At 43.5% G+C, this 71,381-nt stretch overlaps 5 protein-coding genes across 5 annotated transcripts in view; 2 read left to right on the forward strand and 3 right to left on the reverse strand.

Annotated features, from left to right (window-relative positions):
- mfsd2al2 (major facilitator superfamily domain containing 2a-like 2) overlaps window positions 1-6,017 on the forward strand; it is an 11,895-nt gene extending 5,878 nt beyond the window's left edge. Inside the window, 9 exon segments of the mRNA XM_039007393.1 lie at window positions 247-325; window positions 480-613; window positions 1,017-1,107; window positions 1,327-1,448; window positions 1,529-1,612; window positions 1,897-1,980; window positions 2,071-2,183; window positions 2,519-2,662; window positions 5,840-6,017. Of these exon segments, the coding sequence (XP_038863321.1) occupies window positions 247-325; window positions 480-613; window positions 1,017-1,107; window positions 1,327-1,448; window positions 1,529-1,612; window positions 1,897-1,980; window positions 2,071-2,183; window positions 2,519-2,662; window positions 5,840-6,017 (1,029 nt within the window).
- Window positions 6,018-23,777: 17,760 nt separating this feature from the next.
- LOC120059230 (peptidyl-prolyl cis-trans isomerase FKBP1A-like) lies at window positions 23,778-25,654 on the forward strand. The gene is made up of 5 exons (XM_039008118.1): window positions 23,778-23,871; window positions 23,987-24,034; window positions 24,549-24,661; window positions 24,863-25,035; window positions 25,223-25,654. Exons 1-4 carry the CDS (start codon window positions 23,784-23,786, stop codon window positions 24,989-24,991), a joined length of 378 nt encoding a protein of 125 aa, XP_038864046.1. The 5' UTR covers window positions 23,778-23,783; the 3' UTR covers window positions 24,992-25,035; window positions 25,223-25,654.
- Window positions 25,655-26,679: 1,025 nt separating this feature from the next.
- On the reverse strand, window positions 26,680-30,188 carry LOC120058638 (syntaphilin). Its single transcript, XM_039007394.1, has 4 exons — window positions 30,178-30,188; window positions 29,936-30,070; window positions 29,428-29,577; window positions 26,680-29,143 (listed from the first exon to the last, which is right to left on the reverse strand). The coding sequence occupies exons 1-4, from the start codon at window positions 30,186-30,188 to the stop codon at window positions 27,874-27,876; spliced, it is 1,566 nt and encodes a 521-aa protein (XP_038863322.1). The 3' UTR covers window positions 26,680-27,873.
- Window positions 30,189-33,460: 3,272 nt separating this feature from the next.
- Window positions 33,461-54,117, reverse strand: rad21l1 (RAD21 cohesin complex component like 1). The gene is made up of 12 exons (XM_039007395.1): window positions 53,974-54,117; window positions 51,630-51,759; window positions 51,197-51,296; window positions 43,143-43,246; window positions 42,960-42,997; window positions 38,230-38,302; window positions 37,789-37,926; window positions 37,333-37,562; window positions 35,185-35,272; window positions 34,882-35,024; window positions 33,958-34,035; window positions 33,461-33,640 (listed from the first exon to the last, which is right to left on the reverse strand). Exons 1-12 carry the CDS (start codon window positions 54,115-54,117, stop codon window positions 33,461-33,463), a joined length of 1,446 nt encoding a protein of 481 aa, XP_038863323.1.
- Window positions 54,118-57,760: 3,643 nt separating this feature from the next.
- Window positions 57,761-59,830, reverse strand: opn7d (opsin 7, group member d). The gene is made up of 5 exons (XM_039007622.1): window positions 59,743-59,830; window positions 59,288-59,450; window positions 59,009-59,136; window positions 58,476-58,810; window positions 57,761-58,246 (listed from the first exon to the last, which is right to left on the reverse strand). Exons 1-5 carry the CDS (start codon window positions 59,828-59,830, stop codon window positions 57,761-57,763), a joined length of 1,200 nt encoding a protein of 399 aa, XP_038863550.1.
- Between the last annotated feature and the right edge of the window lie 11,551 nt (window positions 59,831-71,381).

Here is a 71,381-nt window from a genome sequence, read left to right on the forward strand (position 1 = left end):
TATCCTATCATTACTACTGTATGTATCCCAAACAAATCACTTAGCTGCTTTCTGTAGCCTGATCTCTGCAGGGTTATCATCGCTGCCTCTTGATAATGACCACTTTCCTTTAGGGTTACTGTGTGCCATACTCTTCCTGTGTCAGCGTGTCCATGGTTACAAGGTGCAATTATTGACTCACAGTACAGTATCACATATCCCTTTTTTTGCACCATCACCATGGTTTCCGTGTCTATCTCCTGACAGTGTTTTAATGTGCCTTATCTTTCGCTGACCATGTTTTTGGGTGGAGACCAGAGAGACAGAGACTCTACCACAGCCTACAGTAAGAGCTTGACATCCACTCTCTCTTGTTTTCCATCTTGTAATGATGAATGGCATACAGTAAAAATGGATGAAATCATACATTTCTTAGTTGTTGTTTTTTCAGCTTCACCAGTCCCTTGGTCTGTCTATTTCTCTCCCTCTCTATGTGATAGGGATGAGTGTGGAAATGCTGGCGATGCTGGTGGCCTCAGCAATTCAGGGTCAGGTTGTGGCTGTATACAACACAGAGATGGCTGCAGCCTGTCAACAGACAGTTACACTACAGGCCACGGTACTACCACTATGAGTCACACCACAGGCCACGGTACTACCATTATGAGTTACACAGCAGGGCATGGTACGAGTAACTACTCTCCAGTTACAAACACTAACCTAACCCAGCACTGACACACACACACTGAAGGACATAACACTCCTCTACTATGTTGGTTTAGCAGAATTTCTTTGTCAGTGGAAGTGAACTTACCTAGTCCCAGGGATATCACATTACACAGTAATTAACTGTTCTTAGCGTGTGTGTGTGTGTGTGTGTGTGTATGTGTGTGTGCATGTGTGTGTGTGCATTTCAAGTATGTGCGTTTGTCTTGTTTGTTTACCCATAGGCCTAGGTGTTTTTTTGTGCATAATGCATACATGTGAATAATTTGTGCTTGTGTAGCTTTGCTTACCCGTGAGGTTTCTTTCCCTAGCGTAAGGCTTTCCTGACCTCAGCGCTGGTCATAGGCGGGCTGTTCTTCCTCTGCTGCCTGGTCCTCTTCCTGGGGGTGAAGGAGCAGCAGGGTGAGTCAAGGGTCAGAACACTAGAATTAGGGTTAGAGAGGGGTCAGTTTCGAACTGCCAGAGTAAAGCACAGGGGAAGTCAAGGTTCAGTGGAATGTGTTCAAGAGTCTAGTTCTGGAAGTGGGCTAAATGATGGGCTTGGAACGAAAGTTTTGGTAAGTCTTTTGAATTTATTTTTTCTACAACAAAGCAAATACCTCTCTCTGATTTTGTCTCCAGCTCCCCTCTATAGTCAGGACAGACGCACTCTAGCCAATCTCACCACTCTAAAGATGCTAGTGTGCCACATTCCTTACCAACGACTGGTCCTTGGCCTCCTCTTTGCTGCACTTGCCTTTCAGGTAAATGCTAGTCTGGACTGCATCTAAATAAATCAACTAATACATCTTGAATCAGCTAATGCACATTTGTCCCTTTTTAGATGTCTTTGGGGAATTTTGCACTGTTCTGTACCCATGTAGCTGGGCTTGGGGCCCAGTTCCAACACCTTCTCCTGGCTCTGCTGGTAAGACAGTTCTGTTCAGTTCCGTCGACCTCACACATAGTCATATCACACACCCCACACCCTCTTGACTGCAAAAAGGACGGTCTGATTGGCCCAATACACAGGTGACAGAACACAATTGTTATCTAATCCGGCATATCATACTCTTTATGGTGTGATACATATATGTGTAGCTGGTATTCGTCTCTGGAAGCTAACCGCTGTCATTTCCTTATTAAAGGGAAAACTACAGCCACAATACATCCTCTTGTTGTTTGATATTGTTTGTTTCTTCGTCCTAACAGATAACAGCCACTATAGCTGTTCCACTGTGGCAGGCAATCCTGGTACGAGTTGGGAAAAAGACCACACTCTTCATCGGCCTATCTGTGAGCATAACATTGTTTCTCCCTTTATGACAATGTTTATGCTGAAATACTTACTATGTGAGACTTACAATGTTTTTGTATTTTTTATAGCTCTTCATCCCAGCTGTAACAATCATAGCTTGTGTACCCAGTAACCTGCCTGTCTTTGTGACCATGTGTGTGATGTTAGGATTCAGCTTGGCAACCATGTTCCTGCTGCCTTGGTGAGTCAGCACACTGCAGTTAGAAGGCCAAGACTCTGGCTCAGGGCCATGTCTCTACTCTGTACTGCACTCTGCTCCAGTTCTGTCTCTGCCTCTGTCACTTTGAATGACTCTAAACACACACACAATGCTGACTTGTGTGATGAGGGGCATACTTCATTCATAACTCCCCATGACAGCCTGTCAAGAGTTGAATATTCTGATATGCTGATTTGACACTTGGCCAGTTGACTAATATAAACTGTTTTACACTTCAATCGATTCACCCAGACAGTGTTTGGTGCATAATCTGCGTGTGGTCTGATTTGCGAGCCAGTCTCTTATTATTCATGTAGGTCCATGCTCCCGGACGTGGTAGATGACTTTGCCTTGAGAAACCCCTGCTGCAAGGACCTGGAGCCCCTGTTTTTCTCCTGCTATGCCTTCTGCAGTAAGCTGGGGGGAGGTCTGTCTGTTGGAATCTCAACCATGACATTACAGTGAGTCATTCATCCACCTACTCCTGCTCTCCCTCTCCCTTTTTCTCCTACTCATTATGTAAAACATAATTTCATTATTACAGTGCATTCGGAAAGTATTCAGACTCCTTCCCTTTTTCCACATTTTGTTACGTTACAGCCTAATTCTAAAATTGATTTGTTATATTTAATCCATCTACACACAATACCACATAATGACAAAGCGAAAACAGGTTTTTAGAAATTGTAGCACATTTATAAAAAATAAAAAACAGAAATACCTTATTTACATAAGTATTCCAACCCTTCGCTATAAGACTCGAAATTGAGCTCAGGTGCATCCTGTTTCCACGGATCATCTTTGAGATGTTTCTACAACTAGATTTGGAGTCCAAATTTGGTCAATTCAATTGATTGGACATGATTTGGAAAGGCAGACACCTGTCTGTATAAGGTCCCACAGTTGACAGTGCATGTCAAAGCAAAAACCACGCCATGAGGTCGAAGGAATTGTCTGTAGAGCTCCGAAACAGGATTGTGTCGAGGCACAGATCTGAGGAAGGGTACCAACACATTTCTGCAGCATTGAAGGTCGCCAAGATCACAGTGGCCTCCATGGAAGAAGTTTGTAACCACCAAGCCTCTTCCTAGATCTGGCCGCCCGGCCAAACTGAGCAATCAGGGAAGAAGGGCCTTGGTCGGGGAGGTGACCAAGAACCCGATGGTCACTCTGACAGAGCTCCAGAGTTCCTCTGTGGAGATGGGAGAATCTTCCAGAAGGACAACCCTCTCTGCAGCACACCACCAATCAGACCTTTATGGTAGAGTGGCCAGACGGAAGCCACTCCTCAATAAAAGGCACACGACAACCCGTTTGGAGTTTGCCAAAAGGCACCTAAAGGACTCTCAGACCATGAGAAACAAGATTATCTGGACTGATGAAACCAAGATTGAACACTTTGGCCTGAATGCCAAGTGTCACGTCTGGAGGAAACCTGGCACCATCCCTACGGTGAAACATGGTGGTGGCAGCATCATGCTGTGGGGATGTTTTTCAGTGACTGGGAGACTAGTCAAGATCGAGAGAAAGATGAACGGAGCAAAGTGCAGAGAGATTCTTGACGAAAACCTGCTCCAGAGCGCTCAGGACATCAGACTGGGGCGAAGGTTCAGCTTCCGATAGGACAACGACCCTAAGCACACAGCCAAGACAACGGAGGAGTGGCTTCTGGACAAGTTGCTGAATGTCCTTGAATGGCCCAGCCAGGGCCCGGACTTGAACCCAATCTAACATCTGAAAATAGCTGTGCAGTGACACTCTCCATCCAACCTGACAGAGCTTGAGAGGATCTGCAGAGAATGGGAGAAACTCCCCAAATACAGGTGTGCCAATCTTGTAGCGTCATACCCAAGAAGACTCAAGGCTGGAATCGCTCCCAAAGGTGCTTCAACAAAGTACTGAGTAAAGAGTCTGTATACTTACGTAAATGTGATTTCATTTTTTGTGATATTCCGTTGTTTTTTTTAAACAGTTTTTGCTTTGTCATTATGGGGGGGAAACTATTTCATCCATTTTAGAATAAGGCTGTAACGTAGCAAAATGTGGAAAAAGTCAAGGGGTCTGAATACTTTCCGAATACACTGTATTTCAATATATGTATTTATGTTATGCGTGTGTATAATGTGTGTTTGTATGTACAGTGGGGCAAAAAAGTATTTAGTCAGCCACCAATTGTGCAAGTTCTCCCACTTAAAAAGATGAGAGAGGCCTGTAATTTTCATCATAGGTACACTTCAACTATGACAGACAAAATGAGGAAAAGAAATCCAGAAAATCACATTGTAGGATTTTTAATGAATTTATTTGCAAATTATGGTGGAAAATAAGTATTTGGTCACCTACAAACAAGCAAGATTTCTGGCTCTCACAGACCTGTAACTTCTTCTTTAAGAGGCTCCTCTGTCCTCCACTCGTTACCTGTATTAATGGCACCTGTTTGAACTTGTTATCAGTATAAAAGACACCTGTCCACAACCTCAAACAGTCACACTCCAAACTCCACTATAGCCAAGACCAAAGAGCTGTCAAAGGACACCAGAAACAAAATTGTAGACCTGCACCAGGCTGGGAAGACTGAATCTGCAATAGGTAAGCAGCTTGGTTTGAAGAAATCAACTGTGGGAGCAATTATTAGGAAATGGAAGACATACAAGACCACTGATAATCTCCCTCGGTCTGGGGCTCCACGCAAGATCTCACCCCGTGGGGTCAAAATGATCACAAGAACGGTGAGCAAAAATCCCAGAACCACACGGGGGGACCTAGTGAATGACCTGCAGAGAGCTGGGACCAAAGTAACAAAGCCTACCATCAGTAACACACTACGCCGCCAGGGACTCAAATCCTGCAGTGCCAGACGTGTCCCCCTGCTTAAGCCAGTACATGTCCAGGCCCGTCTGAAGTTTGCTAGAGAGCATTTGGATGATCCAGAAGAAGATTGGGAGAATGTCATATGGTCAGATGAAACCAAAATATAACTTTTTGGTAAAAACTCAACTCGTCGTGTTTGGAGGACAAAGAATGCTGAGTTGCATCCAAAGAACACCATACCTACTGTGAAGCATGGGGGTGGAACCATCATGCTTTGGGGCTGTTTTTCTGCAAAGGGACCAGGACGACTGATCCGTGTAAAGGAAAGAATGAATGGGGCCATGTATCGTGAGATTTTGAGTGAACCTCCTTCCATCAGTAAGGGCATTGAAGATGAAATGTGGCTGGGTCTTTCAGCATGACAATGATCCCAAACACACCGCCCGGGCAACGAAGGAGAGGCTTCGTAAGAAGCATTTCAAGGTCCTGGAGTGGCCTAGCCAGTCTCCAGATCTCAACCCCATAGAAAATCTTTGGAGGGAGTTGAAAGTCCGTGTTGCCCAGCAACAGCCCCAAAACATCACTGCTCTAGAGGAGATCTGCATGGAGGAATGGGCCAAAATACCAGCAACAGTGTGTGAAAACCTTGTGAAGACTTACAGAAAACGTTTGACCTCTGTCATTGCCTGTCATTTTGTCTGTCATAGTTGAAGTGTACCTATGATGAAAATTACAGGCCTCTCTCATCTTTTTAAGTGGGAGAACTTGCACAATTGGTGGCTGACTAAATACTTTTTTCCCCCACTGTATGCTTGTTTGTACTGCAGTTTTGTGGGGTATCGTGCAGGTGCTTGTAGCCATAGTGAGGAAGTGGTGACTGCTCTTATTGTGCTGTTTGCCCCTGTGCCCATCACCCTACTGCTGGTAGGGCTGGTCTTCTTCCACCTGTACCCCATCAACGAGGATCGACGCCTCCAGCTCCAAAGAGAGCTAGGAAGAGAGTGAGTCATTCACACTCCTTCTAATAGGCTGCCTTAGTGCTCCTACTATGACTATAGCTTCCTCTCTAAATCCAACATAGTGCATTACAACTTCCCTTACACATTCCTGAGTTTATGATTCTCAAACATCCTGTGCCACACTTCCTCTTTTATTGATGTTTGTATGTGCATGATGATGAATATGAATATGTGTAGCCCTACGCCACTAACTGTTTTCTTGTTTTCCCTCTATTCAGTGTTGAAGCCATACATTCAACTGATATAGAAGAGAAGATAGGATCACACATTCATCAGTCAAGACACCAAACACATGAGTCCAGTCTGAAGTCATGTGGCGAGTCACAGCCAACTAAGTCCTGTTGTATTTTAAACAAGCCTACCTTGAAAAGTCACAACATCAGAGGCTCCAAAAAGTTAAATAACCAATCACAAAATCCACTGGAGTTCAGGCCTGATTTTAGTTCCCATTCACAAGTATCTAAGACCAACTCGGATAACCTTCTATGGAATTCTTGGCCAAATTCTAATCACTGCTCACATAAATCGGATCATAGGATGTCTAACAAGTCTGAAGGAAAATGTAAAATTACATTTGTCTAAAAAATCATATATAAACAATTGTGCCAATGTCACGGGCGGGATCTTCTACACCAGCAGTCCCCAATTACATTCAGCCATGAGACGATTTTTACTTGAGCGGATGGTCGGGGGGTCGGAACATAGTTATAAATCATTTGTACACTGCAAATTGACCATAAGAATCCTAAACAGATATAGTATTAGACAAAAACTAAATCATTTCAAACCTTGATTACATTGGGATATAATCACATATGCCTATATTTGTGTGGGAATACTTGGGAACAGATTTCCTAATGATTGTCAGTCTTTTATGTCTAACGATTATTAATGCAACCAAAACCAAAGACCTGGTCATTGACTTCAGAAGAGACCAACCTAGCATCCAAGCACTGGACATTAACGGACAGATCATTGAGCGAGTGGAGTACTAAAAATACCTAGGAACCAGCATTGACAACAAGCTCTCCTTCAAAAGAAACATTGAACACATTCATTCAATATGTCAACAACGCTTGTTCTTTCTACAGAAATTGAGGAAGTTTGAATGTACACCAATCAATCCTACAAGCATTTTATATATGCTTTATAGAATCCATCTTAGGCTTTAATATTGTGAGGTGGTTTGGTGCTTTAGGGAACACAAGTCAGAACCCATTGAACAGGGTAATAAGAATCAGTAGGAAGGTAATTGGAACAAGTCAGAAAACCCTCTGTAACGGCTTTCTTCCTGGGATGAAGGAGAGGACCAAAATGCAGCGCAGTTAGTGTTCAACATGTTTAATTAAACAATAAACAATGAACATTAACAAATAACAAAATAACAAACGTGAAAGCCGAGACAGTCCTATCTGGTGCAGAACACAAACACAGAGACAGGAAACAACCACCCACAATCCCCAACACAAAACAAGCCACCTTTATATGATTCTCAATCAGGGACAACGATTGACAGCTGTCTCTGATTGAGAACCATATTAGGCTGAACACAGAAACAGACGAACTAGACACACAACATAGAATACCCACCCCAACTCACGCCCTGACCAACTAAACACATACAAAACAACAGAAAACAGGTCAGGAACGTGACAGAACCCCCCCCTCAAGGTGCGAACTCCGGGCGCACCCCTAAAACTCAAGGGGAGGGTCTGGGTGAGCATCTGTCCGCGGTGGCGGCTCCGGCGGTGGACGAGGACACCACTCCACCACTGTCTTTGTCCCCCTCCTTAGCGTCCTTTGAGTGGCGACCCTCGCCCCCGACCATGGTCCAGGAACCTTCACCAAGGCCCCTCCTAAATAGAGGAGACAACTCAGGACCGAGAGGTAGCTCAGGACCGAGAGGTAGCTCAGGACCGAGAGGTAGCTCAGGACAGAGAGGTAGCTCAGGACAGAGAGGTAGCTCAGGACAGAGAGGTAGCTCAGGACAGAGAAATCGCTCCGGACAGAGAGGTAGCTTAGGACAGAGGGACAACTCTGGACTAATGGCAGCTCCGGACTGAGTGGCAGCTCCGGACTGAGTGGCAGCTCCGGACTGAGTGGCAGCTCCGGACTGAGTGGCAGCTCATGACTGGAGGGCAGCTCATGACTGGAGGGCAGCTCATGACTGGAGGGCAGCTCATGACTGGAGGGCAGCTCATGACTGGAGGGCAGCTCATGACTGGAAGGCAGCTCCTGACTGGCTGGCAGCTCCTGACTGGCTGGCGGCTCTGGCGGCTCCTGACTGGCTGGCGGCTCTGGCGGCTCCTGACTGGCTGGCGGCTCTGGCGGCTCCTGACTGGCTGGCGGCTCTGGCGGCTCCTGAGTGGCTGGCGGCTCTGGCGGCTCCTGACTGGCTGGCGGCTCTGGCGGCTCCTGACTGGCTGGCGGCTCTGGCGGCTCCTGACTGGCTGGCGGCTCTGGCGGCTCCTGACTGGCTGGCGGCTCTGGCGGCTCCTGACTCTCTGGCGGCTCCTGACTCTCTGGCGGCTCCTGACTCTCTGGCGGCTCCTGACTGGCTGGCGGCTCTGGCGGCTCCTGACTGGCTGGCGGCTCTGGCGGCTCCTGACTGGCTGGCGGCTCTGGCGGCTCCTGACTGGCTGGCGGCTCTGGCGGCTCCTGACTGGCTGGCGGCTCTAATGGCGCTGGGCAGACGGGCGGCTCTGAAGGCGCTGGGCAGACGGGCGGCTCAGACGGCGCTGGGCAGACGGGCGGCTCAGACGGCGCTGGGCAGACGGGCGGCTCAGACGGCGCTGGGCAGACGGGCGGCTCTGAAGGCTCGTGGCAGACGGGCGGCTCTGAAGGCTCGTGGCAGACGGATGGCTCAGACGGCGCTGGGCAGACGGATGGCTCAGACGGCGCTGGGCAGGCAGGCAGTTCAGACGGCACTGGGCAGACGAGCAGTGCAGGCGGCGTTGAGCAGACGAGCAGTGCAGGCAGTTCAGACGGCGCTGGGCAGGCAGGCAGCTCAGACGGCGCTGGACAGACGAGCAGTGCAGGCGGCGTTGAGCAGACGAGCAGTGCAGGCAGTTCAGACGGCGCTGGGCAGGCAGGCAGCTCAGACGGCGCTGGACAGACGAGCAGTGCAGGCGGCGTTGAGCAGACGAGCAGTGCAGGCGGCGTTGAGCAGACGAGCAGTGCAGGCAGTTCAGACGGCGCTGGGCAGGCAGGCAGCTCAGACGGCGCTGGACAGACGAGCAGTGCAGGCGGCGTGGAGCTGACGGCCGACTCTGACCTGCTGAGGCGCACAGTAGTGCCTGGTGCGTGGTGCCGGAACTGGAGGTACCGGGCTGAGGGCACGCACCTCAGGGCGAGTGCGGGGAGCAGGAACAGGGCACACTGGACTCTCGATGCGCACTAAAGGCCTGGTGCGTGGTACCGGCACTGGTGGTACCGGGCTGAGGGCACGCACCTCAGGGCGAGTGCGGGGAGAAGTAACAGTGCGTACAGGGCTCTGGAGACGCACAGGAGGCTTGGTGCGTGGTGCCCGGAACTGGAGGTACTGGGCTGGAGACACGCACCACAGGGAGAGTGCGTGGAGGAGGAACAGGGCTCTGGAGACGCACTGGAAGCCTGGTGCGTGGTGTAGGCACTGGTGGTACTGGGCTGGGGCGGGAAGGTAGCGCCGGATATACCGGACCGTGCAGGCGTACTGGCTCCCTTGAGCACTGAGCCTGCCCAACCTTACCTGGTTGCATGCTCCCCGTAGCCCGTCCAGTGCGGGGAGGTGGAATAACCCGCACTGGGCTGTGTTGGCGAACCGGGGACACCATGTGTAAGGCTGGTGCCATGTACACCGGCCCGAGGAGACGTACTGGAGGCCAGATATGTAGAGCCGGCTTCATGGCACTTGGCTCAATGCTCACTCTAGCCCGCCCAGTGCGGGGAGGTGGAATAACCCGCACCGGGCTATGCACCCGTACAGGAGACACCGTGCGCTCTTCCGCATAACACGGTGTCTGCCCGTACTCCTGCTCTCCACGGTAAGCATGGGAAGTGAGCGCAGGTTTCCTACCTGCCCTCGCCACACTACCCTTTAGCCCCCCCCCCCAAGAAATTTTTGGGGTTTCTTCACGGGCTTCCAGCCCCGCTTCCGTGCTGCCTCCTCAGACCACCGCTCCTGGGCTTTAGCTGCCTCCATCTCTTCCCGAGAGCGGCGATCTTCTCCAACCTTAGCCCAGGGTCCTTCTCCGTTAAATATTTGCTCCCATGACCATTCCTCCTGGTACCGCTGCTGCTGTCGCTGCTGCCCGTTGCCACGCTGCTTGATCCTTGTTTGGTGGGTGGTTCTGTAACGGCTTTCTTCCTGGGATGAAGGAGAGGACCAAAATGCAGCGCAGTTAGTGTTCAACATGTTTAATTAAACAATAAACAATGAACATTAACAAATAACAAAATAACAAACGTGAAAGCCGAGACAGTCCTATCTGGTGCAGAACACAAACACAGAGACAGGAAACAACCACCCACAATCCCCAACACAAAACAAGCCACCTTTATATGATTCTCAATCAGGGACAACGATTGACAGCTGTCTCTGATTGAGAAACATATTAGGCTGAACACAGAAACAGACGAACTAGACACACAACATAGAATACCCACCCCAACTCACGCCCTGACCAACTAAACACATACAAAACAACAGAAAACAGGTCAGGAACGTGACACCCTCAGTGACATTTACAAAAAATGAGTGAGGAAGAAGGGGGAACAAATAACATTTGACATAACACACACACTGAATGACCAGTATAGCCCCTTAGCTCCTTAGCCTCCGGGTGCAGGTTTAGAGCTCTCCCATTCAAATCTAAGAATTTGTGCAAACATCCATCAAACTCCTTAGCTCTAAGTTTTTGTTTGCATATACCCTGGGATTTTATAGAATGCTTCTAATCCTTTATACTGTACCCAACAGTACATGTGTTCTATGTTGATACAGTATGTGTCTTGTATGTACCATTTGTCACCACACATGAAGTTGCCTCCCACTAAATAAAAGTTACATGAATTTTATTTAAATTGCCTTTTTTGCGGATAAAAATCAGTGCGTGATGACGCAATACACAAAAAATGTTTTCATGTACCGAATAAAAATCTAAAGTTTAGTATGTTTCCATCTCATTTAACTCTACTGATAGTTTTGTCACAAAAACTGTAGGGTTAAATAGAAAATGTGCTTACTCTGGACTTTGCACTTGCACTCTAGCCAAAAGATTACAGATACAGTGGGGGTAGGCTCTGCATGTAGGCTGGTCTATAGGATGAGATTATTATGGATAAGAGAATATTTGTATTTGTCTAACGGAAGTCCAGAATCAATCATGTCACCAGTATGAGACCCTCAATATTTATTGGAAAGGCATATCAAGATCACAGTGCACTTTCCCCACTCTGTGAAGTTCATCATAATTTATTTAAACTGTAGCCTAATAAGCTGCATGGTTGGTCTCTGTTGGCAATTTTTTTTGTTGTTGCTTAAATCTAAACAGGGTAATAAAAAGGGACAATTAATGGAAAATTGTGAAATCAAGGAATGGAACGAAACAAGCAAAAGTAGTAGAAGAGAAGGATCGGTCCAATAATGCATTTCTTGTTAGACTGCGTTTCTAGGACAAGGAGCTTCATTTTGGAGATTTTGGTAATATTGAGGACTGTGAAGAGAGCAGTGGGAAAGGTGGATTTAATCAAGGTGACTAGAAGCGGCCTTGTTTTGGTTAATTGTGTTGATGAAGAACAAAGGTTACTCATGTAACCACAGTGCTATGAGCTAGGGACTATGCTAGTTATCCTTGCGGCTGGATGAGTCAAGATATTAATATCAGAGTAATTCCATGCCACGGGTGTGATGCGCATGCCCCCACCCCCTATAAATACCTGGGCGCGTAGCTTCACTTCCTCAAGACTCTTACCGAGCCTACAACGGATCAAACAGCTAGACTAGCATTGTCCATAGCTCATAGAACTGTGGTTACGTGAGTGAGTAACCTTCATTCTATTTTGCTTGAGGGACTATGCTAGTCACTCAATGGGATGACAATAACAGAGTAAGTCGGTTCCCATAGGGCACAGCCTAGAGCAACACATCACCATAGGTGCTTGAGGCAGTACCCGGACCAACCACAGGTTACTGTTGGGAGGTAAGGGTAGCACCAAGCACAGCTGAGCTCACACTGTAAGGGTTAGCAACATTCACCCAGTAAAATCTTGCAAAGGACTGAGGGATGCCCAGCTGGCAACCGTAGATCTGTCAGAGAGGGGGACTCCCTTAAGCAGTGCCCAGGAGGTGGCAATTCCCCCGGTGGAGTGCGCTACCGCAAAGGATGGGGCTGGATGGGCAGCTAGGCTATATGCTTGCAGACTGGTGTCTACAATCCAACGTGACAACCGTTGTTTTCTCCAAAGAGCCTGCCTGCCATCCTGTACCTTTGTTCCACCTCTGGATTACCGACCTCTGTCTGACCTGACCCTGAACCTGCCTGCCTGCCGTCCTGTACCTTGGCCTCTGCTCTGGACTATCTACCCCTGCCTGCCTGCCTTGACCTGTCGTTTGCCCCTGTGGTTACAGGGCCCCTGTGGTTACAATAAACATTGTTACTTCACACGGTCTGCACTTGGGTCTTACCTTGATTCCTGATAGTCATAGGTTGACGTTGTGGAGGGGGCCCTGGCACTTTGTAAGATGTTAACAACCAGACCAACAACCAGACTGAACAGCTTTTCGCTGTTCAGCGACCAGGCCCACAGCTGCCCTCCGCCTGTGACAATAGGTCCAGCCTCTGAGGTAGTTCCCATGCTGTACCCACTAGGAGTGACAGTATTGTGCTGAACCAGTGGCATCTCGGAACAATCAGAAGGACCTGGTGACCTGCTTCCCTGGATCTGTCCAGAGTCGCTGAAATCAGCGGGATCGGGGGGGGAAGGCGTACAGCCTCTTCCTCGGCCAGAGCATCTAGGCCTAGTGAACTGGGGTGGGGGGGGGGGGGGGGGGGGGGGGGTGTAGTCGCCGCTCCCTTTCCGGAGGCCCTTCCCTGGACAGCATTGCCGCTGCAGTGTTCAGAATCCTTGGGAGGTGTACAGCTCTTAGTTAGGCCACATTCTTCTGTGACCACAGCAGAAGGCTATGTACCATCTGGTGGAGGCGGATGGAACCCAGACCCCCTTGGTGGTTTATGTACCCTACCACTGTGGCGCTGTCTGTACCAGCACATGTTTGTCTGTCGTGGAAATTCAGTACTGAGAGAGATTTGGTCATTTCTTCAAACAATCATCTTTATTTAATATCGATTTATTATTTCTCTAATGAGGCTGGTTGATCCCCCCCTTGAGTTTTGGACCGAGTAACCTAACCTTTACACAAATGCAGAGTCCTATATATAGCTGACACTAGCAATGCTCAGTCATTGTTGGTTCAACCCCCCTCATTCAAACCAAGGAGCATAATAAGCCACTCTGGGCTCATCCTGTCGTTATCTGCACGTGGGTTGTTGTCTTAACCCCACCCTGGCTTAGTTTCCCAGATGCAAGGATGATTTTGAGACAATGAGGAATTGTTCTAAACTCCTCCTGGCTATCTCTATCTCGGTTACACCCACCACATCTTGTCTATGTAATGCAGTCTTTAACTAATTTGTCAGCTCAAACCATCTCCAGTGACCATACGCCCAGATTAGTTGCAGGGAAGTAGAGTGGAGACCATAAAAACACAGACACTAACAGGACAGAAATATCCTATTTGTTAAGTATTAATATCAAACAAATAAGGTAAATATGTAATTTTTCTATCACGTCTCGCAGTTGTGAGAAAAAGTTGAGCAGAGCTCATTGGACTGCTCTCAACTCCAGCATGTTGTTTGGACCAGCTGGAGCTCCATGTCCCGCTGGCCGCCCTCCCCTTCAATCAACTTTCAGGGATCGCCATCTTGCCAGGGCTCGCGTGCATTCCTTAGACACAGTCATACCTGTTTTCCTTGGGATTTAAACATTGAGCATTGAACCACCTCTGCATGGGTCTCAAGTGTAGAAGGCCAAATGGGGTCAAAAGGGAGGCTGCGAAGAGGAGACCCATCAGTCTCTGACAATGAAGAACAGTCACCTTCTGGACAAAAGGATTGAGGTGAGCTACAATTTTCTGAACTCGCTTTTTGGTGAGCCCTCATACATTTACATTTACATTTAAGTCATTTAGCAGACGCTCTTATCCAGAGCGACTTACAAATTGGTGCATTCACCTTATGATATCCAGTGGAACAACCACTTTACAATAGTGCATCTAACTCTTTTAAGGGGGGGGGGGGGGGGGGGGTTAGAAGGATTACTTTATCCTATCCTAGGTATTCCTTAAAGAGGTGGGGTTTCAGGTGTCTCCGGAAGGTGGTGATTGACTCCGCTGACCTGGCGTCGTGAGGGAGTTTGTTCCACCATTGGGGTGCCAGAGCAGCGAACAGTTTTGACTGGGCTGAGCGGGAACTGTACTTCCTCAGAGGTAGGGAGGCGAGCAGGCCAGAGGTGGATGAACGCAGTGCCCTTGTTTGGGTGTAGGGCCTGATCAGAGCCTGAAGGTACGGAGGTGCCGTTCCCCTCACAGCTCCGTAGGCAAGCACCATGGTCTTGTAGCGGATGCGAGCTTCAACTGGAAGCCAGTGGAGAGAGCGGAGGAGCGGGGTGACGTGAGAGAACTTGGGAAGGTTGAACACCAGACGGGCTGCGGCGTTCTGGATGAGTTGTAGGGGTTTAATGGCACAGGCAGGGAGCCCAGCCAACAGCGAGTTGCAGTAATCCAGACGGGAGATGACAAGTGCCTGGATAAGGACCTGCGCCGCTTCCTGTGTGAGGCAGGGTCGTACTCTGCGAATGTTGTAGAGCATGAACCTACAGGAACGGGTCACCGCCTTGATGTTAGTTGAGAACGACAGGGTGTTGTCCAGGATCACGCCAAGGTTCTTAGCACTCTGGGAGGAGGACACAATGGAGTTGTCAACCGTGATGGCGAGATCATGGAACGGGCAGTCCTTCCCCGGGAGGAAGAGCAGCTCCGTCTTGCCGAGGTTCAGCTTGAGGTGGTGATCCGTCATCCACACTGATATGTCATAAGAGACAAGTCGATCCATATGCCCACGAACATCACAGTTTGTGTGGGGACCAGGTGTATTTTTTGCATGTTCAACCTGAGGCTTAGCGCTGAGATATGCTTCAGGAGATATGTCATGTCTGCTGCTGCCTGTTCTCGTGACTGAGAACAGATAAGCCAAACGTTCAGGTCAGGTATTCCCAACAGACAGGGACGTTGAACCATCGAAGAGATGCAAATATGATGAGAACTACATTGATTTGGGGTTCACTTATATTGGGAGTAGTGCCTTTCCTTTGCCACAGTGTGTTATATGTACAAAAGTACTATCTCACAACTCAACGAAACCTTCACAGTTGCGCAGACATTTAGAAACAAAACATGCCAATTTGAAAAATAAGCCACAGGAGTTTTTTGAGCGAGAATTAAGACGACTTTCGAGTAGTAAGGCATGTATAAAAGCAACAGATACCATTAATAAGAAGGGGATAGAAGCGTCTTATATGGTGAGCTACCGAGTGGCTAGGACAGGCAAGCCCCAAACTATTGTGGAGGACTTAAGACCAAAAAAACTATACAGACAATGCCTTCGTCAATCAACACTGTTTCACAACGCATCAGTGACATGGCAGGAGATGTTTTGAAACAATTACTGCTTCACATACAAGCCATTGAATTCTATGTGCTACAGCTGGATGAGTCAACAGACGTGGCGGGCCTGGCACAGATCCTGGTATACAGTTGAAGTCGGAAGTTTACATACACCTTAGCCAAATACATTTAAACTCAGTTTTTCACAATTCCTGACATTTAATCATAGTAAAAATAACCCTGTCTTAGGTCAGTTAGGATCACCACTTTATTTTAAGAATGTGAAATGTCAGAATAATAGTAGAGAGAATGATTTATTTCAGGTTTTATTTCTTTCATCACATTCCCAGTGAGTCAGAAGTTTACATACACTCAATTAGTATTTGGTAGCATTGCCTTTAAATTGTTTCACTTGGTTCAAACGGTTCGGGTAGCCTTCCACAAGCTTCCCACAATAAGGTGGGTGAATTTTGGCCCATTCGTCCTGACAGAGCTGGTGTAACTGAGTCAGGTTTGCAGGCCTCCTTGCTCGCACACGCTTTTTCAATTCTGCCCACAGATTTTCTATAGGTTTGATGTCAGGGCTTTGTGATGGCCACTCCAATACCATGACTTTGTTGTTCTTAAGCCATTTTGCCACCTCTTTGGAAGTATGCTTGGGGTCATTGTTCATTTGGAAGACTCTTCACAAGGTCCTTTGCTGTTGTTCTGGGATTGATTTGCACTTTTCGCACCAAAGTACATTAATCTCGAGGAGACAGAACGCGTCTCCTTCCTGAGCGGTATGACAGCTGCGTGGTCCCATGGTGTTTATACTTGCGTACTATTGTTTGTACAGATGAACGTGGTACCTTCAGGCATTCGGAAATTGCTCCCAAGGATGAACCAGACTTGTGGAGGTCTACAATTTTTTTTCTGAGATCTTGGCTGATTTCTTTTGATTTTTCCCATGATGTCAAGCAAAGAGGCACTGAGTTTGAAGGTAGGCCTTGAAATACATCCACAGGTACACCTCCAATTGACTCAAATGATGTCAATTAGCCAAACAGAAGCTTCTAAAGCCATGACATCATTTTCTGGAATTTTCCAAGCAGTTTAAAGTCACAGTCAACTTAGTGTATGTAAACGTCTGACCCACTGGAATTGTAATACAGTGAAATAATCTGTCTGTAAGCAATTTTTGGAAAAATGACTTGTGTCATGCACAAAGTAGATGTCCTAAGCGACTTGCCAAAACTATAGTTTGTTAACTTCATTGGGATAGGGGGTGCTGTTGTCACTTTTTCTGGAAATCGTGTAATTTTTAAACGGCTTCCTACTCAATTCTTGCTCGTACAATATGCATATTATTATTATTATTGGATAGAAAACACTCTCTAGTTTCTATAGCCGTTGAAATTTTGTCTCTGAGTGGAACAGAACTCATTCTACAGCACTTTCCCTGACATGGAGTCAGATTTCACACATCTTGGCCCCTGATCTGGAGTCAGTTTAAAGGTCCCTGTGAATGCTATGAGGATACAAACACTGCTTACGTCTTCCCCTGGATGTCTTTACGTGATGACGCTTTGAATGGAGTCGATTGCGCAATCACAGCCTCTATAAAACAGAACAACGTGTAGGTAGTTTCCCTTTTCCAGCTGCGCCGGACGCACGGTGGACACCGACCTGCTCTTTTTCCAAGCTTTAGTGTAGCCAGTAATATTTCTCCGGTCATGTTTTTACTTGTAATAGGTGTTAAAGACATCATAAGGTAGTTAATTTAAACCGTTTTATAGCAATTTATATCCGTTTAGTGCGATTTTGGGACATTTATTTCTGAGACACTTTGAACTTCTGGGCACGTTTCCAGTTCATGCCGAACGCAGTGGGCATTTCCACATAGCAAGAGGACAGCTTTCGACCAAAAGACGATTAGACCCAAGAAAGGATTCTTTGCCCAAGATTCTGATGGAAGAACAGCTCAAAGTAAGAACAATTTATTATGATAAATCGTGTTTCTGTCGAAAAATGTTAATCGCTTATGCCGCCATTTTGTTAGATGTAGCTTCGCTTGGCGCAAACTGTATTGAAAAGTAAGGATAATTTAAAAAATGTAAATCAGCGATTGTATTAAGAATTAAATTGTCTATCAATCGCTGTCCACCCTATATTTTTTAGTCACGTTTATGAGTATTTATGTATACGACTAGATCACTGTCTAATATGTCGCACGACATTTTCTGACCAGCTGGGCAACTTTTGTCATTGTCTAACCATGATTTTGGTGGCTAAATATGCACATTTTCGAACAAACTCTATATGTATGTTGTAATATGATGTTACAGGAGTGTCATCTGAAGAATTCTGAGAAGGTTAGTGAAAAAATTAATATATTTTGGCGATGTTGACGTTATCGCTCTCTTTGGCTAGAATCAATGCTCTGGTAATGTTTGCACATGTGCTATGCTAATATAACGATTTATTGTGTTTTCGCTGTAAGACACTTAGAAAATCTGAAATATTGTCTGTATTCACAGGATCTGTCTCTTTCGATTAGTGTATGCTGTGTATTTCTACGAAATGTTTTATGATTAGTAATTAGGTAATACACGTTGCTCTATGTATTTATTCTAGTCGAGTTGTGACGGTGGGTGCAATTGTAAACTATGATTTATACCTGAAATATGCACATTTTTCTAACAAAACCTATCCTATACCATAAATATGTTATCAGACTGTCATCTGATGAGGTTTTTTCTTGGTTAGTGGCTATCAATATCTTTATTTGGCCGAATTGGTGATAGCTAGTGGTGTTGGTGGACAAAGAAAAAATGGTGTCTTTTGCTAAGGTGTTTAGCTAATAGATTTACATATTGTGTCTTCCCTGTAAAACATTTTAAAAAATCGGACATGTTGGCTGGATTCACACGATCTGTATCTTTCATTAGCTGTATTGGACTTGTTAATGTGTGAAAGTTAAATATTTCAAATAATTTTTTTTTTGAATTTGCCGCTCTGCCTTTTCAATGGAATGTGGGAGGAGTGCCGCTAGCGGCACCCCTGGCCTAAACAGGTTTTAACAAGGAATTTGTGGAGTGGTTGAAAAACGAGTTTTAATGACTCCAACCTTGTAATGTAATCTTCCGACTTTAACTTTATGTCCGTTACGTTTATAGGGGGTCAATTAAGGAAGACATCCTCTTCTGCAAACCACTGGAAACCAGGACAACAGGAGAGGATATTTTTAAAGGACAGGACCACTTTGTGACATGAAATGGACTTTGGTGGTCAAGATGTGTTGGTATCTGCACTGATGGCACAAAAGCCATGACAGGGAGACATAGTGGAGTGGTAACGAGCGTCCAAGCAGTTGCTCCCAACGCCACTTGAGTACACTGCAACATCCACCGAGAGCCTCTTGTTGCCAAAGGAATGCCTGACAGCTTGAAAGACGTTTTGGACACTACAGTGAAAATGGTTAACTTTGTTAAAGCAAGGCCCCTGAACTCTCGTGTATTTTCTGCACTATGCAATGATATGGGCAGCGACCATGTAATGATTTTACAACATACAGAAGTGCGCTGGTTATCAAGGGGCAAAGTATTGACAAGTTTTGTTTTTTAAATTGAGAGACAAGCTTAAAGTTTTCTTTACCTACCATAATTTTCACTTGTCTGGCCGCTTGCATGATGACGAGTTTCTAACACGACTGGCCTATCTGGGTGATGTTTTTTCTCGCCTGAATGATCTGAATCTAGGATTACAAGGACTCTTCACAAATATATTGAATGAGCGGGACAAAATTGAGGGTATGATTAAGAAGTTGGAGCTCTTCTCTGTCTGCATTAACAAGGGAAACACTCTTTCCATCATTGTATTGTTTATGTCTGCAAATTAACTCAAGCTTACGGACAATGTCAAATGTGATATCGTGAAGCACCTGAGTGAGTTGGGTGCACAACTACGCAGGTACTTTCCCGAAATGGATGACACAAACAACTGGATTCGTTATCCCTTTCATGCCCTGCCTCCAGTCCACTTACCGATATCTGAACAAGAGAGCCTCATCGAAATTGCAACAAGCGGTTCTGTGAAAATGTTATTTAATCAGAAGCCACTGACCGATTTCTGGATTGGGCTGCACTCAAAGTATCCTGCCTTGGCAATTCATGCTGTTAAGACACTGATGCCCTTTGCAACCATGTACCTATGTGAGAGTGGATTCTCGGCCCTCACTAGCATGAAAACTAAATACAGGCACAGACTGTGTGTGGAAAACTATTTAAGACTGAGACTTTCTCCAATACAACCCAACATTGCAGAGTTATGTGCATCCTTTCAAGCACACCCTTCTCATTAACCTGTGGTGAGTTATTCACAATTTTCGATGAACAAATAAAGTTTTATATGTAAGATGGCTAAATAAAGAGCAAAATTATTGATTATTATTATTATTATTTGTGCCCTGGTCCTCTACTTCCCACAAGCCCGGGTTATGACAAAAACTCACACTCATTCTTATGTTTAATAAATGTGTCATATAGTGTTTGTGGCAGGCTTACAATGATGGCAAAAAACAACATTTGAGAGTGTGCTGACCCTGGTACGCAGCTGGAGGTTGAATGTTTGCAGGAGTACGGGACTATAAACAGTTTGGGAACCACTGGTCTAGGTAATTTAGTACCATCATCCCCTTTGATGTTAGGGGTGCTATAGCGACATCCATGCATTTTGTGAATGCTCTTGGTACCAGGGAAAGGCCGAAAGGTAACACTTGGTGCCCTTCTTCACGGAGGTTGACATCTGTCTGTGAGAGCCAAAGCGGTCTGCATGACGAGATGACTGTATACAGGGCTTTGCCATTAGCACGTGACATCTCACCATTTAAGAGGGAGAGGGGTGTGGATACCAGAGTCATTTCAGCTGTCAGCTCAGGGTCACCGTCGGTGGACAGGCGAGCTATCAGACCATGCAGGTATGCCTGCAGCAGAGTGGTTGTATCCATGAGGCGAGCCACCATGGCCAGAAGTTGTCCTTTAAGTTGTCATCAGCAGCCCGATGAGAACAGCGGGGAGACTTACCAATGATCTCCTTGTCTGGGAGAACATGATCGCAACAATGGGGTCCATGACTGGGTACTGGTCCAGTACCAATTCCTCGGGCGAAGCCATGAATGTCCAAGGCTTGCACTGGCTTGAGTTAGCCTGAGCCCAAGTTTGATGCAGATCATTGGAGTACTTGGGGCACTGAGGAATGTACACTCTGCCTGGGCTGCTGTTAGGGTCTGGATTAATATCCAGAGCTTTCAGAATCCTAGAGATGAGCTCCTGCAGATCAGCTGATGAAGAGGGCGCTTCACTCTCAGCCCTCTCTCAGCCATGGTTCGCTGACCCAGAACCGGCCTCAGAGGTCTCTCTTTCCTAGGCCATTACCAGCAAAGATGGAGATAGCATCAGGATCCTGTCTTAAGTCTTCAACGGAGCCTGTCAGGCTGAGAGAGTGGAGCTGCGAAGGTGGGCGGGCCCGCTGCCGAGGAGGGTTGTTTACGCTTGAGTCCGCTCCAGGAACCTCTAGCATTTGTCTCCTTCATCGTAGCTAATCGTGCTTCACATAGAAATACAGATATATCTTATAGAACAGATAATCTGCATTACACTCCTTTAATACTATACCAGGTGTAAGTATAAAGTTGTTCTCTTCTCAGGGCAATATGTGAATTAAGTAATAATATATTCTATGGATATCAGAATATTTTTGGGAAATTCCACTCACAATCGCCAAAAGGTATGGATGTGAGGAGCCAATTACACTGAGACAGTAACTGTCACGCCCTGACCTTAGTTCCTTTGTTATGTCTCTATTTTTGGTTTGGTTTAGGGCGTGAGTTGGGGTGGGCATTCTATGTTTTTGTTCTATGTTTTATATTTCTATGTGTTTGGCCGAGTGTGGTTCTCAATCAGAGGCAGCTGTCTATCGTTGTCTCTGATTGAGAACCATACTTAGGTAGCCTCATCCCACCTGTGTTTTGTGGGTTGTTGTTTCCTGTTGTGTGTCTGCACCAGCCAGAACTGTTTCGGTCTTTGTTATTTCAGTATTCATTTAATAAATATGGACACGTACCACGCTGCACCTTGGTCCTCTCCTTCCAACAGCCGTTACAGTAACAGACTATGTGTGAGAATAGGTCCTATGAACAGATGCTCTGAATCTCACTCCGGCAACAGCTGTAGCTCGAGCCAGTAAGAGAGTATGCTAGCTAGGATGCAAAGCCTGGACATTAAGGTGTGACCCGGAGATCTAGCTAGAGCTAGATAACACACAGGCTTCCCTAGCCTGGGTAGGTGCAGTACCCAGACTCAGTCTCCTGAGAGAAGAGGCTAGCATCCAGCTGAAGCTAATAAGCAACAGGTAACGCAATTAGCCGGGAGGCAAACCGGCGGACAGACACAGACACAGACAAGATTTGCGCCGTGAACAGGTTGGACCAACCAGTTCACCCTAATTCGTAGCATGGTGTCGACCTGTAAGAAAAAGCTTAGACGACAAAACACTGCAGAGAACTGCTGGGAGGAGCAAGCTTCACCCAAAATATAGTATACTCTACACATTCAACGGAAAACTCGCCTTCTATATCCAATTCTCGCTCACCTGCGTAGCCAAGGGAAGAAAATAGGAAGTGATGCTATCCGCCCAGGTATTTATAGGGGATGGGGCGCATCACACCCATGGCACGGAATTACTCTGATATTAATACCTTGACTCATCCTGCCACCAGGCGGAAGGATATTTAATTGAGTGACTAGCATTGTCTCTCAAGTGAAATAGAACAGAAGACGTGGATCTACCCAAGTCAGAAGTAACCTGTATTGATCTTCGGAGCACACGTCTTCTGTTCTATTTCACTTGATAGACTATGCTAGTCACTCAATGACATGTCCTTCCGCCTGGTGGCAGGATGAGTCAAGATATTAATACCCCACATAAAAAAAATACCCCACATTATTTCCTTTTTGGAATCCTTATTCTCCACCCGCACAGTAAGTGGCGGAATGCACATCCAATTGTTGCAAACGCCATTATACCAGAGAAGAAGAAGAATAAACTGCACTGTTTTCCAAGTTGTAGTGGGAGGACCACTCACCATATCATAAAATATTTGTAATAACTTACCCAAGATAGACCACAGCCTGTCGTTTCTAATGGGAACAAATTAGTAATAGTGGGCAGGACAAGCAAGGAGGGGGGCAGAGCCAAGCACTAGCTAGCAAGTTATTTGCATATTTGCGTTGTGTAACGCCTACTCCGTGAAGTGCACATGTGCAATAACTACATTCGCCTTTGCACCCCTAAACAACGTTGTTGTTTTTTTACTTTGGCAAAGTGTAAAATCTACAAAACTTAGTCCACTCTGTTCGTAACAGATTCTAGTTTTGGGATCAGAAAACGGTATTGATATCAAATGTTTAATGGTTGAGAAAATGTCGGCAGAAATCTATATTGCTCCATCTTCTCCCACTGCCGGCCACAGAGCTTCCTCCATCACCATATTTGGTAGTGAGTAGAAACGCCAACCGGATGCTTCACACTTATACATCCGGTGGGATATCTGATCTATCTATGATATCATCGCGTGACTCAAAGTTTACTTCAATAGGATGGTTATTATATCAATATTTGCGCATAAAGGCGTTTCCACCGCCTTTTCTTTCATAATACATTTTACCGACACAAAAAGATGTCGAACGAACAAGTTATCTGTAGGCACTTATAACATTGTATCGAAACGTCATGTTGCCATCACGGTTGTCTTATTTTTTTAAAAATATGGTATGACTACTCGCATAACTAGATTGCAAACGTGTTAATGACATCAACTTGAATTATTGTATCTTTCTAGAAATGTTTGATTGTCAACCAGTTGTTATTTTTTACGTTATCATCATCTCCCTTGAAAAATGACACTACATCAATGTAGATGCGACTAAAATATGACCAAGTAGGCATACACTAATTCTCATCATATAACTGGTATTGGCCATTTTATAATGCCCTCCCCCTTTCTTGAATTCAATGAGCTTGACTTCCAGTTTCCGTTTGCATTGTAGTGCGTCGGAGAGTAAAATGGGAGTAGAAATCGAGACCATAACCCCGGGTGATGGTAAGGAAAAAACAGTAAATATGATTAAATTAGTCAAGAGGATGTTGCTAAATTCAAAATATTAAGTCGTTAACACAATACATAGCTAATTCTTTCAATTTCTTCCATCTTTTAGGACAGACATTTCCCAAAAAAGGACAGACATGCGTTGTGCATTATGTCGGTGAGTCAGCAAGCTAGGCACTTGCTTGATAGCTTAGCTAGCTATTGTCAGTTATCCACTTGCGTCGGCAACAAAGTAAATGTTATATTTATATAATGTGTGTAATCTGCCAAACGGACATTGTCTCATAACTAACAATTAGTTAGACGATTTGCTTAGTTAATTTAAATAAAGTTATTTTTCTACGGTTAAAGTAGTTGTAACGTTACACCCCAGCTAAGCTAACGTTTGTAGCTAGTTGCCATACTACTACTTGCAAGCTAGCTAATTGACAGTTTTCTCAAATCAGTGAGAATGGATTTAATTAAGATGAATGTATCTTTAGCAAATAAGTTGGCTAGTTAGCCAGTAGCCGATAATGTTTGTCCAGTGGACTGTAATTAAATATTTTAATCCATGGATACTAGCTAACAATTTGGGAGGGGACATAATGTAATTTAGGTACACGGCTGTATTTATTTAATTTAACTCGGCAAGTATAACTAACGTTTATCTTCTCTCAATCCTATCGCAGGCTCACTGACTGATGGAACCAAGTTTGACTCTTCCCGGGACAGAGGCAAGCCTTTCAAGTTCAAGATTGGCAAGCAGGAGGTGATCCGTGGCTGGGAGGAGGGGGTTGGCCAGGTAAGAAGGGTCTCCTGGGTGTGTTTGCATTAGATATCCCCATTATTCTCTTGTACGATTGCACCACTTGTTTCAATCATTTTGAAAATCTAAAAATTGGCTTGTGGGTGATTTGCAAGGACACAAGCCATTATAGGGTTATATTAGAGGTGTCTCAACAATAATACTATGACCTCTCTTTTTGGGTCACCTTCCCCACAGATGAGTGTGGGCCAGAGGGCAACTCTGACCTGCACGCCGGACTTTGCCTATGGCAGCAAAGGGCACCCTGGTATCATCCCACCCAACTCTACCCTCATCTTTGACGTGGAGCTGATGGGCCTGGAGTGATGTTTGTGTGCACTTACATGTTTAATTCCACTCAGATTTTCAGGGTGAGACAATTCTGCAGACAAATATCCTGTTCAAATTGCACTACTACATTGTTGGAGTAAATTATAGTTGTATGAGCTTAAGTGCTCATTGGTGTGTTTTAACAAGCTTTGGTGCTCATCTCTCATAATCCCCTATGTCGTGTCTGTTCTGTTAACCACAGAATTGCATCCCTGTCCCCTTCTGCAGGTTGACTCCTATCTCGGGAACATGGACGAAAAGGCAAAAGGAAGATAAATGCACTTGACTCCTGTAAAAGACTCACATCTACAGCTTCCCCACTTCACTCTCCTTTCCATTCAAATGTGTCACTTGCTTAAAATACCTTATTCTTGATATATCTTGTAGTAGAACACCCTAACAAGTCATAGGCCATACCTTTCAGATGTCATGTCATTTTATTATGTATGTTTTTATGGTCTTTTTTGTTGTGAAATTTGTAAGTCATACCTGCCATCAGGGGTAGGTACTGACACAATTTTGGATAAAGTATCATTATACAAATATTCAATTTGATCTCATTCTTGTGGCTCTGAGTGGCCTTGCTTTTCAGAAAATGTGTTATTGTGGACATGATAATTGAGAGAAAAAAAAATGAATAAATGACTTTCCCCAAATGGATTGGAGTAATGTAATTGGATTGCAGAAGTTTACTGAAATGAAAACCACCCAAAATGTTTTCCAAGTCAGCAATCAAGTTTTCAAGATATAACTTTCAAAATACAGAAATACTGCTGGTATGATTGCTGACATTCAAAATATTTTGGGACTACCAACAATGGACTAATGAAACAAATAGCTAAATAGTTTTTTGGGTGGCATTTTCATTTTTTAAAGATTTGGTTAATATATTTTTTCCCCAGTAGCGTTACCTTTCTGTATTAAACACTGAATAGATAAACAAGCGTGGCACACACTTGGTAAGGCCAAATATTACATGTGTAATTAAAGATGGTCATTATTATAGTGCAGAACTCACATGCTGGCAGGTGTAGTTATCCTCTCAAGCAACAAAATGGGTGAATTTTTATATGGTATGTTTCAATAAAATTATCACCCTTTATTCCCCAGTAGGCTTGACCTTGTTCTCTAAACTAGGATAGTTTGGTCTGATTTCTCCAATTTTCCTTGTATCATTGATTTAATGCTGCACAGTATCTGACAACTGTATACCAATTATTTCTAGTGTTGCTCTGAGAAGTGCTGAGGGCATGTTTGAACACCATTAGTAATCACAAGGGAATGCAAAATAGAGACCCTTTGTTTTGGGCCAAATATCATTCACAGTACTATTCCATAATTGTACCATAAGATTTGTGAAGTTGCATGATTTTGTTTTCAGAGGAGGATTAGTAAAGTGCTAAAACCAGATTTGAAGGAACTTGTTCAGCAAGCTATGCATCTGTAAAATTAAATTTCCCCAAACACAGTGAGTCAACTCTCACCCCATTGGTTGAAAACAATTGTTCCTCATCCCTTAGAGCTTTTGACAGGATGTTCTATCAACTTCAAAAAGAGACTTTGAATTTATTTTTATTTCATATTGATTCCCAGGCGTCTCTAATGCGTCCTTAATTCTCTCAGACAACACTTCAATAGATGACACACAAAGGCAACTTTCAGTTTATTTTCAAACGGAAGAGGAAATACATCCAGACCTATTTACACTTTGCATTCTACAGCTTTTTGTGCAATTTATCAACCCAAGTAAAGACATTTCATCATTGCTTTTTCCTCATTGATTTTGACCACTGAATTTGAATAATTGTCGTCAATGTAGCATTAGCGGCACGATGTGGCTCTAAAGAAGACTGGCATGGTTAATGTTTGATGACATGCAAAGCCACTACAAACTTCAAGTAGTACAGTATAGTCCCAAAGGTGGAAAAAAAAGTGCAATGTTTGAAACAAATATCTAGGCTAACTATTGATCATATTCTTAATTGTAAATTGCAAAATTTAGTAAATGGTATATGTGCCTTAACAATAAATACCTAGTTGGCATTTTTTATGACTTGCACTGGCATTCAGCATTTGCATGGATAATGACAGTGCTAGTCTTATTCAGAATGTTTATCTTATCCTTGGACTATAAATAAAATGAATGAAACCAGAAGATAAACTTTGGATCCCTGAAATGTAATAGATTCTCTATCTCTTGGTCGTTGTGCAAACACGTGTATTTTTCTATCTATTTTCTTGAGCAAATAAAGAATTCAAAGACATTCAACTAGAACTCCTACTCAGATCCCTCATTCACTTAGCTCTAGAAACTAAAATAAAATGTTGCTGATGTTTCTAACAAGATGAACCATATTCACCCCAATTTCAAAGACAACACTAGAAGATTCATGAAGCATACATCAAAGTCTTCAAGGTTCAAATGTAGCAAGTCTGTTTAAAGTGAGGTAATGGCAAAAGGCTGAACATTTCTCAGGGTTACATGCAATGTACAGTTACGGGAGACACTGTAGACCAGTGTCAAAAAGTCAATTTAAGCAGGCTCATGCATTCCCCATCAAATCACTATTGCATTAGATTTTCTTTGATAGCAAGGCATGATTACAAATCTAACAGAAACAGGCTTGAACTATACAATTAGCCTAATTCCTGTCTGCTGTAACCAATAAACAAAATTCACAAAGGTCAACTGCAATACAATCGGATCATGTAAATCTCAAGTTCATCCTCAAATCAGACGTGGTGGGTGGAGAATAAAAAGCAATAGGAGTTTAAGTCCAAATCAAAGTCTGTATAATTGCCTTTGTGGCTGTGGCTCGTAAGAGGTTGGGGTTGCATGGTTGCTGTGAGGGGAGTCAGGGGACTAAAGAGTAAAGTTGTCAGATATTGTTCGCCCCATTCATGCTTGTGGGGTCATGGCCCCGGCCACATCCCCTGCGTCGCAGAGAGTGAAGGGCCACAGCGCAGCAACCCCGGAGCAGAGAGCCAATGTGGTAGACAGGCATGACCTCCCGCGGGGCCCCATGGCACAGCCAGGCCACTGTTGGCACTACCGGCATGGCCACCGCCAACAGGTCCACCAGGAAGTATCGGCTCCAGAAGTTCCGCTGGGGAGCCCCCTCCTCCCCCTCTTCCCCTTCCACAACGATTTCAACTTCAACAGCCTCCTCCTTCTCCACCACTGTCACGCTCCCTTGCCTCTCTGGTGAATACAATGACACAGGCTTGGGCTGGCAGGTTTGGGCCACTGTTGGCATTATTGTCATCTCCACTGGGCCATCTGGAGGCAGTGGTTCTAGGTTGTAGGAGAGCTGGGGAGGAGGGGAGGAAGACAAGAAGGTAGGGAACGGTTGTTGTTCAGAGTAGGCTGGGGTGTTGTCGGTTGTTGCCAGGGAGATGATGCTTAGCTCTTCTCCCTCTCCTTCCTCTGAGACCCAGGTCATGGTGGGGCTGCAGGCCTGGGATCGGACCTCCGGTTTCACATCTGTCACGGGGGCAGCAGCAGCAGCCGCTGCCATTGCAGCCGGGGGCTCCTCCTGAGGGAGGTGCAGGAAGAGGTGGTGATGCGGGATGTAGGTGTGTCCGCTGCACCTGCAGCTGTTACCTAGGGAATGGCAAGAGTGGGAGACAGGCAGGACAGCCCCCCCGCTGTACAGTCTCTCGTAGGCGGAGGAGTGTGGCATGGTGGAGGAGAAGGGGCCACGGGCCGAGCCGGCTGGGTTTTGTTCTGACAGAAGGGCTGCTTCCAGGAGCAGGTGGGTCCGTCCCCCTTCTGCCCGTGCCGCTGCACGCAGGTCAGGCCCTGGGACGTTTCCATTGCGGTCCAGATGCAGGCCCAGATGCAGGCCCTCACTGCTCAGCCGGGTGTAGGTGGTGCTGCGGTTCAGGGTGCTGGCTGGGGAGCAACCACAGGAGCGGGACTTGACAGGTCTGGGTCCCTGCGGTGAAAGGTATGGCTTTTGGTTGTGGGGGGATTTTTCTGGGGTGCCGAGATTTGATCGTACTGTCTCCACAACCTCATGTAGGTGCTGGATCTCCCTGCGCGCCTCCTTTAGAGCAAGCTGGGCCTCCACACGATGACACTCCTCCTCTATCCAGTCCTCTTGCATCCGACACAGCTGGGTCCTCATCTCAGTTATCTCACTGTCCCTGAGAGAGAGAAGGAGAGAGGGGGAGGGGTTTGAGAATATGAGGGCTTCCCAAGGAAAAGTAATCAATGTGTGGTTTGCCTTGAGAGGCATGAGACACAATCCCAGTTTCTGTAGTGAAATGGAAGACCGTTATTGATGTTGCTATTTTTGTAGTCATAGCGTGGTTACATGCAACCCAAGAGCTGGGTTGTGAATGAGACACTTCTATTGGCCATTAGATCTGAAGTATCACATTGATCAGGAACATTCTGCTTGTGTCACAACACATCCCTCCGGACTCACCTGTGCTGCAGTATCTCAACATTCTCCCTTAGCCTGGCTCGCAGGTGTCTGATACACACCTCCTTCTGCTGCAGGGGTGTGAGGTACTGTTCTGGTGTGGGGGGACGGATCCCATGGTTATCACTGCAGGTGGTGTGCTTCGCCTGACACCTGGGTTTGCATAGGGGTGTGAAGGAGAGTGTATAGTGGTTACCAGTTATGCATCAGAGATCAATCATCAGATAAAAACTGCCATCATAACAGAGGCTGGGGAAGAGGCTAGAAGATATCAGTGGGGTCTTTCGGTTTTTAAAATAAATTATGAATCTCAAGACTACATTAAATGCTTTCCCCCCCTTTTATTTCCCCCCCTTTTATGCTGCACCTTTTTCTGAAAACATTTGCTTGGTATTCTTCTGAATCATTTTTATTGCATGATATTTTGGGCTCAACCTAAAAAAAAAAGATTCCTAAAACAAAACTATGTTCGCTTGTGTTTTGCATATGATGTACAGATGCTGTGTCTTACCTGGGTGTGCCAGGGTATGTCCGGGCTGTAGGACTGCCCTCACTAGCCCTGCCAGGGTAAGTGTTGGTGGGGTAAGTGTTGGTATTGGAGGCATTGCTATGGGAATGGCGCCCACTGCTAGTAGCCACTGACCGCCTGTAACAGAGAGGCTATGTTAATGTTACACATTGATGAGACTCTTATCTTCAGTCACAAACATTAAGAAAACAAACAAAATCAATGGATTGCTTCCAAAAACTCACTCACTATACATGTGGTACTATACTACCCTAACATTTTCATACATCATCACTTGGGATCATCACACAGCAAAAAAAGACAATAGCAAGAGACGGCAGCAGCAGTACCTGCGCTGACCTGCAGAGGGCTTCCGACTGGGAGGAAGTGACATGGGTGTGGACCACCACTATCACTCTGCTGCTGGCTCCAAGATGAAGTCTAGGAAGATGGCTTACAGTTGGACTGTACAATACATAATGTACAAAGATAGAGAAAACAGAATGGATGTAGACAGGAGATAATCCATTAAAAACTAACATAGAAAAGCAATCCATTTTGTGGACATTTCCTCTACCCACCAGATACCACTTTTAATCCCTGGGCAAGGACATAATCCTTTGTCATGGTCTCAAGCTGTGTATTAAAAAAACACATTCATCATAAGATAATAAAGTCTTTTTTTGGTGGGGGGGGGGGGGGGTGGTAGGCCTACTGTTTGTTGTGGCCATGACTGCCCTGCATGTTAGGAGCCCATTGATGAGTAAACCAGTCTGGCCATCAGGAGCCCTTCAACAGATAAAGAAGCCTTTCACAGGACAGACCAGGACAGAGACAGGGCATTCTGTGAGTCCATCGCCCATCTCACTGCTGCACAACCCATCCCTGGTAACCACAGACAGCCGGGAATAAACAGAAATCTTAATATCCACCGGCAAAATCCAATGAACCAAGAGCCAAAAATGACAAATAACATAACAAAACCAGACCAGTTGGTACAGAAACTGATTTTTAAAAAGTGTTGTACAAACAGGATTGCAGCATCAGCACATCTGTGGCTGACTGAGCTGAGCAGCCTGGCTCAAACAATAATAGAGCAAAAAAGTATGATCAAAGAGAAAATCCCTGCTGAGCACAAAGCAGCTCAGAGATACAAAGACAAGGCATGTCTGTGATATGCCATGTGATATGGTTGTCTACTGTCACTGTGCCAATGGGACATTTGAGGACACAGTACAATTGATCAATACAGGAAAGCATGGGAGAGCCAGGGATCACAACTAGGCCTACCCTACAGTGGATAATGTAGAGCCCCTGCACAACAGGTGGTGGGTCAAGCAATGTACTTCTTATGTAATTGTGAGCAGCATCAGACGGCATAACTGGGTTGTAGGATGAGGGTGAATTAACGGGAATAAGGTTTAATGTTGGCTGATCATTTGATTCACATTAATGCCACCTACCTAGGTTTCTGTGAAATTACTGAATAAGGTTGAGCATGGTGCTTTACGTCATCTGTACAATGCAGAAGAGCAAGGAGCGCTGTACAGGCTTTTCGCTCATGAACAAACTGAATATTGCCACTAAAATTTCCAATATTTTAATCAATGTCTTCTTTTCCTATAGACGCGTGCGCTGTTGATGAATGGACAAGACGCAGAAAGCCATTAGCACTAAAAATATCAGTTGCATCTCCGTGCGTCACTACGAGAGACATTGACATTATAGAAAACAACTACTATACCATAGATTATATGCCAGTGCAAATCTAAAAGCAAAATCCTACCAGCCAACATCACTTTCCGGTGAACCCAAACATTCCATCCAACGTTTGGAATCTTCGAGACGAGGCAGAAATAGGTGACAAACGAATTTAGCCCTGGCTGTGCCCTACATAGGCTACTGGGATTCAATACACCAGCCTCCTCTCTGATGCAGCGATTACCTGACTCTGTGATCTCTGACATAGCAGTACACTAACAAGATGATACGATTCCCAACATTTACCATTTTTGCGCAGGCCGATAAATAGTCCTACATCGTGGAGTAGAATATGTCCCCGTCGGACTTGTGTATGGACGCCTGAGAACCGTCACCAGTGGCATGTAGATGGTTACTGTGCTACTGATGAGTCCATGCCGGGAGCCACCTGTGTGAAGCTAGCCACAATAGCGGAATTTGCTGTAACGCCTTCAAAATAAAAGTTCCACATTGTGATTCAAACTGATAACAATAGTGGAATCACGCAATAATTGCACTAGATAATGCTAAACAAGGTCGGAATGTTATTATATAAATTCAACAAGACAATAATTAAAAATACTCGTGACATCCAAGGATTACAATTCTGAAGTTTACACAAATAGCGTCATAGCTCATACTAAGGAACTTTAAATGTGGGAAATCACCTCAATATTCAGCCTATTGTAATGAACATTCATATTGCAATGTACAGCCTTACCTATGGCTCTTCAGTCCATGAAATGGGGTATCAGCCTTTTATTTTGAAGGTGAACCGCAAATTCCACGATTGTGGCTAATCCTTATTGTGGCTAGCTTCACACAGGTCTGAGAACCTGCTACGAAGATATTTTGGTAATTACGTACAATGCATCGGATTCTCTTTGACACAATGAATCATGGCGCATCATTCGGCAATTATCTAACACCTACCGATGGTGGGGCATCTGGGGATGGTCTGATAGTAGTATCTTGCCAACATGTTTATTTACAAGGGGCATGGGTTTTTGGAACCAAAAATGCATCAGGCCAGGGCAACAGTGTTGTATGTAGATGTGTAATTTTGAAATAGATTCATTAAAATCATTGCCATTGTATCCTCATTATTCTTCAAAGTATTAGCTCAACATCCTTCTATGGTGAACTTGTACTTCTTTTAATTGAGACTTTATATACATACTTTACAAACATTGAAGAAGGCTGCTCATACATTTCATTGAATAAGATTCAGTTATACTTACAGATCGTTAAGATTAAAAACAATTGCTTAATTACAACACTGAACTAAAACTACCCTTATTAAATTACTGAAATTGGTAAATCTAACAAATCCTAGTCTGTCGGCATAATGAACAATAACAAAACCATCTTATTTAAACAAGTAAAGTAAACCTAAATCTCCTGAACAAAACAACAACAGAACATTCCAAAACCTTTACTCTGACCCAATGAGACAAATCAGATGTTAACCCTGTCCAGTCCAAATTATGTCTTGTAGCAGGCCCTGCTTTCTCACAAAGGGAGTGACTTGGGTCTGGGTCCTGGGAGATACATAGAGGTGCCATAACTATCTCATTAGTGCTGGATATCACAACCCAGTTTGATAAAATATTATCCAAATAATATTTATTGGTGTAATCAGTTCTTAATTAGTGTCCATGCTATGAGATGCTACCCTCCTAAGGTCCACGTATGACGAGGGTGTCTAGACCGCTAGAGTTTTGTGCAGTTGTTGACAGATAGCAGTGAGTCTATGAACAAGGCACAATTAGCAGGCGTCTTCGCCTCTTAGAACCTGAGTCCAGGTGTGGCTATAATGTCAGCGTAAGGCTCGCTCTGGTGCAGGTCCAGGGCCTGCTGTTTCTTCAGCACCAGGAGGCAAAAGAAGGTAGCCGAGGCCTGGGAGCGACTGTTCCTCTCACACAGCGTCTGCAGGCTGAACATGGCGTTGCTTCTGCTGCTCTGAATCTATTTAGGGATGTCATCAGGACAACATAGAAAAATTTGAATTTTGTTTATAGGGGATAGGTCAGTTACGGATTGATTATATAAAGGATAAATGTCAGAAAAGCAGGGAAAATCCCATCCCAGTTTGTTATAACACAACACACAATCGCACATTGCAGCAATTTCATTTCCACCGACTGTCCCCTAATCATGTCCTTTAATCTTTTAAATCCGTCATCTGTGACTCGGTGGATTTCTGGGTCTGATTGTAATCAAGCTAAAAAGCTGACAAAGGGTAAGAATGAATGCCCTGCTGCATAGGGGTACTGAGTTCTTACTTTGAGAGTGTTTAGTAGTTCCTGTGCTCGGCTGGTCATCCTCCTCTCCTCAAAGTCATCCTGGCTGTCCACCATAGACTGTAGTTTGGTATAACAACACATTACAGAGTGTACCGTAGTACATCACACCACACAATTTTTTTAACCAATTTTTCGTGATATCCAATTGGTAGTTACAGTATTGTCCCATCGCTGCAACTCCCCTAAGGACTCCAGAGAGGCGAAGGTCGAGAGCCATGCGTCCTCCGGAACACGACCCTGCCAAGCCGCACTGCTTCTTGACACACTGTTCGCTTAACCCGGAGGACAGCCGCACCAATGTGTCAGAGGAAACACTGTCCAGCTGGCAACAGAAATCAGCTTGTAGGCGCCCGGCCCACCAAAAGGAGTCGCTAGAGCGTGATGGGACAAGGAAATCCCGGCCGGCCAAACCCTCCCATAACCCGGACGCCGCTGGGCCAATTGTGCGCCGCCTCATGGGTCTCCCGGTCACGGCTGGCTGTGACACAGCCAGGGATCGAACCCGGGTCTGTAGTAACGCCTTAGAACGCTACGCCAATCAGGAGGCCCCGTTTGTGCTTTTCTGTGTGTAAGCGTGCGTGTATGTGTGTGTTTCTGTGTGTGTATTCAATGCATGTGAAAGAACCTGTGTGTTCCATGTCACATTCGATGGAGTTTCCCTCTCCATTCCAGAAGGATGAACATGCATGGAATCCTCCAAAGGAAGCTCAGGGTGAGAAACCTCAAATCTACTCTCATCCTGAGAGACAAGAAAAAGAGAGAAAAGGAGAAAGGGGGAACAAGGAATGTTGTCAGAAAAAGTTATAGACAATGGGAAAACCTGGTTGAATAAAGGTTATATAAACACTTTTTAATGGCGAAAAAAAGCTTAGCTGGTGTTCATGTTGAACTCTTTACATGTACTGCGTCCCAGACGTCCTCAGATGGGTTGTCAGTCCCATGGTGGTGCAGAGGAGTGAGCTCCACATTGTGTCCCATTCTCTCAGGATCCATAGTCTCATGCAGGACACTGAACTCACTGGGCAGGTCGCTCACATCGCTTTCCACTGTATACACACATATAAAATGTATTAACCCAAATAGGAAACATAACAGTTCAAAGGTAATGTGAAATTCAATTCTCCCAATTTCATGAAATGTAATGACTTGTATTCTCAGACGATCATTTCTATAAAATTGTTGCTCTGTGTGAATATGACCTCCTACCCTCATGTCTCTCCTGTCTCATCTCTTCAAGGTCATCGTCATTGCCCACTCGATCTGTTTTCCCCCGAAACATATCACTGGAATAGAGCTGCAGAGGCAGAATGGGGGCAGTTGTTAAAACAAAAAATGCACTGCTGCTATACATCACTGGTTACAGATGTGAACTCAATTTCCTCACTTAAGTATGGAATCCAACATTTATATATTGAAGGCTTGACGTAAGTGGAACAACATTCTTAAGCTAAACTTGTACTTTTTAGTATAACAAATGAGATAGGAAGGCCAAGAAGATCATCAGGGACCTCAGCCACCCGAGCCTGTTCACCCCGCTACCATCCAGAAGGTGAGGTCAGTACAGGTGCATCAAAGCTGGCACCGAGACTGAAAAACAGCTTCTACCTCAAGGTCATCAGACTGTTGAATAGTCACCACTACCCGGCGTTCGCCCAGTACCCTGCCATGAACTTTAGTCGCTGTCACTAGCCGGCTACCACCGGGTTACTCTACCCTTCACCTTAGAGGCTGCTGCCCTATGTACATAGTCATGGAACACTGGTTCCTCCTGACAGAGATTGTGTAACTGAGTCAGGTTTGTAGGCCTCCTTGCTCGCACATACTTTTTCAGTTCTGCCCACAAATTTTCTATACGATTGAGGCCAGGGCTTTGTGATGGCCACTCCAATAGCTTGACTTTGTTGTCCTTAAGCCATTTTGCCACAATTTTGGAAGTATGCTTGGGGTCATTGTCCATTTGGAAGACCCATTTGCGACCAAGCTTTAACTTCCTGACTGATGTCTTGAGATGTTGCTTCAATATATCCACATTATTTTCCTACCTCACGATGCCATCTATTTTGTGAAATACACCAGTCCCTCCTGCAGCAATGCACCCCCACAACATGATGCTGCCACCCCCGTGCTTCACGGTTGGGATGGTGTTCTTCGGCTTGCAAGCCTCCCCATTTTTCCTCCCAACATAACAGTGGTCATTATGGCCAAACAGTTATATTTTTGTTTCATCAGACCAGAGGACATTTCTCCAAAAAGTACGATCTTTGTCCCCATGTGCAGTTGCAAACCGTAGTCTGGCTTTTTTATGGCGGTTTTGGAGCAGTGGCTTCTTCCTTGCTGAGCGGCCTATCAGGTTATGTCGATTTAGGACTCGTTTTACTGTGGATATAGATACTTCTGTACCGGTTTCCTCCAGCATCTTCACAAGGTCCTTTGCTGTTGTTCTGGGATTGATTTGCACTTTTCGTACCAAAGTACGTTCATCTCTAGGAGACAGAACGCGTCTCCTTCCTGAGCGGTATGACAGCTGCGTGGTCCCATGGTACCTCAGGTGTTTGGAAATTGCTCCCAAGGATGAACCAGACTTGTGGAGGTCTTGGCTGATTTCTTTTGATTTAACCATGATGTCAAGCAAAGAGACACTGAGTTTGAAGGTAGGTCTTGAAATACATCCACAGGTACACCAACAATTGACTCAAATGATATCAATTAGCCTATCAGAAGCTTCTAAAGCCATGACATTTTCTTGAATTTTCTAAGATGTTTAAAGGCACAGTCAACTTAGTGTATGTAAACTTCTGACCGCTGGAATTGTGATAGTGAATTATAAGTGAAATAATCTGTCTATAAACAATTGTTGGAAAAATGACTTGTGTCATGCACAAAGTAGATGTCCTAACCGACTTATCAAAACTATAGTTTGTTAACAAGAAATGTGTAGAGTGGTTGAAAAACGAGTTTTAATGACGCATACCTAAGTGTACGTAAACTTCCGACTTCAACTGTATATACTGTATTCTAATCAAGGCCTATCCTATTTAACTATTGCTGTACATATATTATTCTTCAAATATACTACATATTCTATTCATGTTGTCTATACATGACATCACATACAGTATATATATTTATACTGCGAACACCGACATTGCTCGTCTTAATATTTATATATTTCTTAATTCCATTCTTTTACTTTTTAGATGTGTGTGTATTGTTGTGTATTGTTAGATATTACTGCACTGTTGGAGCTATAAATGCAAGCTGCTAAATATGTTTGCAACCAATACAATTTGATTTGATTAAAGGTAAATATGTCAACCTATGATGGGACATAAGTTGATTTCACACCCTGCTTACCTGTTGAAGGTGTGGATGAATGACATGGGCACAGAGGTGACTGAAGAGCCTGTCCACCCCTCCACTCTCTTTCCATTGCATGAGTTGGTGGGTGGGTGGGGCTATGTCCAGTGGGGCAGTGAGATCTGAATAGTCAGTGAGCTGCTCCCTGATGGCCTGGTTGGACAGCTCCTTGGCCTGGTCCACCACCAGTCTCCTTCTCCTCTTCCCCTTCTTCCTCTCGAAGGTCGCTAAGGACAAACAGAAGGTTTAACTCCATTGGCTTACCTTAACTGTGCTTTTCACACTTGGGAGTTTCCACCACAGATAATAAGTAAGGTAGTGTGTTACTTATGGCTTTGATATATGATATAGGTTGTGTCCAGTTAGATAATTGTGTTTGGGGGACAGTAAGTGTGCTTTGGAGAATGGCCTTGTGGTGCCAAGATGTTGCTTGTTAGGCAGGTAAATATTTACGGGTCACAGCGACAGGCTCCAGAGCGAAGCCCTCCTCCTCATTGACCAACAGAGTCGTCTCATTCAGGACAGGGGTTGTCTCATTCAGGACAAGGCGATCCTCCTCCATGGGTACAGATGTAGGAGAGTCTGGACGACCTGCAATGCAGGGTTGTGGAATGAAGGGCATGCTGTCTCTGTCTACTATTGTGATAACAAAAAGTAGACACGGACAGCATACAATTGATTAATATTTCACTGTATAACGTAATAATGATAAAGCTCCCAATTTTGGGAAAAGTTTCAACAACGGAAAAATCTAATTTACTTCCTGCAAAGTTTACAGCAAAGTGGAATTAGCACATGAATAATGAAATTATAATTTTCCAGTATGCGTTGCCTCTTGCTGTGAGAGAGGGTGCTTCAATGCTTGCACAAAGTATAACCACAGAGATTCTAAACCCAGAGGCGCAGCATCGCGAGACTTCTGGGAACACCTCTGGGAACGCTGGTGAAACAGACCAAGCAGACCAGGCTGGGGTTTGAGAAGTCAATGAGAGAAGTGAAAAATTTACAACTAAGGAATAATTTTCCTCTAAATCAAAAGTCACAACCTAGATTTGAGCCAATGTCTTAATTAGTTGAAAACATTATTACTCCAACTCTAAAGTAGCAAACTGACACGTTTTCATTTTTGTCAAAAACAACTTTACATCAAAGGAACTGCTCGCGCAGTTCGGCACAAGACGATTGTTAGACCCGGTGACGTGTTTCTGCGCATGAGCTTAGCTAGCCAACGACGCCATGACATCGCCTACAAGCGCTACCAGGGATATCTATTGAAGAAGCAGTTTCTGCTTATCTTCATACCGTACTGTCTTTGGTAGTCTCATACAGATGTAGACGCCTTCAAATCAATCTACAATTACACTGAATATTTAGACAGGGTATAAAGTTTCCTAAAAGACTACCAAAATAAACACAAAAAATCACCTTCTTGGTTAATGTTCATGGGAGCAATCTCTGGCATCACATTTTGTGGTTCGGCTGGGAAAAGGTCCATCAAAAAAGCATTCTCACTGGAACTGTGTCACGATCGTCGTAATGTGGAAGAGAGGAGGACCAAGGCGCAGCGTGAAGTGAATACATTCTTCTATTTATTTAAGAAGAAACACTAACCAAACTAATACAAAACAACAAAACGAACGTGACGCTATATATAACAGTGCAGCCACAGGCAACTAACACATAGACAATCACCCACAATGACAAAACAGGCTACCTAAATATGGTTCCCAATCAGAGACAACGACTAACACCTGCCTCTGATTGAGAACCATATCAGGCCAAACACAGAAACAGACAAACTAGACATACAACATAGAATGCCCACTCAGATCACACCCTGACCAAACAAAACATATAAATATACAAAGCAAACTATGGTCAGGGCGTGACAAACTGGCCATGAAGTATTCAAGATTTGGAAAGGGGTTTGAGACATTGCATAGGTTTGTCTTTGAAACATTCTTGATGTTTTTATTTATTTATTTTCACCTTTATTTAACCAGGTAGGCTAGTTGAGAACAAGTTCTCATTTGCAACTGCGACCTGGCCAAGATAAAGCATAGCAATTTGACACATACAACAACACAGAGTTACACATGGAATAAACAAAACATACAGTCAATAATACAGTAGAAAAATAAGTCTATATACAATGTGAGCAAATGAGGTGAGATAAGGTAGGTAAAGGCAAAAAAAGGCCATGGTGGCGAGGTAAATACAATATAGCAAGTAAAACACTGGAATGGTAGATTTGCAGTGGAAGAATGTGCAAAGTAGAAATAGAAATAATGGGGTGCTAAGGAGCAAAATAAATAAATAAATACAGTAGGGGAAGAGGTAGTTGTTTGGGCTAAATTATAGATGGGCTATGTACAGGGGCAGTAATCTGTGCGCTGCTGTCACGTCCTGACCGTAGAGATCCTTTTTATGTCTCTTTTTGGTTGGTCAGGGCGTGAGTTTGGGTGGGCATTCTATGTCTGGTGTTCTATGTTGTCCTTGTTTTGTATTTCTATGTGTTTGGCCTGGTATGGTTCTCAATCAGAGGCAGCTGTCTATCGTTGTCTCTGATTGAGAATCATACTTAGGTAGCCTGTTCCCACCTGTGTTTGTGGGTGGTTGTTTTCTGTTTTGTGTGTTCACCTTACAGGACTGTTCGTTTATCGTTTTTTGTTGATTTTGTCAAGTGTTTCATATTTTAATTAAAATAATGAACACTTACCACGCTGCACCTTGGTCCTCCTCTCCTTCTCCAGACGACGATCGTGACAGCTGCTCTGACAGCTGGTGCTTAAAACCTGTTAGTGTGTAGGGGGCGCTATTTTCACTTTGGGAAAAAATCGTGCCCAAATGAAACGGCCTTGTACTCTATTCTAGATCGTACAATATGCATATTATTATTACTATTGGATAGAAAACACTCAAGTTTCGAAAAACTGTTTGAATTATATCTGTGAGTAAAACAGAACTCATTTTGCAGCAAACTTTCAGACAGGAAGTGAAAAATCTGAAATCGAGGCTCTGTTCCAGGGCCTGCCTATTCAACTGGCTTATATCTAACGATATACATGCACTTCATACGCCTTCCACTAGATGTCAACAGGCAGTGGGAGGTGAAATGGGGTGTCTAGCTTGATCTGAGGTCGAACAAGAACTTTTGGAGTGACAGGTCTGGAAATTTCATTGTCTTCGAAGGCGCGAGAAGGAACCCCAGATTGCCTTCTGAAAAGCGTTCGGTATACACGGCTAATATCTCCGGCTCTGATTTTATTTGATACATGTGATAATATCATCGTAAAGTATGTTTTTTCAACCGAGTTTTATCAGATTATTCAACGTTTATCGGGACTTTGAGTTTTTCGTTGTTTGCGTCGAGAGAAGATGGACATGTTCGCGCCACTTGGCTAGCTAAGGTTGCTAATTCGACAGGAGAAAAGGACATTCTAAAACCAAACAACGATTTATTCTAGACCAAGGACTCCTTGTACAAGATTCTGATGGAAGCTCAACAAAAGTAAGAACAATTTATGATGTTATTTTATATTTTTGTGTGAAATGTTTAGTCCTATTCTCTGCCCTTTTAGCGGGCGCTGTCTCGCAATAACGCAAGCTGTATGTCGTACTAAAGTTATTTAAAAAAAATCTAACACAGCGGTTGCATTAAGAACCAGTGTATCTTTCATTTGCCATACAACAAGTATTTTTATGTAAAGTTTATGATGAGTTATTTGGTCAGATTAGGTGAGTGTCAGAAATATATCCGGACATTCTGGGAAAAAGTTGCTACATTTTCACAATGTATAACCACGGTTTTCAGCTCTAAATATGCACATTTCGCTGTAAAACACTTTAAAAAATAAGAAATATTGGCTGGATTCACAAGATGTTTATCTTTCATTTGCTGTACACCATATATTTTTCATAAATGTTTTATGATGAGTATTTATGTATTTCACGTTGCTCTCTGTAATTATTCTGGCTGCTTCGGTGCTATTTGTGATTGTAGCTGCAATGTAAAACTATGATTTATACCTCAAATATGCACATTTTTCGAACAAAACATAAATGTATTGTGTAACATGTTATAAGACTGTCATCTGATGAAGTTGTTTCTTGGTTAGTGACTAATTATATCTATATTTTGTCGTTTTTTTTTTTAAAGCTACCTATGCGGTGGATAAATAGCGTTGTGTGTTTGGCTATTGTGGTGAGCTAACATAAATATATTGTGTTTTCACTGTAAAACATTTTAAAAATCGGACATGTTGGCTGGATTCACAAGATGTTTATCTTTCATTTGCTGTATTGGACTTGTTAATGTGTGGAAGTTAAATATTTCTAAAAAATATTTTTTGAATTTCGCGCTCTGCGAAGGCAGCGGAATGTTGTGGGTGTTCCGCTAGCGGAACCCCGGGGCGAGAAAGGTTAAAGCTAGTGAGGGAGATAAGTGTTTCCAGCTTCAGAGATTTTTGCAGTTTGTTCCAGTCATTGGCAGCAGAGAACTGGAAGGAAAGACGACCAAAGGAGGAATTGGCTTTGGGGGTGACCAGTGAGATATACCTGCTGGAGCACGTGCTACGAGTGGGTGCTGCTATGGTGACCAGTGAGCTGAGATAAGGCGGGGCTTTACCTAGTAGAGACTTGTAGATAACCTGTAGCCAGTGGGTTTGGCGACGAGTATGAAGCGAGGGCCAACCAATGAGAGCGTACAGGTCGCATTGGTGGGTAGTGTATGGGGCTTTGGTGACAAAACGGATGGCACTGTGATAGACTGCATCCAGTTTGTTGAGTAGAGTGTTGGAGGCTATTTTATAGATGACATCACTGAAGTCGAGGATCGGTAGGATGGTCAGTTTTACGAGGGTATGTTTGGCAGCATGAGTGAAGGATGCTTTGTTGCGATAAAGGAAGCCGATTCTAGATTTAATTTTGGATTGGAGATGCTTAATGTGAGTCTGGAAGGAGAGTTTACAGTCTAACCAGACACCTAGGTATTTGTAGTTGTCCAGAGTAGTGATGCTGGACGGGCGAGCACGTGCGAGCAGTGATCGATTGAATAGCATGCATTTAGTTTTACTTGCGTTTAAGAGCAGTTGGAGGCCACGGAAGGAGAGTTGTATGGCATTGAAGCTCGTCTCGAGGTTAGTTAAAAGTGTCCAAAGAGGGGCCAGAAGTATACAGAATGGTGTCGTCTGCGTAGAGGTGTATCAGAGAATCACCAGCAGCAAGAGCAACATCATTGATGTATAAAGAGAAGAGAGTCGGCCCGAGGATTGAACCCTGTGGCACCCCCATAGAGACTACCAGAGGTCCGGACAACAGGCCCGCCGATTTGACAGACTGAACTCTATCAGAGAAGTAGTTGGTAAACCAGGCAAGGCAATAATTTGAGAAACCAAGGCTGTCGAGTCTGCCAATAAGAATGTGGTGATTGACAGACTCGAAAGCCTTGGCCAGGGCGATGAATACGGCTGCGCAGTAATGTCTCTTATCGATGTGTTCAGATGTGCAACAGATATGTTATCTTCAAGTGAATCTGCTGCTAAAAATCCAGGTCGGGACATTACCCAAGATGTCAATGCCTTTGTCCTCGTCGCCAAAAGTATCTCCGTGCTCAGGAAACTCACATCTAACATGCCCCCTTGGTGAGACTGGGTCTCATCACCTACAAATATTAGACACAGAGTAAGTCAGAGTAAGTTACTGACAGCAATGTGAGTGGAGGAGAGAAAGGTGCGCTATGGTGAGAAGGAAAATAACATTGAAAGAGACACAGGCAGGCACTGTAGAGTAGCAACCCTAACCCTTACCAAAGTCATCAAATGTGAGAAAGCTATTTCCAAAATCCTCTTTGAGGGTGATGTCCTCTGTTCGGCACTGATTCAGTGAAAAATGGTCCACAACACCTATGGCACTAGGGTCAGAGGGGAGAGAAAATAAATTACTTTTCGATATAAACATCATAAATACTGCTACGTGAAGCCTCCACACCCCCATGATCTATTGAAAATAGGGATGCACGATATCGGTGAACATATATCTGCCGATGTGCAAAACTGATGTCAAAGCTGACGTGCATACCTATATAAAGTAAGTACATGACTAACGACGCCACGTCATGGGTGATGTTTGACTGGTTGAGCACCGGTACACACTACCAAGTGCGCTATTTTTCAGATGTTGCCCGTTGCCGTACTGGAGTTACACAGTAATAGCATCACTGCTATTAGCTTCACGATAAACTGTCATATTATTGTTAGGATTTATGTTTATGCACTATAGCCCGCTAGCATATTGTTTGAAGATGAATATTGTTTTGTTACACACACACACAAACAATACAGATGTGTGTGTAGGTGTGTAAAGACTGACCAACATTGAGTGACAGGCCATAAAAGCTGTGGTCAATCTGGCGAGGGGAGGGGTGCATATCTCTAAGCCAACCAGGGAGGGTAGATTACTGGACAATACCATATTAGGAACTGTTTGAGTGTAGCATCGGGGAAGACACAAGACGGATCTAATCTACCCAAAAACCAGATGTGGACAGAGAGCACTAAGGGACTTGGACAAGTTCGAGTGCCAGCATAGGCTGAGCAAAGTTGGAACCGCGCTCAGCCTCTACTGTGATAGGCCAACAGACGCGTTGGAACTACGTCATCACGGTATAAGAACAGCTGTTTACGTACTTCCTGCCAGTTCCCTGTTCTACCCTGCGCGGAGATACAGTGAACCCGTATATACGAAAATTGCATTTACCATTTATCGCTTGAGTTTAATTAAAATACTTTAAATATATTCGGTGACTCTGAATCACATTTTGTCCTGATACCAGATTTGAACTGACGCAAATTTCTTTCATGGTGATCCCCGACGGTGATCTGGTAAAAGGAACGCTGGACATTGGCGTACCAGCCAATTGGCACTGACTGTCGTCAGACGACGTGTCTCACAAAACAGGACCGGTCTACTAAAAAGGTAAGCAGATACCTATTGTATAAAATACTAAAGTTCTGCATATTGGCATTATCCAAATTTATTTGTGAGATACAAGTCTGATGTAAGTTACCAAATTTAACGTTCTATCTAGTATATAAACAATATCATACCGAGAGTGGTAAATGCAATTTAATTTGATCAAAATCATTCAAAGATGCAATGTGTAAATGAAATGTACTGTGTGAATGTGAAGACATGAGTGTGGGAAATATGAGAATAGTTGGGGACTAATGAGGTTAAATTACCATATGATAGCGAATGCAATGCACTGAGTAGAACAGAGATCTACTAATTTGTGTGAGAATAGGTCGGCGAACCTATTGTGCATGTGAGGTGTGAGGTAAACGTGGATATAACGGCGAAGGTTGTGTCTAATAAGAAAGATAAGTTTGCCGTGTAATTGTGGTGCATTGGGTATTTAGTCGGCGCACTAATACCAAGAATGAATGTTTTAAAAGGAAGTGTCAGGGACACAGTTCATATGGGACAATTTGCCTAGCGCATGAAAGTACATTGAATATTTCAGATGGAGACTGTATATTCCTAGGGGATCCACATTGCAGAATTGAGTGTATTAAAAAGGTAGATTTAGGTTGATCATTTAAAATAAGATACAACATTAGGTTGATCATTTAAAATAATTTACAAACACATACACATTTAAGTGCACAACATAGAATGTCATCAGGAGTTGAGAAAGTTGAAAAGTTGATTTTACTTTTACGATAGTTTTGGTGCAAAACTCATTTGGAGTATGGGGTATGTTTTTGCCTAGAGGCAGGAATAAGAGTTAGTTTTGGGGTTGGATACTAATTTTCAGGGTAAGTTGCTAGAGGCAAGTGATTTGTTGTGGAATAACGTAAAACTGCGACAGTACTTGGGATACACAATAACGTTATGCAAATGGATTTGACCGTTGTTCAGGTACACTCTTTACTGTACTTCTGGCAGTATAATTTTGATTAAGAGATGTTGATTGATGTTGTAAATTCTATTCAAGATCCAACATTAGTGATACAATGGTGATAAATTGGTTTTGGTTTATCGAAGCAATGATGTTGTGACTGAGGAAGGGACAGAGAAAATAGTTTGTCATTTAGAGGGAAAATGCGTGCATTATAGCTTTGAGCCACTTTTCAGAAGTTGTTAAAAGTTCCAAATAGAATTTTAAAAGTAGCTGAATATCGTCAGGGTAGTCTAAAAAGATGCTAAAAACTAGCAACAAAAATGCTAGGTGGCCATCACAGATATTTTGCTATAAGATAGGAAGGTCAGAATAGTTTAAATCGTAAAAGTTTATGATAGCTAATGTTAAAGGGACAGTTATAACTACTAGGTTTTGTTTGTAGTAAACGTTTGGGTTAGAGGGGATTTCTAAATTTCCCAGCGAAAAAATATCTTAAAGGTATACACACACATAAAAGTGGGGGTATGAATTCCAAAAGTGACTTTTTCAGTGTGGTTTGATCAGCCTCATTGAAAAACCATTTGAATTGAGAATATAAGGGCCTTGGCGTTTGAGTTTAAGGTAATTTGATAGAACAAATTGGTGATATTAATATTAGGGATAGTAGTGAAGGTGAAAAGTCACTAGAGGGCACCATTGGACATTTTAAGCTGATTTTAAGCATATGGGCCTAAAAACACAATGAAGACTTGGTTGGTTTCAGGAACTAAGGGGCAGCACTGATAACTCTTAAAGTAGATAAGACACTTGACAGAGAATTGTTAGATTTGTGCCAGTATTGATACAAGGGCGGAGCCATGTATCAAAAGGGGGATGGAATAGGACACGTTGTGGTGTGGCCTATTAGTTAAACATTTCTAGAGATGGTTGACTAGGATAATAATGGATGACATTCTAGCTAATCAGATAGAACAGATAGAATGACAGAGGTTCTAGCAGAACACATTAAAATACTGTTAATTAACCAAACCCGTATGTCCAAGATTTTATGCTCTACAGGAGAACTACAGGAGGTGATTACCCACATGAACGGGCCAGGGGACTGGGTCTGAGTCCAATCACTAAAGAAAAAGGACTGGAAGCAGCCACGGTGGGAGGGGTCATACCAAGCACTCCTGGTGACTGCATTCGCAGTGAGAATAACTGAAAGAACTACCTGGGTTCATATCACACAATACAAGAGGGTAGGACACACTGACACTGCCGAATGATCACAGAGTTAAGGAGAAGAACCGTAGCTAATAAAGTTCGGGGGTCAACTCCTTAATGAAGATTTCCCTGACCCCGCCCTCTCATCACTGTGTACGTTCATAGAAGTGAAAGTGTGGCTTGGCCTCTGGCTGATGATGTGTTCTCTGGGAGAGGGTGGGGCTTTACAGGACTGCTGGTCGTTCTGAGCTGTCTGATTGGGATACGATGGGGATGGTTACCGTCACAGTACTGCCAAAACCACCACCAGTTCCAACAGGCCAAGGCCAGGTTCAGCCGAACTCCTCCACCACTTCAAGACCGTGTTCCACATCATCACCTAAGCTCTCCAATCCGGTACAGGTAATAAATGTAAAGGATATATCAGACAGTGACCAATTGGGGACTGAAACTGGATATGAGGGTAGGGAGAACATGTGGTTAGCCTATATGAGATACACCGCCAAAACACTTAATAGAAAAGACTGTGTGATCTGTGGACATGCTAGACCTGTTCTGGCTACTCACCCATTTGCCCTAAACAAGTGGGGAGGTTGGATGTGCATATTGGAGCGTTTTTACCATAAGCTAAATTCGACCCTGTGTAAAGCTCTGAGTCTTGTGTTCCCAGAAGTCCCTCCCCAGAAGGCACCGTGGGGAGTTAAAGCATATGGGGGAAATTACAGCTGTATCACTGGTACAGGTAGGGGTATAGACTTTGGGAGGCTCCCTACTGCTGACTGCATCACTAATGTCACTATTAATGCCACCTGGCCCGTTGAAGGGCTGAACCAAACTAGAGGTGTTGCTGATGTATGGTGGATGTGTGGACCTGTCAGGCGGTTGACCTCCATTTTGAAAGGAGACTGGCAGGGCACATGTGCTTTGGCCAGTCTGATAACACCATTGACTATTATTGAGGTTACAGCTAACCAACTCCTGGGAGCTACACATGACAGAGGCGCGGGACCAACCCAGGAGACGGCAGAAACGTGACGCTCCTTGGTCCGAGGGTACAGATAACATCCACACCAACCTGTTGGGGGTCCCAATAGGGGTCCCCCACGAATTCCAGGCATTAAACAGAAATGATGGTCTGTGGCATTTGTTGCCCATTATTGGCCCAGCTATTGTTGATGCTAAGCAAACTGCCTGGATCAATTATATTTACTATAATCAACAATGAGTTACCTACACCACACCGCACTTAAGGGGATGGCTGAACAATTGAATGCCACCTCTCAAACCGCTAGACAAAATAGGCTAGCACTAGACATGATTCTGGCCAACCAGGGAGGTGTTTGTAAGATGTTTGGAAAACAGTGTTGTACGTTTATTCCTAATAATACCAGTCCAAATGGGAGCATTTCAAAAGCTCTGAGCGGGTTGGAAAAGTTATCTGTGGAGATAAAGGGTTTTGCAGGTGTGGAGGAGGATGGACTGTTCCCCTGGCTGGATGGTTGGTTTGGTAAGTACACTGCATTGATGGTTACTGGATTTCTGACCCTAGTAGTTGTATTCCTTATGTTAATGTGTTGTGCTGCTTGAATCATACCTTGTTTGAAGAAATCTATTACAGATGGAGCAAAGGCTTCTGGTATGATGCCTTTGCTTGATGCTCCGGATGGAGATGCTGATGCTGAATCAAACTACAGGAGAAAGATGGGTCTGACTAAGGATGACCCTTGGTTTGTTTTGGGTGAGGTTGTCGTATAAAAATAAAATAAAAAATAATAATAATTTAAAAAAACAATATACTTTTTATCCAGGTCATTACGTTTGTCCTCCCTGTTGTGAAGGTTTGAAGTTCCCGGGTGGCAAGGAGCCCACCTGGTACAAGATGTATAGAGGGAGAGACCAGAGGGTTTAATTTTTTTAATATATATTCTGTATGTAATCATGTTGTTGTGATGACACCCTTGGGGGTGTCAAAAGGGGGAATCGAAAACCCCACCAATGTTTTTTTATATTTTTTATATTGTTTTGCATAAAAATGATACATTTCATGAAAATAACTATCCTCCTAGGTTGAAGGTTTCAAGTTCCTGGGTTCAACGACAACCCAGTATATGGATATATAAGTTGGTTACACCCCATGAGGGTGTAAAAAGGGGGAAATTGTTAGGATTTATGTTTATGCACTATAGCCCGCTAGCATATTGTTTGAAGATGAATATTGTTTTGTTACACACACACAAACAATACAGATGTGTAGGTGTGTAAAGACTGACCAACATTGAGTGACAGGCCATAAAAGCTGTGGTCAATCTGGAGAGGGGAGGGGTGCATATCTCTAAGCCAACCAGGGAGGGTAGATTACTGGACAATACCATATTAGGAACTGTTTGAGTGTAGCATCGGGGAAGACACAAGACGGATCTAATCTACCCAACAACCAGATGTGGACAGAGAGCACTAAGGGACTTGGACAAGTTCGAGTGCCAGCATAGGCTGAGCAAAGTTGGAACCGCGCTCAGCCTCTACTGTGATAGGCCAACAGACGCGTTGGAACTACGTCATCACGGTATAAGAACAGCTGTTTACGTACTTCCTGCCAGTTCCCTGTTCTACCCTGCGCGGAGATACAGTGAACCCGTATATACGAAAATTGCATTTACCATTTATCGCTTGAGTTTAATTAAAATACTTAAAATATATTCAGTGACTCAATCACATTTTGTCCTGATACCAGATTTGAACTGACGCAAATCTCTTTCATTATGGAACGCCGTTTGGGTCTTTTGAGTGTCAAAAAAGATAAAGCTGTACAAAAAAGTCTGCAAACAAGCAAACACCGGCCATGAACGATGTGTTTACAATACCGCGTTGGTAATAAAGCATCATTTGTTCGACCGTAACTTCTGGTGTAGCTAGCTTTAGCTTGGTACCTAGCTAGCACCCATACAACCAGCCTGAAAACAATGACCAGTAGAAACTGCAGTCGTTTTCATTATTCTTAGCAATGATTTAGGAATCCTTATGAGTAACTATAAGCTAGGTTGCCACTTGTTGTTCGCCTATTGAAATTGAACTTCAGTTCATGAAAATAAATAAACTCAGCAAAAAGAGAAACGTCCATTTTCCTGGACCCTGTCTTTCAAAGATAATTCGTAAAAATCAAAATAACTTCACAGATCTTCATTGTAAAGGGTTTAAACACGGTTTCCCATGCTTCTTCAATGAACCATAAACAATTACTGAACATGCACCTGTGGAACGGTCGTTAAGACACTAACAGCTTACAGAAGGTAGATAATTAAGGTCACAGTTATTTCTGTAGTCACATGTCTATGGAACTTGTTCAGTTTATGTCTCAGTTGTTGAATCTTATGTTCATACAAATATTTACACATGTTATGTTTGCTGAAAATAAACGCAGTTGACAGTGAGAGGACGTTTCTTTTTTTGCTGAATCTAGCTAGCCAGCTACTTAACCTTGTTGCCCAAAGCTAACGTTATAAGCAGCCAGCTAGCTTCATCTGGCTAGTGAGGCTGACCGGGTTATGTGTTGTGAAGCTAGCCACAATAAGGATCAGGCACAATAGTGGAATTTTTCGGTTTGCTTTCAAAATAAAAGTGTCATTGACAGTGATGCAAATGAATACAAATAGTATAATTATACCATACTTTTATTTTGAAGACTAAACGCAAAGTCCACTATTGTGGCTAATCCTTATTGTGGCTAGTTTCACATAGATGGGTCCGCCCACCATTAATCAAATAAGAACTGTCTTATAAATGAGGGTTATTTTAGATGATGACACCTAGCTATATAGTTAGCTAGCTAACTATAGCTACTGAAACAGATTATGTAGTTTTGCTATGTTTTTGGCGAAGAACATTGTTTGCATCCATGAGCTAGCTTTTTTTATGACCAGCACTGTAGATGCGCGAGACAACTTTACCAGCATCATAGCATACGTATCGATGAATCATTGGGACATATGAAATACGAGTGATAGTGTAATCAATGTGTAATAACTACGTAAAAAATGTATGAAAGCGTTAAATGATTATGTGATGTGCAATCATATTCAGGTCCTGATTGGTCAACAAGTGTTATTTGACACGCAAAGACCCAAACGGCGTTCCATAGAAATCCTGGTTGAGAATGAAACGACTGAACGAATTAACAACGAAACAGCACAGCAAGTAAGTGAAAGAAATTGGTTTAGATGATGTTTTACTGGTAATGGGGACATATGTAAATGCCAACAAAATAACTTTTTGGTAAATGTGATGTGTGTAACCTTTTATTTAACTAGGCAAGTCAGTTAAGAACAAATTCTTATTTACAATGACAGCCTACCCCGGCAAAACCCGGATGAAGCTGGGCCAATTGTGCGGCGCCCTATGGGACTCCCAATCACGGCAGGATGTAATACAGTCTGGATTCGAACCAGGGACTGTAGTGACGCCTCTTGCACTGAGATGCAGTGCCTTAGACTGCTGCGTCCATGTGTGTATGTTAACTATTTAACTATTTAACTGTACTAGAATGCTTAAAAGGCTGCAATTCTTTTTTATATCGGTATCAGGTTTTTTGGCAAGGAAAATATTGGATATCGGTATCGGGCAAAAATGTAATATCGGTGCATCACTAATTGAAACACTGACACTAGCCTTAATGGCGTAGGGCCTATTGGGAACATACATTTTGGTTTTGAATGTGAGTGAGTTAAATGAGGAGAGAAAGGAAAACAAAAGTACTTTGTGTCTGGTAGCTGGGAATCGAAGTCAGTGAAATCCTCCATCAACGTGATGGCTTTAAGTGTGGCCTCCAGTCCTTCAACAGGCATGGCAGTCTGTCCTAATGGTGACATAAATAAATGTATAATTTTATACAAGACTTCAACTGATATATGTTTCCAATTATCAGAATATCATGGAGATCCTGTCTTTAAAATGCAGGGTTCTACACAAAGCATGTAAGAGGGCTGCTGTGCCACCTTGTAGACTGGCTGCAGCACCAGGTTGTAAAAAAAGTTTAAATAATTTTTTTGTTAAATATAAATATACATATATATACTTTATTTGTTATCATTTTAGGCCAGGCACCAGACCCTAATATGGTATAATTTGCTCTAGATTGCAGCACCTTGAAATGTTGACATTGACAACGCAAAAAGGATACTTGGCTAACCTGGTCTGAAGGCTACTTTAATTTTGACAACAGCGTCATTGCAGTCAGCAAGTAGATATTTGGCTTTTCTGAAGTATATCCTCACTACTCCCAGGAGTAGGTGGCCAAAAGTCCGCAAGCCGATCTTTGCCTTGTGAGGATCTGTGTTTATTGCACTATAACCCAATACTATAACACATGTGATTGAATATTAGCAACTGTTGGTCTGGGTTCCTGTGTGTGTGCTGGAAGTAACATTTTGCCCCAGATAAGTGTGCTGAGAAGCTGTGGTTAACCTTGAGCGAGAACAGTATGCTTTCTATGCAGGTGCAAATAGCTCAAACAATGTTACAGAACTGTCTGACCTCAGTCTCTAGGGTGTGGGAGCGTAATCTACACAGCAACAGCGCCGGACACCAAGGAGCGCCAAGAGGCTGGGACCAGCCTGAGTGCCGGCGATAGGCTGAGCAAGTTTAAACCACGCTCAGCCTCTACTGTGATAGGCCAACAGACGGGTTGGAACTACGTCTATCACAGTATAAGAACAGCTGTTTACTTACATCCTGTTAGTTCTCTGCTTTACCCTGCGTGGTGATACAGTGAACCCGTATATACGAAAATTGCATTTACCATTTATCGCTTGAGTTTAATAAAAATACTTAAAGTATATTCGGTGACTCTGAATCACATTTTATCCTGATACCAGATTTGTATTGACGCAATCCTTCACAGCCTTGAGATAATTGCACACAAGCACAGAGACATAAAAATAGACAGAGGGGCAAGCCTAAGTCGGGCTATATCATATATTATAGATGATGTGCTCATTGTGTGGCTACAGGTATGTGGTGAGCTGTATCAGAAACAATTTCATATACTTTGAGACATATAACGTTATAGCTATGGCCATGAAACCGAAACCTGAAAGGCAAGGTATTATTCATTGGATAACGGAGTAAGTTTTTTTGAGCCCTCTCCTGTACTCCCTGTTCACCCACGACTGCGTGGCCATGCACGCCTCCAACTCAATCATCAAGTTTGCGGACGACACTACAGTGGTAGGCTTGATTACCAACAACGACGAGACGGCCTACAGGGAGGAGGTGAGGGCCCTCGGAGTGTGGTGTCAGGAAAATAACCTCACACTCAACGTCAACAAAACAAAGGAGATGATTGTGGACTTCAGGAAACAGCAGAGGGAGCACCCCCCTATCCACATCGACGGGACAGTAGTGGAGAAGGTGGAAAGTTTTAAGTTCCTCGGTGTACACATCACGGACAAACTGAATTGGTCCACCCACACAGACAGCGTTGTGAAGAAGGCACAGCAGCGCCTCTTCAACCTCAGGAGGCTGAAGAAATTCGGCTTGTCACCAAAAGCACTCACAAACTTCTACAGATGCACAATCGAGAGCATCCTGTCGGGCTGTATCACCGCCTGGTACGGCAACTGCTCCGCCCAAAACCGTAAGGCTCTCCAGAGGGTAGTGAGGTCTGCACAACGCATCACCGGGGGCAAACTACCTGCCCTCCAGGACACCTACACCACCCGATGTCACAGGAAGGCCATAAAGATCATCAAGGACAACAACCACCCAAGCCACTGCCTGTTCACCCCGCTATCATCCAGAAGGCGAAGTCAGTACAGGTGCATCAAAGCAGGGACCGAGAGACTGAAAAACAGCTTCTATCTCAAGGCCATCAGACTGTTAAACAGCCACCACTAACATTTAGTGGCCGCTGCCAACATACTGACTCAACTCCAGCCACTTTAATAATGGGAATTGATGGAAATTATGTAAAAATATACCACTAGCCACTTTAAACAATGCCACTTAATATAATGTTTACATACCCTACATTACTCATCTCATATGTATATGTATATACTGTACTCTATATCATCTACTGCATCTTGCCATCTTTATGTAATACATGTATCACTAGCCACTTTAAACTATGCCACTTTATGTTTACATACCCTACATTACTCATCTCATATGTATATACTGTACTCTATACCATCTACTGCATCTTGCCTATGCCGTTCTGTACCATCACTCATTCATATATCTTTATGTACATATTCTTTATCCCTTTACACATGTGTGTATAAGGTAGTAGTTGTGGAATTGTTAGGTTAGATTACTTGTTGGCTATTACTGCATTGTCGGAACTAGAAGCACAAGCATTTCGCTACACTCGCATTAACATCTGCTAACCATGTGTATGTGACAAATAAAATTTGATTTGATTTGAAGTTACTGTAGACAAAAAGAACATGGTGAGCTAACTCAGTCAGAGGCAAATACATTTTATCTCCCTGTTCATATATTTTGGAAGACAAAACAAAGTGTACTGTTACCTGTGGGGAGATTATGTGTTTGATGGTGCTCTCCAAATTGCATTCAAACACATGAGTTTTTGTGATTTTGCGTACCCAATGAGCTGCTAGCCAGATTTTGGCCAGAGGCCCGCGCTTGGAAGTGAAGAGCTGAGTGTAGAACATCATGGTCAAAGCCTTGGTGGTCTATCTGGTCCTCACTGTTGATATTGCTGCGGGTTTGGTTTGATAATACAATACATGTGGTTAATTTTATATAGGATACGGCACAATTCACTTGCAAAATATTTGTTTAACAAGCATTAGCTAGCTAACGTTACTGTAGCTCATGGTATGAAAACGAGCCTCTTTATCGAAAGCGTCGTTGACAACAAACTGGAGCTAACCTCTGACCTGGCTAGCTACCTTCGTTTACAGGTGTCCCTAATACTAACTAGATGGAGAAAATGTAAAATGTCTAAATAATTTTAACATCCTTTTCCAAATAAAATAGAATAATTTGATACTCACACGTTTCAGTCCAAAATACGTCTGTTTTGAAGGCGGTGACAAATTGAAAAGCTAGTAATGGCGCGAGATTAACAATATTTACTCACATTACCCGCGTATTTGGCACCAACATGGCACGAGCCAATCTGTCTCGAGCAAAGTGATAGCTACCAATTTAGTTACATCGTGTGGTTTTAGTCTAACCGGGTGACATGCGTGAGGTTTAAACGTTTTTATGCTACAGTTTTGATTGTAACCATAAAAAAAAAAATTATCTCTGAAGTAGCTACAGTAAAACTTGTCAACTTGAACAGATCATGTTTCGTTATCCCGAAATTGCGTGTGAGCGCTAGAGCATGCCAGCGCCAACTAAAACGTTGGAAGTTGCTCAACCCTAAAACGAATACAAACTATTTTATTATGACATCCAGAGTTTGAGGAAGTTCATTGATTAACTACAGTAACTATCTAAATTGACCCATAATTGTCTTGGCATGTGATGTTCATTTAAATGTATTCACTCCAGTGTGCTTCCTGTTGCAACCAGCTGGGGGCACTGTTACTCTCTTGCCTCTGTAAGTCCTAGACTTTCTGTTTCCTGTTGCTTATAATGATACCTCTTTAGTAGTGTTTTGTGTTCTCGTCTGGGCCGTAGAAACTGTATTGTTTCTTAATTTGACTTCATTGAAATACATCTCCCTCTAATACTATTTAAGTACCTTAAAAGCAAATGAAATAGCATTCGACTCACTGAGGTACTCAAATAAGCCCCTAAAAAATAATATTATCTGAAGAAGTCCAAGCCAGCCGTCAAGTGAGCAGGACAACCCTTACTACTGACATACTAATTACATAACTGACATTTGTATAAATACAAGGCGAAATGGAATTACTAATTTACACGCACACAAACACACACACCAACTCCAGCGTACACACACACACACACCACACACCAGAGCAGAAATGCCCCCCAGTATCTTCTGAGGCGTGGATAGCATGCTGAGAAATAAACACGCCAAAATAAATTTGCATTGTGCACTGACTGTGTGCCATGAGCAGTCGGAAGCTCTGGAACAGCTGGTGTAGCAAGAGGATCCAAACCCCATGACCCACTATAATCACTTGAGGGTTTCATCAGAGGGAGAGCATAGAGAGGGGGATGATAAAGGGAGATGGGAGGAAAAAGAAAGAGCAGTTGTGAGAGGGAGTGAACAGTGATGAGGGAAGGGAGTGACAGGGATGAACGTCTTGAATGGTGCACTGCAGTTCATTTTGAAACAAAAGGCAAATAGCCAGATTAATCATCAGCTTGTATTTAATGAGTAGCAAGGTATCTTACAAAGACAGCGTGACTGTCTGTTTTGCATGTTTTTAATTTCCACTACGTTTAATACTTTTTACTGTACTAATGTAAGAATTTTAACAGTGGTGAAGCTTGTCCAGTATATACGCATGACAAAAAATGACCTAATCAGATGTTGAGCTTCACTGCATGTTAGAGTTACATCTGTTTGTTATGTAACTGCTTTCACTGTGAACCACTCATTATTATTTAGCCTGTCAGCTTTGATAAAGTCAGTGGGGTTGTTGTTGTAGGCCTTAAGAAACACAACTATGCGGGGCACTCATATAGAATTACCACTTTTCGTACAAAATGCAAATTCCTGTTCACTCTGATTCATCTCAGATCAAACAAGTGGAAAAATGAGGTGACTGCAGCCGAGATTTCATGTCCTGTGCACCATCACCACAACCCCTTTTTGAGAGAATGGAGATTTCTGACTGATTAGCTAGATTGACTCTGCTCATAAAATACTCCACACAAAACTCTGTATGCCAACACACAGTCAAACCACCTGCCAGAATAATTTGTTTTATGTTTATTTAATTTTAGGAGTCACAGACTTTCCCCTTCCCAAAAAATATATATATTATCTGCATTTAGCAGGCATATGTTGGAAATTCTATCAAAAGGAACATATTTTGCAAGTTGTGAATTGAGGTTCCATAGCAATACTTTTCCACCTATCCTTGATGTTGTGCCAGAATTACTTGAGTTGCATCACAACTGCCTTAATAATATTGGAATTATCTGAAACAGAAGTTCTCAGAGATTCTGTTGGTTGCGCTCTTTGGATCTGCTCAACAGATAATGCCAAAGGCAATTAAGGTAAAGGTCATCAACCTGGAACCATGCTAACAGGAAAATGAAATATTCAGTCACAGTTTGTTGCGTCCAACTGTCCATGTTGTTGATACAGGTTTGTAGTTCTGAATGACACAGAGACTAATATGACCTTAAAAACAGAGATGATTGTTTACCTAATGTCATTACAGACTTTTGATATACTGCAAATAATGAGGTTCTTTTACCTGACCCATGGCATTCAGAGTGTCTGAACCTACTGGCCCATCAGAACAAAAGGTATGTCAGTTTTGATTTACAATTTTGAAACATGAGTTAAATTTCAAACAATTATAACCAAGCACCAGACTGGTTGTTTCAACGTTTTGTAATAAAATTTGATAATTACAGCAACTTCCTCAAACATTTGTTCCACAGTTACAATAAGGTCATAATGATACTATAGGTATGCTCTCTTATTACAAATACACATCAAGGTCTACAGCACAGCAACACAATGGTCTGAAGGAAAACCAGGGCTACTTTACAGCCCAATTCTATCAGCAATGTATTGGAAATATGTCAGGAAAAATTCAGCCAAGGTTTCTCTCTTCACCGGCACAGTATAACCAGATGAGTTGATGATGATTAGCTTTAATATTTTCATATCGCCCCCGATACACAGATGTGAACATTGCATGATGTGTGGGATCATTGGGCACCTATTTTCATTAGTTCTGTCTCCTTGCCACACGATTTTCCTGGATAAATCTACGGCACTTAATAATAATAATAAATGTTGTCTTTTATAAATATATTTAAATAGTTCAGTTAACACTTTTGTGTTTTGTCATCTTGTACAATTTAATATTCTTGGTTGTTTGCGTTGACCAACTTGTAAGACATTGGACTCTAGCAATATTCTCTTGTTTGCTGTGGTAAGAATGAGTGCAACAGCTGCTGAGGTACATAGAAATGTCATAAAATGCTGATGAGTTAAGATGGGCCCATCATCTCTCACTGACACAGATACTGTCATGTTGGCTTGTGTGCCAGATTGCAACATATGATTCAACCAAGACTTTTTGCCATTTTACTGTCAGTCTCTCCGTTCCTGGCCATATCTTTCCACCTGGCAATCTCGCCATCCCTGTCTGAACGATTAGGGTAGGATGCAGTTCTGATGCAATACTAGAGGAAATCAGCCTGCAGATTGGCAGAGAGTTGACTGACAGTCACCTCGCCGTAGGTGGAGCCGGTCAGTATGCAGGCAGTCCTCTGGGACGTGGTCCCTGTTTGGCAAGGAGCTCCATCCTCAGCACAGTGCAGACATGCCACGGGGCTCTCTGGCTGTCCGTATGAGATGCTCATTTCCTTGTTGTTTCTCTGGGATGGTTGTGATATGGATCCAAAGGGGTCTTTCTGTTCAGGCCGGGGGCTGCCCCTGCAGATCCTATTGCGGAATGTGGACGTGTCTCGGCAAAGACACTTGCGGAAGTTGGGTTTGCACAGCAGGTAGACCATAGGGTTATAGATGGTGGACGATTTGGCAAAGATGGCCGCCAGGGCGAATGCAGCAGGAGGCACGATGGTGGCATCACCAAATGCCGCCCACATGGCCACTATGGCGTAAGGGCTCCATGCACCAAGGAAACCGATGCATACTGCTACCGACAACTGTTCAGAAACACACATAATTAAAAACATTTCTGCATATATAAATAGGAATAAACATTGAATGAATATTTAATATTACTTTACTTAAAGTCTGCCGGTATAATGCATTATAACTTTGCCACAGACCCTGCAAACTATACTCGTCTATCCACACACAGAATTGCATAATCCCTGAACTGTTGATGTTGTTGTTGTGAACTGGACTGCTGACACAGGGATACCCTCTGACCTTGACAATGAGGCTGTGTGCATTGGTGGTTTTGGTTTGGGATGACACATGCTGCTGGACGGCCCGGCGAGAGCCGCGCACCGTCAGCAGGATGAAGGTGTAGGAGAGGAAAATGACGGTGCAGGGCAGAGCGTAGCAGAAAAGGAACAGGCAGACGATGTAGGACAGGGCTGACAGCTCGTGGTTGGGCGCGTGCCAGTCAATGCAGCAGGCAGTGCCATAAGGCTCGGGCCCGTAGTGTCCCCACTGTGCCAGGGGACTGATGGCGAACACAGAGGCGTAACACCACACAGCCACCACCAGGACGCAGGCATGGGACGAGGAGAACTTGTTACCTGGGGATGGAAAATGGGACAAAGGGGGAAAAGGAAGGTGGAGAAATGTGCATTTTGACATAAGATAAGATTGTGCTTTATTCATCTCTAAAGGGCAAATTAGTTAGCATCAGTTTTAACAGACTATTTCGCCATCTCAGAGATTAACGTACAGTAAAAGAGAAAGGTTTGATCATATCCCATTGACATCTAACTCACCATAGTTAGGGAAGCTGACTTTGAGGCAACAGATGGAGGAGAGAGCTGTGAGGTTGGTCAGGCTGCACAGACCAAACAGAACCCCACACATAGCATAGAACTGACAGGTGATCTCATCAAACAACCACCTACACAGTGGAGAGAGATGAGAGTTAGGCAGTATAAAATGTTATATTGCTTCATTATCATAAGTCAGAATAACAGTGTGAGAGAGAAACAAGTGTTTTTTTGTTTAGTTTTTTGTTCCATGAGCCAGAAGAGAGAAAGAAAATGACGAACTTGTGAGCGAATGCAGAGGGAATGGCCAGAGGGAATAAAGACAGGGTCATCCCAAGGTCGCTGATGGACAGGTTAATGATGAAGAACTCGGCCGGCTTCAAGGACAAGCGCTTACGATACGCAACAAGCATCAAGATGCCATTCCCCAGGAGAGACAGAACACCTAGAAGAGAAAGAGAATGAAATATGATAAAATGAAAAAGCGAGAAGAACAACTGAAGACATAGATGAAGAATTATGAATGTGAAAATCAGAGGGTATACATCCAGGCATAAAAGCATTACCAGTACTCTATGAATGGATTGATTGTATATGCCTCAAATGTTCTCTTAATTTGAGCTGCATGTGACTGGATAACTAGCTAGTTGGAATTGAATTTACTCAAATGTGAGAATTTGTTGTGAATGGATAAACAGTGAATAAATGTGACCTCTTGGCAGTGAATATGAACTCACAGAATATGCTGTAGAGTATGCCCATGAGGAAGTCAAGCTCCTTTGAGATTGTGGAGACAAACAGGGCTGTGTCTGAAGCATTTCCCATCTGGAGAAAGAGAGAGAAGGAGTGGAGGAGGGTGGACAGAAGGGAGTGTAACTGTTAGTCAGAGAACAGTAGCACAGTTAATTGACAATTATGTCATTACGTAATGTTTGCTAGCGTTAATTACAGCCACAAGTTCTCTTTGAATCAACTAATTTAATAATCAGTGAATGAGTGATGAGGGAAAACATCAGAGAGTGGACAAAAAGATCATGAAGGTGAGCAACAACAAAGGATTCGCTACACTATTTTTGTCGTTCCATCTGGTCTACATTTATCTGCTTTGGATAAATATCAGAATTGGAAAGCTTTAAAGGCCCAATGCAGCCTTTTTTATATCAATATCAAATCATTTCTGGGTAGCAATTAATTACCTTACTGTAAAAGATTTCCGTTAAAATGGGCAAAAGTAGCTTTTTAGCAAAACACTATTTCTGAAGCAAGAATTTGCTAGGATTGTTTGGGAGTGGTTTAAGTGGGGAGCGGAAAACGAGCTGTTATTGGAGGTTTGGAATGCTCTTTGTTATTGGTCTATAAAAAATTTACCGCATGGTGATGTCACCATGGAAAGCCAAAACTCCTGCCCATGCAAACCTGCTGATTAGATGGTCCTGTGTAGATTGTATTTTCAACCAGCAACTATCAGGAAATAACACTGATCACAATTGTTCACAATTGTACAGTGTTAGTTTCATCAGCTGTTGTACAATGTGATATAAAACACAGGGAAAAACTAATTTTGACTGCTCAGGTTGAGCACTGAACTAAGCCTTTTGTTAAGAGTTCGAATATGGGCACTTCAGCATCAGGCCATCAGGCCATCCTCCAAAAGTCTTTGCCTCACTGTGCGTGCAGATGCACTCACACCTGCCTGCTGCCATTCCTGAGCAAGCTCTGTACTGGTGGTGCCCCGATCCCGCAGCTGAATCAACTTTAGGAGACGGTCCTGGCGCTTGCTGGACTTTCTTGGGCGCCCTGAAGCCTTCTTCACAACAATTGAACCGCTCTCCTTGAAGTTCTTGATGGTCCGATAAATGGTTGATTTAGGTGCAATCTTACTGGCAGCAATATCCTTGCCTGTGAAGCCCTTTTTGTGCAAAGCAATGATGACTGCACGTATTTCCTTGCAGGTAACATTGTTGACAGAGGAAGAACAATGATTCCAAGCACCACCCTCCTTTTGAAGCTTCCAGTCTGTTATTCGAACTCAATCAGCATGACAGAGTGATCTCCAGCCTTGTCCTCGTCAACACTCACACCTGTGTTAACGAGAGAATCACTGACATGATGTCAGTTGGCCCTTTTGTGGCAAGGCTGAAATGCAGTGGAAATATTTTTGGGGGATTCAGTTCATTTGCATGGCAAAGAGGGACTTTGCAATTAATTGCAATTCATCTGATCATTCTTCATAACATTCTGGAGTATATGCAAATTGCCATCATATAAACTGAGGCAGCAGACTTTGTGAAAATGTATATTTGTGTCATTCTCAAAACTTTTGGCCACGACTGTACAGTCCCCTTAACACATCTACCCCAACATACTCCACATGGAAATCAACAGCTGCACCTCCCGTACGGACTCGGGAGAGGCGAGGGTTGAGAGCCGTGCGTCCTCCGAAACACAACAGGGCTCTAACTCCTCTAGCTCCACAATGAAATAGGGTGCAGGCCAGGCAGCAGGCTGTTAGCCAGCCTGCCAGCTTAGTGGAGTCTGCCACAAGCACAGTCAGTGTAGTCAGCTCAGCTATCCCCATTGAGACCGTGTCTGTGCCTCGACCTAGGTTGGGCAAACTAAAGATGGCGGTGTTTGCCTTAGCAATCTCACTAGAATAAAGACCTCCTCCATTCCTGCCATTATTGAAAGAGATCGTGATACCTCACATCTCAAAACAGGGCTACTTGTTAGATCCCTCACTTCAAAGGCAGTTATAGTCAATGAACTAATCACTGATCATAATCTTGATGTGATTGGCCTGACTGAAACATGGTTTAAGCCTAATGAATTTACTGTGTTATGAGGCCTCACCTCCTGTTATGAGGCCTCACCTCCTGGTTACACTAGTGACCATATCTCCCGTGCATCCAGCAAAGGCGGAGGTGTTGCTAACATTTACGATAGCAAATTTCAATTTACAAAAAAAAACGACGTTTTCGTCTTTTGAGCTTCTAGTCATGAAATCTATGCAGCCTACTCAATAACTTTTTATAGCTACTGTTTACAGGCCTCCTGCGCCATATACAGCGTTCCTCACGGAGTTCCCTGAATTCCTATCGGACCTTGTAGTCATAGCAGATAATATTCTAATTTTTGGTGACTTTAATATTCACATGGAAAAGTCCAAAGACCCACTCCAAAAGGCTTTCGGAGCCATCATCGACTCAGTGGGGTTTGTCCAACATGTCTCTGGACCTACTCACTGCCACAGTCATACTCTGGACCTAGTTTTGTCCCATGGAATAAATGTTGTGGATCTTAATGTTTTTCCTCATAATCCTGGACTATCGGACCACCATTTTATTACGTTTGCAATCGCAACAAATAATCTGCTCAGACCCCAACCAAGGAGCATCAAAAGTCGTGCTATAAATTCTCAGACAACCCAAAGATTCCTTGATGCCCTTCCAGACTCCCTCTGCCTACCCAAGGATGTCAGAGGACAAAAATCAGTTAACCACCTAACTGAGGAACTCAATTTAACCTTGCGCAATACCCTAGATGCAGTTGCACCCCTAAAAACTAAAAACATTTGTCATAAGAAACTAGCTCCCTGGTATACAGAAAATACCCAAGCTCTGAAGCAAGCTTCCAGAAAATTGGAACGGAAATGGCGCCACACCAAACTGGAAGTCTTCCGCCTAGCTTGGAAAGACAGTACCGTGCAGTATCGAAGAGCCCTCACTGCTGCTCGATCATCCTATTTTTCCAACTTAATTGAGGAAAATAAGAACAATCCAAAATTTATTTTTGATACTGTTGCAAAGCTAACTAAAAAGCAGCATTCCCCAAGACAGGATGGCTTTCACTTCAGCAGTAATAAATTCATGAACTTCTTTGAGGAAAAGATCATGATCATTAGAAAGCAAATTACGGACTCCTCTTTAAATCTGCGTATTCCTCCAAAGCTCAGTTGTCCTGAGTCTGCACAACTCTGCCAGGACCTAGGATCAAGAGAGACACTCAAGTGTTTTAGTATTATATCTCTTGACACAATGATGAAAATAATCATGGCCTCTAAACCTTCAAGCTGCATACTGGACCCTATTCCAACTAAACTACTGAAAGAGCTGCTTCCTGTGCTTGGCCCTCCTATGTTGAACATAATAAACGGCTCTCTATCCACCGGATGTGTACCAAACTCACTAAAAGTGGCAGTAATAAAGCCTCTCTTGAAAAAGCCAAACCTTGACCCAGAAAATATAAAAAACTATCAGCCTATATTGAATCTTCCATTCCTCTCAAAAAAAAATTGAAAAAGCTGTTGCGCAGAAACTCACAGCCTTCCTGAAGAAGGTGCTTCAGTCTGGTTTTAGACCCCATCATAGCACTGAGACTGCACTTGTGAAGGTGGTAAATGACCTTTTAATGGCGTCAGACCGAGGCTCTGCATCTGTCCTCGTGCTCCTAGACCTTAGTGCTGCTTTTGATACCATCGATCACCACATTCTTTTGGAGAGATTGGAAACCCAAATTGGTCTACACGGACAAGTTCTGGCCTGGTTTAGATCTTATCTGTCGGAAAGATATCAGTTTGTCTCTGTGAATGGTTTGTCCTCTGACAAATCAACTGTAAATTTCGGTGTTCCTCAAGGTTCCGTTTTAAGACCACTATTGTTTTCACTATATATTTTACCTCTTGGGGATGTCATTCGAAAACATAATGTTAACTTTCACTGCTATGCAATGAAACATGGTGAAGCCCCAAAATTGCCCTCGCTAGAAGCCTATGTTTCAGACATAAGGAAGTGGATGGCTGCAAACTTTCTACTTTTAAACTCGGACAAAACAGAAATGCTTGTTCTAGGTCCCAAGAAACAAAGAGATCTTCTGTTGAATCTGACAATTAATCTTGATGGTTGCACAGTCGTCTCAAATAAAACTGTATAGGACCTTGGCGTTACTCTGGACCCTGATCTCTCTTTTGACGAACATATCAATACTATTTCAAGGACAGCTTCTTTCCATCTACATAACATTGCAAAAATCAACTTTCTGTCCAAAAATGATGCAGAAAAATGTATCCATGCTTTTGTTACTTCTAGGTTAGACTACTGCCATGCTCTACTTTCCGGCTACCTGGATAAAGCACTAAATAAACTTCAGCTAGTGCTAAATAAGGCTGCTAGAATCCTGACTAGAACCCCCAAAATGTATCATATTACTCCAGTGCTAGCCTCCCTACACTGGCTTCCTGTTAAGGCAAGGGCTGATTTCAAGGTTTTACTGCTAACCTACAAAGCATTACATGGGCTTGCTCCTACCTATCTTTCCGATTTGGTCCTGCCGTACATACCTACACGTACGCTACGGTCACAGGACGCAGGCCTCCTAATTGTCCCTAGAATTTCTAAGAAAACAGCTGGAGGCAGGGCTTTCTCCTATAGAGCTCCATTTTCATGGAATGGTCTGCCTACCCATGTGAGAGACACAGACTCGGTCTCAACCTTTAAGTCTTTACTGAAGACTCATCTCTTCAGTAGGTCATATGATTGAGTGTAGTCTAGCCCAGGAGTGTGAAGGTGAACGGAAAGGCTCTGGAGCAACGAACCGCACTTGCTGTCTCTGCCTGGACGGTTCCCCTCTCTCCACTGGGATTCTCTGCCTCTAACCCTATTACAGGGGCTGAGTCACTGGCTTACTGGTGCTCTTCCATGCCGTCCCTAGGAGGGGTGCGTCACTTGAGTGGGTTGAGTCACTGACGTGGTCTTCCTGTCTGGGTTGGCGCCCCCCCCCCCTTGGGCTGTGCCGTGGCGGAGATCTTTGTGGGCTATGCTCGGACTTGTCTCAGGATGGTAAGTTGGTGGTTGAAGATATCCCTCTAGTGGTGTGGGGGCTGTGCTTTGGCAAAGTGGGTGGGGTTATATCCTGCCTGTTTGGCCCTGTCCAGGGGTTTCATCGGATGGGGCCACAGTGTCTCCTGACCCCTCTTGTCTCAGCCTCCAGTATTTATGCTGCAGTAGTATGTGTCGGGGGGCTAGGGTCAGTCTGTTATATCTGGAGTATTTCTCCTGTCTTATCCGGTGTCCTGTGTGAATTTAAATATGCTCTCTCTAATTCTCTCTTTCCTTCTTTCTTTCTTTCTTTCTCTCTCTCGGAGGACCTGAGCCCTAGGACCATGCCTCAGGACTACCTGGCATGATGACTCCTTGCTGTCTCCAGTCCACCTGGCCGTGCTGCTGCTCCAGTTTCAACTGTTCTGCCTGCGGCTATGGAACCCTGACCCGTTCACCGGACGTGCTACCTGTCCCAGACCTGCTGTTTTCAACTCTCTAGGGACAGCAGGAGCGGTAGAGATACTCTCAATGATCGGCTATGAAAAGCCAACTGACAATTACTCCTGAGGTGCTGACTTGTTGCACCCTCGACAACCACTGTGATTATTATTATTTGACCATGCTGGTCATTTATGAACATTTGAACATCTTGGCCATGTTCTGTTATAATCTCCACCCGGCACAGCCAGAAGAGGACTGGCCACCCCTCATAGCCTGGTTCCTCTCTAGGGTTCTTCCTAGGTTTTGGCCTTTCTAGGGAGTTTTTCCTAGCCACCGTGCTTCTACACCTGCATTGCTTGCTGTTTGGGGTTTTAGACTGGGTTTCTGTACAGCACTTTGAGATATCAGCTGATGTAAGAAGGGCTATATAAATACATTTGATTTGATTGGATGATGTTGTGTAATTACTGGAATTATTAAAACAAGTAAACTTTATTATTTAATTACTGCAGTAATGGAGCTTGTCAACGAACCACCCGTAAGTGATTCGTTGAGAGCCCAACGACAAAAGATACCATGGCCTTATATAGCAAAGATACACCCCCTTCAGTCTACATGACAAACAACAGATGTATGGAATGGGTCACAAGGTTAAGATTTGTATGAAAGATGCTTATAGTTCATAGCCAACAGTATCTGCGGTAAAACTGTTCTCATTATGTAGAGACCAGGGTCTGGCCCCGGAGTCATCTTTCCCTGGTACCTTATAGAACAGAAACATTAACTCATGCTATGGAATGCGGTCTTGTTAGGCTTATCATCCAAAGACATCGTAAATCTTCTGTCAGTGTTAAGCCTCCCAGAGGCCCATCCTCAGTAGAACACACACCGATGAAAATGTTCTAAGAACCCCCTATTCGGTTGCTTAAAACATCCATTTGATGCAATAACAGCATTATAACATCATCTTGTAATTTCTGTTCTGACACACATCTCAACATCAACTGTTCAGAGGGAACTGCATGAGTCAGGCCTTCATAGTCGAATTGCTGCAAAGAAACCACTACTAAAGGACACCAATAAGAAGATGAGACTTGCTTGGGCCAAGAAACACAAGCAATGGGCATTAGACTGGTGGAAATCTGTCCTTTGGTCTGATGAGTCCAAATTTTAGATTTTTGGTTCCAACCATTGTGTCTTTGTGAGACGCAGAGTAGGTGAACGGATGATCTCTGCATGTGTGGTTCCCATCGTGAAGCATGGAGGAGGAGGTGTGGAGGTGCTTTTCTGGTGACACTGTTGGTGATTTATTTAGAATTCAAGGCACAATTAACCAGCATGACTACCACAGCATTCTGCAGAGATACACACTCCCATCTGGTTTGCGCTTAGTGGGACTATCATTTATTTTTCAACAGGACAATGACCCGACACACCACCAGGCTGTGTAAGGGCTATTTGACCAAGAAGGAGAGTGATGGAGTGCTGCATCAGATGACCTGGCCTCTACAATCACCAGACCTCAACCCAATTTTTTATTTTTATTTTATTTCACCTTCATTTAACCAGGTAGGCCAGTTGAGAACAAGTTCTCATTTACAACTGCGACCTGGAAATTGAGATGTTTTGGAATGAGTTGGACCGCAGAGTGAAGGAAAAGCAGCCAACAAGTTCTCAACATATGTGGGAACTCCTTCAAGACTGCTGGATAAGCATTCCAGATTAAGCTGATTGAGAGAATGAAAAGAGTGTGCAAAGTTGTCATCAAGGCAAAGGGTGGCTACTTTGAAGAATCTAAAGTTTTAAATATATTTTGATTTGTTTAACACTTTTTTGGTTACTACAGGATTCCATATGTGTTATTTCATAGTTTTGATGTCTTCACTATTATTCTACAATGTTGTAACGGTGTTCCTCCTCCTCTTCATACGAAGAGGAGGAGTAGTGATTCGACCAAGGCGCAGCGTTGTGATATGACATGATTATTTATTTAAACAATACGAAAACAAACTATACTTGACTAACTAACAAAACAATAAACGATGTAGACTGACCTGAACGTAAGAACTTACATGTAACACGAAGAACGCACGAACCGGGAAAACAGACTACACAAAAACCGAACGAACAAACATACCGAAAACAGTCCCGTGTGGCGCAACATACACAGACACGGAAGACAATCACCCACAAACTAACAGTGTAAAACAGCCTACCTATATATGATTCTCAATCAGAGGAAATGAATAACACCTGTCCCTGATTGAGAACCATATAAGGCTAATTAACCAACACACTCCCACATAGAACAAACAACACAGACTGCCCATCCCAACTCACGCCCTGACCAACTAAACACATACAAAACAAGAGAAAACAGGTCAGGAACGTGACAAATGTAGAAAATAGTTTAAAGAAAAACCCTTGAATGAGTAGGTGTGTCCAAACTTTTGACTGGAACTGTATATGTGATGGGATGTATATACAATAAAGGTATTATGGACAGTATGTGGATAGAATATTTAGTATGTCTGCAGAATACGTAGGATGGAATGGTATATATACAGCAATAGTTGAATAGGATGGCATTGACTAGAATACAGTATATACAGTTGAAGTCGGAAGTTTACATACTATTTAGCCAAATACATTTAAACTCAGATTTTCACAATTCCTGACATTTAATCCTAGTAAAAATTCCCTGTCTTAGGTCAGTTAGGATCACCACTTTATTTTAAGAATGTGAAATGTCAGAATAATAGTAGAGAGAATGATTTCTTTCAGCTTTTATTTCTTTCATCACATTCCCAATGGGTCAGAAGTTTACATAGACTCAGTTAGTATTTGGTAGCATTGCCTTTAAATTGTTTAACTTGGGTCAAACGTTTCAGGTAGCCTTCCAGAAGCTTCCTACAATAAGTTGGATGAATTTTGGCCCATTCGTCCTGACAGAGCTGGTGTAACTGAGTCAGGTTTGTAGGCCTCCTTGCTTGCACACGCTTTTTCAGTTCTGCCAACAAATTTTCTATAGAATTGAGGTCAGGGCTTTGTGATGGCCACTCCAATACCTTGACTTTGTTGTCCTTAAGCCATTTTGCCACAACTTTGAAAGTATGCTTGGGATCATTGTCCATTTGGAAGACCCATTGGCGACCAAGCTTTAACTTCCTGACTGATGTCTTGAGATGTTGCCTCATTATATCCACATAATTTTCCTACCTCATGATGCCATCTATTTTGTGAAGTGCACCAGTCCCTCCTGCAGCAAAGCACCCCCACAACATGATGCTGCCACCCCATCATTCACGGTTGGGATGGTGTTCTTGGGCTTGCAAGCGTTCCCTTTTCTCCTCCAAACATAACGATGGTCATTATGGCCAAACAGTTCTATTTTTGTTTCATCAGACCAGAGGACATTTCTCCAAAAAGTACAATCTTTGTCCCCATGTGCAGTTGCAAACCGGCTTTTTTATGGTGGTTTTGGAGCAGTGGCTTCTTCCTTGCTGAGCGGCCTTTCAGGTTATGTCGATATAGGACTTGTTTTACTGTAGATATAGATACTTTTGTACCCGTTTCCTCCAGCATCTTCACAAGGTCCTTTGCTGTTGTTCTGGGACATATTTGCACTTTTCGCACCAAAGTACGTTCATCTCTAGGAGACAGAATGCATCTCCATCCTGAGCGGTATGACGGTTGCGTGGTCCCATGGTGTTTATATTTGCATACTATTGTTTGTACAGATGAACGTGGTACCTACAGGTGTTTGGAAATTGTTCCCAAGGATGAATCAGACTTGTGGAGGTCTACAATTTTTTTTCTGAGGTCTTGGCTGCTTTCTTTTGATTTTCCCATGATGTCACACAAAGAGGCACTGAGTTTGAAGGTAGGCCTTGAAATACATCCACAGATAGACCTCCAATTGACTCAAATGATGTCAATTAGCCTATCAGAAGCTTCTAAAGCCATGACATTTTCTGGAATTTTCCTAGCTGTTAAAGGCACAGTCAACTTAGTGTATGTAAACTTCTGACCCACTGGAATTGTGATACAGTGAATTATAAGTGAAATTATCTGTAAACAATTGTTGGAAAAATGACTTGTGCATGACGCACAAAGTAGATGTCCTAACCGACTTGCCAAAACTATAGTTTGTTAACAAGAAATTTGTGGAGTGGTTGAAAAACGAGTTTTAATTACTTTAATGTAAACTTCCGATTTCAACTGTACCAAGGAAATGAGTAAAACAGTATGTAAACATTATTAAGGTGACCAGTGTTCCATTATTAAAGTGACCAGTGATTTTATGTCTATGTACGTAGGGCAGCAGCCTCTAAGGTGCAGGGTTGAGTAACCGGGTGGTAGCCGGCTAGTGACAGTGACTAAGTTCAGGGCAGGGTACTGGGTGGAGGCCGGCTAGGGATGGCTATTTAACAGTCTTATGGCCTTGAGATAGAAGCTGATTTTTAGTCTCTCGGTCCTAGCTTTGATGCATCTGTACAGACCTTGCCTTTTGGATGATAGCAGGGTGAACAGGTCAAACTTGGGTGGTTGATGTCCTTGATGATCTTTTTGGCCTTCCTGTGACATCGGGTGCTGTACGTGTCCTGGGTGGCAGGCAGTGTGCCCCCGCTGATGTGTTGGGCTGACTGCAGCACCCTCTGGAGAGCCCTGCGGTTGCGGGCGATGCAGTTGCTGTACCAGGCGGTGATACAGCCTGACAGGATGCTCTCAATGATGCATCTATAAAAGTTTGTGAGGGTCTTAGGGGCCAAGCCACATTTCTTCAGCCTTCTGAGGTTGAAGAGGCACTATTGCACCTTCTTCACCACGCTGTCTGTGTGGGTGGACCATTTCAGATTGTCAGTGATGTGTACGTTGAGGAACTTGAAGCTTTTCACCTTCTTCACTGTGGCCCCGTCAATGTGGATGGGGGCGTGCTCCCTCTTCTGTCTCCCTCCAGCATACCTCCTTATTGGTTTGAGGTTATGTAGGTACCAAGCATCCCTCCTTATAGGTTTGAGGTTATGTAGGTTACCAAGCATCCCTCCTTATAGGTTTGAGGTTATGTAGGTTACCAAGCATCCCTCCTCATGGGTTTGAGGTTATGTAAGTTACCAAGTGTGCTTACTTTTCTAGGGCATGTATAGTAACTGAAATTGAATAAAGGATAGGATAAGTTTATTGCCTATCAGATTATTAACTATCTATAAACAAATGAACCGTTTATAAGCTATTTATAACCCCTTTATAAAGTACACCCTAATATGAAGTGCTACGTGCCCAGTCTGACAGACAGCAAAGTCAATAGGGAACTGTGTTAAAAATAAACCTTTAGGTCACCTTTCAATCATATAGGGAGCATCCTTGAACGTGTTGCCATGCTCCAATCAGTATTTTAATATCTTACACAGCAAGACATAATTACGTCACCACAACTCTAGGAAATGCTTCTAATGTATTACAACATCGGTGCCGTATAAGGAAGGCTATAATAACGTAGTGATTCTCAGTAATTGAGTCTGGTAGGAGGAACACTACACAACTCATTACTCCATACATTTCCCCTTGACCTGAATATCAATTTCCAATAGACTGACATTATGTTCCACAGGATTGCATAACAACCCTATGAGATATGTTCAGGTACATGTAGGCTATAATGTTACATGGATGCTTGACAGACCATTGGCAAATGGGTTGGTTGTCTGAATTTGCTGATTGTGTCATGACAACGCATGGAACTGTGTATGTTTAATGTATCAGTCATATTTAACCTTCATGAATTTGTGGGTGGAAAATGTGAATTTAAACAAACATATTAAGTCACACCCACCTATATCTCTAATTTCATCTCAAGTCAGTTTAGTGTTTATCTAGTGACTCACTTGGGTACTTGAGCCAGGGGTAAATTAAACCATGTGTGCCATAACTATTAACCATCACAAGCAGGTTTTCTTTATTTAAACCTCACCAAGCACCAAGATCATTGAGTTCATATCATTGGCCTACTTAACGTTCAAATGTTACATACAACGGAGACTGAGGGTGTTCTTTCAAAGACAGAGACAGCCAGGCTTTGCTACTCTAACAAAGACACCAATAAGAACTCCATCATGATA

This window comes from Salvelinus namaycush, chromosome 14 (genome assembly GCF_016432855.1).
Source record: "Salvelinus namaycush isolate Seneca chromosome 14, SaNama_1.0, whole genome shotgun sequence".
In the NCBI taxonomy this organism is placed as follows: Eukaryota; Metazoa; Chordata; class Actinopteri; order Salmoniformes; family Salmonidae; genus Salvelinus; species Salvelinus namaycush.

Excerpts from the sequence above, each read along its gene's own strand:
- LOC120059230 (XM_039008118.1), top strand. The coding sequence starts at position 23,784 with ATGAGCTTGACTTCCAGTTTCCGTTTGCATTGTAGTGCGTCGGAGAGT. Across the intron at positions 24,035-24,548 it reads ATGCGTTGTGCATTATGTCG|GCTCACTGACTGATGGAACC; the intron begins GTGAGTCAGCAA and ends ATCCTATCGCAG. Across the intron at positions 24,662-24,862 it reads GGGAGGAGGGGGTTGGCCAG|ATGAGTGTGGGCCAGAGGGC; the intron begins GTAAGAAGGGTC and ends CCTTCCCCACAG.
- LOC120058638 (XM_039007394.1), bottom strand. Across the intron at positions 29,578-29,935 it reads ACATACCCTGGCACACCCAG|GTGTCAGGCGAAGCACACCA; the intron begins GTAAGACACAGC and ends ATGCAAACCCAG. Across the intron at positions 29,144-29,427 it reads GTTGAGATACTGCAGCACAG|GGACAGTGAGATAACTGAGA; the intron begins GTGAGTCCGGAG and ends TCTCTCTCTCAG.
- rad21l1 (XM_039007395.1), bottom strand. The coding sequence starts at position 54,117 with ATGTTCTACACTCAGCTCTTCACTTCCAAGCGCGGGCCTCTGGCCAAA. Across the intron at positions 37,563-37,788 it reads GGAGCCTGTCGCTGTGACCC|CGACCTTCGAGAGGAAGAAG; the intron begins GTAAATATTTAC and ends GTTTGTCCTTAG. Across the intron at positions 34,036-34,881 it reads CTGAGGACGTCTGGGACGCA|TCTATGGTGGACAGCCAGGA; the intron begins GTACATGTAAAG and ends ACCAAACTACAG.
- opn7d (XM_039007622.1), bottom strand. The coding sequence starts at position 59,830 with ATGGGAAATGCTTCAGACACAGCCCTGTTTGTCTCCACAATCTCAAAG. Across the intron at positions 58,811-59,008 it reads AGTCAGCTTCCCTAACTATG|GTAACAAGTTCTCCTCGTCC; the intron begins GTGAGTTAGATG and ends TTCCATCCCCAG. Across the intron at positions 58,247-58,475 it reads CACACAGCCTCATTGTCAAG|TTGTCGGTAGCAGTATGCAT; the intron begins GTCAGAGGGTAT and ends GTTTCTGAACAG.